The sequence below is a fragment of the Puma concolor genome, chromosome F2 (genome assembly GCF_028749965.1).
Source record: "Puma concolor isolate L17-30 chromosome F2, mPumCon1.1.hap2, whole genome shotgun sequence".
Taxonomy (NCBI): domain Eukaryota; kingdom Metazoa; phylum Chordata; class Mammalia; order Carnivora; family Felidae; genus Puma; species Puma concolor.
The window spans coordinates 1,353,863-1,421,118 of record NC_141684.1 but is presented as its reverse complement, the minus strand read 5'-3'; the positions used below and the strand labels follow the sequence as shown (position 1 = coordinate 1,421,118).

At 59.5% G+C, this 67,256-nt stretch overlaps 4 protein-coding genes and 3 long non-coding RNA genes across 19 annotated transcripts in view; 5 read left to right on the top strand and 2 right to left on the bottom strand.

Annotated features, from left to right (window-relative positions):
• The first annotated feature begins 12,628 nt into the window (after positions 1–12,628).
• On the top strand, positions 12,629–14,016 carry LOC147571770 (uncharacterized). The gene is made up of 3 exons (XR_015246678.1): positions 12,629–12,724; positions 13,117–13,292; positions 13,772–14,016. It is a non-coding gene; the product is annotated as an uncharacterized LOC147571770 (long non-coding RNA).
• Positions 14,017–16,034: 2,018 nt separating this feature from the next.
• GPIHBP1 (glycosylphosphatidylinositol anchored high density lipoprotein binding protein 1) lies at positions 16,035–18,816 on the top strand. The gene is made up of 4 exons (XM_086694919.1): positions 16,035–16,285; positions 16,799–16,924; positions 17,354–17,470; positions 17,598–18,816. Exons 1-4 carry the CDS (start codon positions 16,234–16,236, stop codon positions 17,828–17,830), a joined length of 528 nt encoding a protein of 175 aa, XP_086551045.1. The 5' UTR covers positions 16,035–16,233; the 3' UTR covers positions 17,831–18,816.
• LOC147571768 (uncharacterized) lies at positions 18,002–21,698 on the bottom strand. The gene is made up of 2 exons (XR_015246481.1): positions 21,558–21,698; positions 18,002–18,115 (listed from the first exon to the last, which is right to left on the bottom strand). It is a non-coding gene; the product is annotated as an uncharacterized LOC147571768 (long non-coding RNA).
• Positions 21,699–28,593: 6,895 nt separating this feature from the next.
• ZFP41 (ZFP41 zinc finger protein) lies at positions 28,594–31,446 on the top strand. Of its 4 annotated transcripts, none has more exons than XM_086695197.1 (3): positions 28,596–28,710; positions 30,001–30,117; positions 30,670–31,446. In XM_086695197.1, the coding sequence occupies exon 3, from the start codon at positions 30,850–30,852 to the stop codon at positions 31,444–31,446; it is 597 nt and encodes a 198-aa protein (XP_086551323.1). In that variant the 5' UTR covers positions 28,596–28,710; positions 30,001–30,117; positions 30,670–30,849. The 4 variants fall into 4 exon arrangements, with proteins under 4 accessions (XP_086551320.1, XP_086551323.1, XP_086551322.1 ...); XM_086695196.1 differs by having other exon boundaries at positions 30,665–31,446; XM_086695194.1 differs by lacking the exon at positions 30,001–30,117 and having other exon boundaries at positions 28,594–28,710; positions 30,665–31,446.
• Positions 28,596–51,164, top strand: GLI4 (GLI family zinc finger 4). 9 transcript variants are annotated; one of them, XM_086695186.1, is made up of 7 exons: positions 28,596–28,710; positions 38,581–38,722; positions 39,099–39,244; positions 44,642–44,803; positions 47,555–47,644; positions 48,140–48,259; positions 49,002–51,164. In XM_086695186.1, exons 2-7 carry the CDS (start codon positions 38,635–38,637, stop codon positions 49,911–49,913), a joined length of 1,518 nt encoding a protein of 505 aa, XP_086551312.1. In that variant the 5' UTR covers positions 28,596–28,710; positions 38,581–38,634; the 3' UTR covers positions 49,914–51,164. The 9 variants fall into 9 exon arrangements, with proteins under 9 accessions (XP_086551312.1, XP_086551313.1, XP_086551309.1 ...); XM_086695187.1 differs by lacking the exon at positions 28,596–28,710 and adding an exon at positions 32,156–32,289; XM_086695183.1 differs by lacking the exon at positions 28,596–28,710 and adding an exon at positions 33,788–33,927.
• Positions 33,503–35,238, bottom strand: LOC147571767 (uncharacterized). The gene is made up of 2 exons (XR_015246626.1): positions 35,005–35,238; positions 33,503–34,666 (listed from the first exon to the last, which is right to left on the bottom strand). It is a non-coding gene; the product is annotated as an uncharacterized LOC147571767 (long non-coding RNA).
• Positions 51,165–62,958: 11,794 nt separating the features above from the next.
• Positions 62,959–67,256, top strand: part of ZNF696 (zinc finger protein 696) — a 5,892-nt gene continuing 1,594 nt past the window's right edge. The window contains exons 1-2 of one of the 2 annotated variants that reach the window (XM_086695192.1): positions 62,959–63,376; positions 65,073–65,179. In XM_086695192.1, the coding sequence (XP_086551318.1) occupies positions 65,164–65,179 (16 nt within the window). In that variant the 5' untranslated portion in view covers positions 62,959–63,376; positions 65,073–65,163. Of the gene's footprint in view, positions 63,377–63,762; positions 64,139–65,072; positions 65,180–67,256 lie in introns of those variants that run through there. The other variant, XM_086695193.1, reaches the window with a different exon arrangement.

Sequence of the window (67,256 nt, the reverse complement as noted above, 5' to 3'; positions counted from 1 at the left end):
ACAAACACACGCGTGTGCACACACATACACACACAGCAAAGACCAGAAAAAACAGCATCTGTGGGGAAGAGCCCCAGGTGGGGGAAGGCCTAAGGGGCCCCAGCGGAAAGAGAGACACAAGAGGGCAGGGGTCAGGCCCCGGAGAGGACGCCAAGCCAGTCCATCTGCCGGCAGGGCCAGCAATATTCTGGGAGCTCTCTGACCATCCATTGTCCTCCCCAGGCCCCACCTGGCCCCGGCCCAACCGTCTCTCGCCCGGACCCCCGCCAGGGCGTCACCCGGGCTCCTTGCGCCCACTCCCACCCACCCCAACCCACTCTCCAGAGGAGGTCAGAGCGGCTATCACAAACTCAGTGTCCAAATGCTTTAGGGGCTTCTGATCGTTCTCAAGATGAAGTCCAAAGTCCTCCGTGACCCCTGGCCCCTCCCACCTCTTCTGTCACCGCCTCAGCTCCAACCGCTGTCCTTTTTGTCCTTTCAGCTCCCGTACTTGCCAGATTCCTGCCTCAGGACCTTCGCGTACGCCGCTCACCGAGGCTGGAACCATTCAACCCCTTCTCCTGCAACTGGCCAAGTCCTATTCAGCTCTGAGGTCCTGTCTTCAATGTCACCTCCCCAGGGAAGCCCCCCACACCGCTCCTCAAGCCGTGTGCTCTCACGGCATCTCCAGCGACTGTTCTCTGTAGAACCAACCACAAGCCACCATATTCAACAAGTGTCTGGGGCCCTGCTTGCTTGGCAGCAGTCTCCATTGGACCTCCCCGCCCTGAGGGTGTCTCCCTTGTTCACGCTGTTCTCCCCACACCCAGGTGTCCGTGCTCAGACCCGCTCATCGCTGAGTGGAGGCGTGTGTGCTAACGGCAGTGGCCGGGACACGGCAGCCAGTGTACGTGAAGCATGAGTGGGAGGCATCCTGGGGCTCATAACTGTGAGGGGTTGAAACGTGTGGCCGGTAGCCCTTAGTTATTTACACGGACTCCTCTCCAGCCTTGGATGGTTCTGCCACACCCGGCCCAGCCCTCTCCATCTTTCCCGCACTCCACCTGAGGGTCTCTTCTTGACCAAGCTCAAAAGCCACCTCCACCAGGAAGCCCTCCCTGGTGGATCCCCACCAACTACTGCCTCCTCATGAGGGGTCCTTGACGCAGCCTTCCCTCCTTTTCTGTTTCCGCGTGCCTGCCACCTCTCTGTCCCCAGCTCCCAGCTCAAGGTCCCACTCAGCGGGTTCCACCGAACACCTATGTGTGTATCTGCCCCCATGCCCCCAACCACACCCAAGCTCCTGGCAGCAAGGCCCCTGGCTCTTCATCCAGCCCTCTCCCCGGGTAGCCCGTGGTCCAGTGCTCCCTCAGTGCCGTCTTTGCTGGGGCCAGATCTCGGGGTTCAGGGGCATCTATGAGACACCTATGCTTCCTGGACTCGGGTCCCAGCCCCCAGAAAGGGAACGTGCGGGTGGTTGCATTGACTCTCAGATCAGGCTCCAGCACAACAGCCTGGCCTGGACCAGGGCCCAGCCCACCCCCCCCCCCCCGCCGGGGTCCCCACCCCAGCCCCACCCCGGGATCCGGCTGGTGCCAGGGAAGGTGAGCCCCTCAGCCCATCCTGTGGGCGAACACCCCAAGTCACAGGTGTGCACCCCACGCAGACACTCCAGGGAGTCCCGTGTACCCGTCTCGCCGTTAGGTGGTGTCCTCTTACAGGCGCCTTCAGGAGGTACTGTCTACGGCCGCCCCGGGGGGACAGTAGCTAATGTGACCGAGCATCAGACTTCACAGACCACGTGGAATCCTGGGATAAAGCACAAATAAAGAGACAGAGCACCCCAAATAGAGGAAGGAAACCCGGCCCACACCCTAACCACAACTCACGCCCTCACAAAAAAATAAGCAAATGAAAACAACCCAAAGTGCTTTCTTGTGGCTGCTGTGGTCCCGATGTCTTCCGGAAGCGAAGCCCCTTGGCCGTAGGAGGGTCGGCCGAGGAGGCTGTTATTTCCGCACCGGTGACAGAGGCAAGCAGACCACGTGCTGGGAGAGCAGGGTCCTCCGCGCACTGAGTCCTGCGCCCTCTGCGCCCAGGGTTCCGGCGGCCTCCCTCGCAAACAACCGCACGTAAGAATAGAGGCGCCTACGGCACTCGGGCTGGGCTCCAGACCACACGGCGAAGCAAACGTCGCCGCGAAGCGAATCAAGTGAAATGTTGGCTTCCCCGTGGCTATAAAAGTCATGTTCACGCTACACTGTCGTCTATTAAGCGTGCAACAGCTTTGTGTCTAGAAAACAATGCACGTACCTTCATTAAAAATACTCCCTTGCGGGGCGCCTGGGTGGCGCAGTCGGTTAAGCGTCCGACTTCAGCCAGGTCACGATCTCGCGGTCTGGGAGTTCGAGCCCCGCGTCAGGCTCTGGGCTGATGGCTCAGAGCCTGGAGCCTGCTTCCGATTCTGTGTCTCCCTCTCTCTCTGCCCCTCGCCCGTTCATGCTCTGTCTCTCTCTGTCCCAAAAAAAATAAATAAAAACGTTGAAAAAAAATTTTTTTTTTTTTAATAAAAAAAAATACTCCCTTGCTACACTTCAGCTCAGGTCATGATCTCGCGGTTCATGGGATCCAGCCCCGCGTCCGGCTCTGTGCTGACAGCTCGGAGCCTGGAGCCTGCTCCGGATTCTGTGTCTCCCTCTCTCTCTGCCCCTCCCCTGCTTGTGCTCTCTCTCTCTCTCTCTCTCTCTCTCTCTCTCAAAAATAAGTAAACATTAAAAAAATTTTTTTAAACACCCTCTTGCTAGGGGCGCCTGGGTGGCTCAGCCAGTTAAGGGTCCAACTCTGGATTTCGGCTCAGACCATGACCTCATGGTTCGTGACATCCAGCCCTGCATCGGATCCAAGAGCCTGCTTGGGTTTCTCTCTCTCTCCCTCTCTCTCTCTCTCTGTCTCTCTCCCCCTCTCCCTTTCCCTCTCTCTGCCCCCCCACTCAAGCTCCCCCCCCACCACACAGATAAATAAACATTAAAAAAAATACTCTCTTGCTAAAAATCGCTAGCCCTCATCTGAGCTTTCAGCCAGTGCTTCTCTCTGCTGGCCGAGGGTCTGCCCCGAGGCCGACGGCTGCTGGCTGGTCCGCGTGGCGGCCACTGAAGCCAGGGCGGCGGTGGCCAGTTTCAAAACAAGACGACAGCGTGAAGTTTGCAACGACAGCGGGCGCTTCCTTTCACGAACGATTTCTCTGGAGCAGGTGACGCTGTCTGACAGCATTTTACCCACAGAACTTCCTTCCCAAGTGGGGACCGTCCTCCAAGCCCTGCCGCCACCTTACCAACTAGGGTTCCAGAATATTCTAAATCCTCTGTTGTCCTTCCAACAATCTCCACGGCATCCTCGCCAGGAGGAGCTTCCATCCCCAGAAAGCACGTTCTCTGCTCCTCCCCCAGCAGCACCTCCTCGCCCGTCAGCTTTATCCTGAGATGACAGCAGTTCGGTCCCGTCATCAGGCTCTGCTTCTGATCTCGGCCCTCTGGTCCCCACCGCCTCCGTGGGGCCGTCCTCTGCGGCCGTCCTGAGCCCCTCAAAGTCCTCCACGAGGGTCGGATCCACTTCTTCCAAACTGTTGTCGGTGTTAACGTTTCAACCTCTTCCCACGAAATCACAGGGGTCCTTCGTGGCATCTAGAACAGTGACTGCTTTCCAGAAGGTTTTCAACTTTGCGCGGATCCGTCCGAGGACTTCCTGTCTATGGAAGCTATATCCTTTTTTTTTTTAATTAAAACCTTTTTTAAAAAACATACGTATTTATTTTTTGGGAGAGTGCAAGCGGGGGAGGGTCAGAGCGAGGGGGACGGAGGATCTGCGGCAGGCTCTGTGCTGACGGATGTGGGGAGCCGACGTGGGGCTTGAAATCACCAACCGCGAGGTCGCGACCCGAGCCAAAGTCGGACACGCGACTGACTGAGCCCCCCAGGTGCCCCGAAGCTGTATCCTTACAAAATGTATTTCCTAAGTAAGAAGACTTGCGAGTCAAAAGTTAACTCCTGATTTGTGGGCCGCAGAACGGATGCTGTGCTAGCGGCACGGACACAACACAAATCTCCGCGTCCATCCCTAGCAGGGCTCTGGGGTGACCAGGCGCCTTGTCAGGAGCAGCAGGACTTTGAAAGGAATCTTTATTTTCTGAGCAGAAGGCCTGGAGGGTGGGCTTCAAATACCCAGTCAAGCGTGTCGCGGACAGATGCCCGCCAGCCGGGCTCTGTGGTCCCACCGCTGGGGCACAGACGGAGGACACCTAGCACCACTCCTCGGGCCCTCATTCCAGCATGGTCACTGGGCACCGGCTCCCTCTTGAAGTCACCAGCCGCGTCGGCCCCTCCCAAGAGAGCCAGCCCGTGCTCCGGGGCTGTCAAGGCAGGCGCCGACTTCTCTTGGCTGCGGAGGTCCGGCACGGCGTCTCCCTCCAGGACCGGGCCGTCTCATCCACACCGAAAACCTGCTGCTTAGTGCGGCCGCCTTCGCTGACTATCTGAGCTCGATCTTCTGGAAAACTGGCTGCTTCGTCCCGCACTTGTAGGTTGTGGCGACGGCTTCTTTCCTGAACCCTCCGGAACCAGCCTCTGCTGGCTTACAGCTCTCCTCCCGCGGCTCCCTCGCCTCCCCCAGCCGTCGTGGAACGGACGAGAGGGAGGGCCCTGCTCCGGGCCAGGCCTTGGCTTAAGACAACGTCGTGTCTGATCTGATCTCCCATCCGACCACCCGACTTTCTCCGCATCGGCAACGAGGCTGTTTTCCTTCCTTATCATCCGCGCGTTCACGGGAGAAGCACCTGTACTTTCCTTCAAGAGTCACTCCTTTGCGCTCACAACTGGGCGGACCCTTTGGTGCAAGAGGCCTCGCCTTCAGCCTGTCTTGGGCTTTGACGCCTTCTCACTGAGCTGAATCACTTCCAGCTTTTGATTTGAAAGTGAGAGAGATGTTGATGAGGTCCCCAATAGCTCATTTCTGCTTTTAATTCCCTTGCCTTTGGAGACGTGTCAAGCAAGCAACTATTGCCGCCAAGGTCAAAGAGGTTGTCGCCTATTTTCTCCTCTAGGGTGTTGACGGCTTCCTGTCTCACATTTAGGTGTTTCATCCACGGTGAGTTTATTTTTGTGTCTGGTGTAAGGAAGTGGTCCAGGTTCTTTCTTCTGCGTGTCGCTGTCCAGTTTTCAAGCACCACTTGCTGAAGAGACTGTCTTTATTCCACTGGATATTCTCTCCTGCTTTGTCGAAGATTAGTTGGCCATGCATTTGTGGGTCCATTTCTTGGTTCTCCATCTATTCCATTGGTCTATGTGTCTCTTTTTGTGCCAGTACCATACTGTCTTGATGCTTACAGCTTTGCAGTAGAGGCTAAAGTCTGGGATTGTGATGCCTCCCACCTTGGTTTTCTTTTTCAACATTACTCTAGCTATTCAGGGACTTTTGTGGTCCCATACAAACTTTAGGATTGTTTGTTCTAGCTTTGAGAAGAATGCCGGTGCATTTTTTATTGGGATTGCATTGAATGTGTAGATTGCTTTGGATAGTATTGACATTCTAACAATATTCATTCTTCCAAAACATGAGCATGGAATGTTTTTTTCCATTTCTTTGTGTCTTCTTCAGTTTCCTTCAGAAACAATCAACAAAACTAAAAAGCAACCGATGGAATAGGAAAAGATATTTGCAAGTGACATATCAGATAAGGAGTTAGTATCCAAAATCTATAAAGAACTTACCAAACTCATCGCCTGAAAAACAAATAATCCAGTGAAGAAATGGGCAGAAGACATGAATAGACACTTCTCCAAAGAAGACATCCAGATGGCAAACAGACACATGAAAAGATCCTCAACATCACTCATCATCAGGGAAATACAAATCAAAACCACATTGAGATACCACCCCACACCTGTCAGAATGGCTAAAATTAACAACTCAGGAAACAACAAATGTTGGTGAGGATGTGGAGAAACAGGAACCCTCTTGCACTGTTGGTGGGACTGCAAACTGGTGCAGCCACTCTGGAAAACAGTGTGGAGGGTCCTCAAAAAATTAAAACTAGATCTATCCTATGACCCAGCAATAGCACCACTAGGAATTTACTCAAGGGATACAGGAGTGCTGATGCATAGGGGCACTGGGACCCCAATGTTTATAGCAGTACTCTCAACAATAGCCAAATTCTGGAAAGAGCCTAAATGTCCATCAGCTGACGAACGGATAAAGAAGATGTGGTTTATATATACAATGGAATACTAGTTGGCAATGAGAAAGAATGAAATCTGGCCATTTGCAGCAACGTGGATGGAATTGGAGGGTATTATGCTGAGTGAAATAAGTCAAGCAGAGAAAGACAGATACCATAGGTTTTCACTCATAAGTGGATCTTGAAAAACTTAACAGAAGACCATGGGGGAAGGTAAGGGGAAAAATAGTCACAGAGAGGGAAGGAGGCAAACCATAAGAGACTCTTAAATACTGAGAACAAACTGAAGGTGGATGGAGGGGGGAGAGAGAAAATGGGTGATGGACATTGAGGCACCTGTTGGGATCAGCACTGGGTGTTACGTGTAAGCGGTGAATCACGGGAATCCACCCCCAAAACCAAGAGCACACTGTATACACTATGTTAGCCAACTTGACCATAAATTATATTTTAAAAATAAATAAATTAGGGGCGCCTGGGTGGCTCAGTCGGTTAAGCGTCCGTCAGGTCATGATCTTGCGGTTTGTGGGTTCGAGCCCCACGTTGGGCTCTGTGCGGACAGCTCGGAGCCCGGAACCTGCTTCGGATTCTGTGTCTCCCTCTCTCTGCCCCTCCCCCACTCACACTCTGTCTCTCTCTCCTTCAAAAATGCATAAACATTTAAAAATTAAAAAAAATAAATAAAAATAAATTAATTAATTTAATTAAATAGAGACAGGCGACTCCCCCCCCCCCCATGGGGACACCTAGTGGCCACCGCAAAGATATTAACTGGACTGATGCCAGTGTCGTTGTGTCTCAGAGAACAGAGCTGACCAGGGACAGGGTGGTCCGTGGCGCCCCAAAACAATTACCCCCGTCACCTCAAAGATCACTGGTCGCAGGTCACCGCCACAGAAGTCCGAGGTGCTGTGAGAATTAACAGAATGTGACCCAGGCACGAAGTGAGCAAACGCTGTTGGAGAACTGGTGCCGACAGACCTGCCTGTGGGGTTTGCCACAGACCTTCCGTTGCAGGAAACGCAGTATCGATAAAGCACAATGAGACAAGACGCGCCCAGAGCTGCCTGGGGGGCTCCGTCAGCTAAGCCTTGGACTTCGGCTCAGGTCACGATCTCACAGTTTGTGGGTTTGAGCCCCGCATCGGGCTCTGTGCTGACAGCTTAGAGCCTGGAGCCTGCTCCAGAGTCTGGGTCTCCCTCTCTGTCTGCTCTTCCCCCGCTCATGCGCTGTCTCTCTCTCTCCTTCAAAAATAAATAAAAACAGTAAAAAAAAAATTTTAATAAAAAAATAGATTGAAAAGACCCCGAGGTGTTCCCATAGGGATTTCCCTTTTTTATTTCTGAGAAGGGAGAGTGCGTGCACACGTGAGTGAGCAGGGGGGGTGGACACGGAAGAGGGCTTCATGCTCAGAGGCGGGGGGGGGGGGGGGACTCAATCTCAAGACCAGGAGATCATGACCTGAGCCGAAATCAAGAATCAAGAGTTGGACGCCTAACCGCCCAACTGACTGAGCCACCCAGGCGCCCCGCTAGGTACATCTTATTGCAGGTCACAGAATCACAAGGCTCCACTACTGTGACCATTTGGAAATTCTCCTAATGAAACGTTCACATGTGCAGAGGGCTGGATCCTGTCCCCATGCGTCTCCTTGACTGCATGAGGACGATAAAAAATAGTTACCCAAACTTCTGTGACCAATTGGATCTGTCTCCTTTTAAGTTAGTGCAGAGTCTCAGAGTCCCTGACACCGGTAAGCGGATGCTGAGACCAGCTACTGGGAAGCAGGAATTTGGGGCACAGAGGCCTTGAGCCCAGATCCCAGCTCTGCTATTTATTTTATTTTGTTGTGCAGTCTTGACCCAGTGCTGAGTTCCGGCTGAAGAGCACAGTCTCTTTCTTGGGCAGCCACTGATGCACACGCCCCAACCACACCTCTTATCCGGACCCTTGAACTCCCTCCCTCCCCGCCCCAGGGCTGGGTGCCAGACAACTAGGGATAGCTCCTCTGCCTAGAGGTGCCAAAGTTGTTCAAATGAGCCGATCTGCAGGGAGCCTGTGGGACCCAGCTCCCTGGCCCTGCTGGCTGTCCACGAGCTGCTCCTACAGGCACTACACACACGCACACACACACACACACACACACACACACCGGCCGGCACAGCCCCCAGATGAGGCCAGCGCTCTGCCCTCCAGCTGCCCCAGTGTCATCCTGCTGTGTCCCACTCTCAGAAGAACCTTCACATTTTATAAAATTGATATAGAAGGACCGGTGCTTGGGTCCCATCTGTGTGACTTTGGACAGCTCCCAGGCCCCCTTTGCTTTTCACACAAAAAGATGGGGGTCCCTGGTACACAGGGTCAGCCCATACGCTAAGTGAGCGGTTGCGAAGAGAAGTCTGGTGAAATGCCTGGCTTCATAAATGCCCTGCATGTAACTGTACCCCCAGCCTAGCCCTGGAGGTCGTGCCTGGCTGGCGCCACTCTGACTGGAGAGTCTCAATGAACACCACTCGCCCCCTCGCTTCCCTAATGGCTGACTTCCATTGCAGGAGAAAGTCGTCTGCTGTGGCCTAAGGCTCCCACTGACGATAAGAAAAGCCAGGTAAATCACAGAAACCATCTTTTTAAAACTCAAGAGAGCTGGAGGAGCACCAAAGGCAGGAGGAACTGAAATCCAGAGGCGGGAGACCTGCAGACCTGCCCTGGAAACCCCCAGCCGTCCCCCAAACACTGGGGCCCTTGTGATCGTGGGAGCCTGAGAATTTGCCTTTGGCCGAGGCAGAGGCCACCCCTGGGGGACAGAGAAACAAGCAAGCAGTAGAGAGTGGAAGGGACTCCAGGGTGTGGCTGGTTTCATATGCATTTTGGAATCCACTGACCAGTTTCCACACACGAAAGGCTGACAGCACAATGAGGCACTACTACAGGTCCCAGAACGGCTACAGTTTAAAAGACTGACAACACCAAGTGTCGGTGAGGTCGTGGAGCAACTGGAACTCTCTCACAATACGGGTGGAGACGTGTTGGAAGGTGTTTGGTGGCACCTCCCAAAGCGGGTCACACGTGAGTCTCACCCCCGGTGTCTACCAGACGGGAAGGCTTGTTTATACCAAAACATGTGCAAGAATGTGCAGAGCAGCATTCGTCATCAAAGCCAAAACTGGAAACAAGCCCAAGGCTGCCCACAGTAGATTAGGTACCAGCTCCACAATTCCCACACCATCAACACTACCAGGTAACAAAAATGCATACGGACAGACTGCGGACACACACAGCCCCAGAGTGGTCCTCACAAGCACTACAGCCAGATGCAAATAGCCAAACAGAAAGCAGCTGACACTGTATGATGCCATTTACACAGAATTTTTAAACAGACAAAAGCAACGTATAGTATTAGAGTCAGAATAGTGGTTATCTTCAGGGGATGGATACTGACTGAGAGGAGCCCAAGGCAGCCTTCTGGGTTTCTGGAATGCTCTGTATCTTGATATGAGTGGTTGTTATTATGTATAGTAAAACCATGGTTTGTGAGCATAATTCGTTCTGGAAACATGCTTGTAATCCGATGCACTTGTATATCAAAGCAAATTTCCCCAAAAGAAATAAAGGAAACTCAGGTGATTCATTCCACAACCCAAAAATAATCATATAAAAATGATTACGATACTGTAATGTAATACAAAATAGTAAAGAAAATACAATACGTTTTTAATCTTTATTTAGTTTTGAGAGGGAGACACAGAATCCAAAGCAAGCTCCAGGCTCTGAACTGTCAGCCTAAGAGCCTGACGTGGGACTCAAACTCATGAGCCATGAGATGATGACCCGAGCCAAAGTCACAGTTTCATTGACAGCTGACGGCTGCTGTTCATGAGCAAGCCCCTCTAAGTCACGTCCAAGAACGCAACCGGACCACAGTGTTCTCCAAGCAGAATTGAAGGTTCTCTTGGTGGCCCCATCCCAGGCTTTATCGATGATCTTGGGGCAGTTCATGGTGTGGAAACGATTTTTCCAAAACTTGGAGGGTGAGGTTTATCCTTCGGTCACCTCGAAGCATCGCTGAAATCGTGCTTTGATGTAAAGCCTTTTAAAGTTCTAAATGACCTGCTGCTCCATGGGCTGGAGGACTGGAGTGGTGTTGGGAGGAAGGAACCTGCCCTTAATGAACTCGAATTCCTCCAGGAAGTCGTCCTCAAAGCCTGGAGGCTCAGCAGGGGCATTACCCATAACCAGCAAGGATTTGAGCGGCAAATTCTCTAAAAGGTATTTCTTCACTGCAGGACCGGAGGCCTCGTTGAGCCACTCAACGAACAAGATACGAGTGACCCAAGCCTTGCTGATGGACCTCCACGTAACGTTTAACTGGCTCCTCTACATCGTGCATTTCCTGAAGGCTCGTGGGTTCTCAGAATGACAAACGAGCAGGGGCTTGACTTTGAAACCCCTGCTCGCGTTAGCGCAAAACGAGAGGGTGGACGGTCTTTCACCGGCCTGTGACGGGCACTGCGTTCTCTTCTTCTGTAACGTACGTTCTCTTTGGTATCTCTTTCCAAAAAAGCCCCGTCTCATCACAGTTAAAAACTTGCTCTGGCAGGTAACCCTTGGAAGCCATGAGCTTCTGGAACTCGGTAGCAAATGCCTCCGCTGCGTTAGCGTCCAAACTCGCAGCCTCTCCGAGCCTCACAACACTACGGATGCCACGTCTCTTAAAGTTATCAAACCATCCCCTGCTTGCCTCGAAGCTTTCTTTGTTTTCTGTTGACCTACGAGCCGGTTTACTTACGAGGTCGGTGTACGAGGCCTTTGCCTTCTCACAGATAAAGTTCTCGGTCACAGTATCACCTGCCAGTCACTTCTCGTTTATCCAAGCCAGAAGCAACTTTCCTACATCTTCCAGAACACATGGCCATTGTTTTGATATTCTCATGACTCCTTTAGCTGCATCTAGCTAGCCCCCTTATTTCTTCTTTAGTATTGTGCAAATGGCCGACATAGACTTCTTATAAAAATCTTACGATTTCGGCTACTCACATACCTCGCTCATACTTCTCGATGATTTCCTTCTTAACTTTCACTGTAATCACCTCCTTCTTTTTACCGCCTTTCTTTTCAACCTTTTTCTACATGGGGGCTATTGTATACACTCGCACAGATGTTGACCACAGCACAGTGTTAATAATGTTTTGTCATATACTGTATTTCATGCAACTGGCAACAAGGCAGCAGAGGAAAGGGTCTATTTCTGCAGGCGACCTGACCTAGAATGAGGCAAAGCATTCCTAAGCTGACTCTTGTCTGGAAAAGCAAAGGACTGTCCACAGGTGCTTTGCAGTGACAAAAAAAAATGCACTAGCTCCCGTTGTGGGCACCTTCCAGCATTCTGACAAATCACTGGCAAACACCATGGCCTGAGACCGAGCATCCAAGCATGGGCGACAATCACCCACAATCCCAGAGAGAGAGAGAGAGAGAGAGAGAGAGAGAAAAGAACCATTGGCTCAGTTGTGATCATGAGACCTTTGGGATCACATACTACTCGTATTGCAAGACATCGCTCGTTTATCAAGTTAAAGTTTATTAGAAATGTTTGCTCGTCCTGCCCAACACTCGCAGAACAAGTTCCCCATAACCCAGGGTTTTACTGTATATATGTATAACATCATTAATCTATACACTTCAGTTTGCACACTTAGCTGTATGTAAATTCTATCACAATCCTTTTCATGAAACAAGAATGTTCTTAGCAGCGCTATTTGAAACAGCTCAAAACTGAAAACTGTCCAAAGCTCATCAGCTGTACGGTGGATTTTTTAAAAATTATGGCGTATTCCCATGACACGATACTGTGTAGCGCTTAAAAGAAACAGATGCTATGGGACTTCCACGATACAGATGGATCTCGCAGGCCCACCAGGAGTGAAAGAATCCAGACAGGAGAGAGTAAGCACCGCCTGACTCGAATTATATGAACAGGTTTTAGATGAAGGCTAACACTTATGACCTCCGTGCGCTCCCCCTACCAAATCTTTCCATCTTATACAACTTCTCCTAGCTGTCCTCTACTTGCTAGAAGGATCGGTGCCTGATTCGTGACTGCCAGGTAGGTCTTCAACTTTACTCCATTGGATTTTGTTTTCTAACACTTAAAAATAAAACAGCCCCTTACCCTACCAGCAAAAAAATAGATTTATTAAGGAAGAGCAGAGAACAGCAAGCCAGGACAAGCAAGCAATAAGCAAGAGCGCGGAACAAAGCTGAGAAAGCTCTTTTATGGTGGGGGGGCGGGGCTGTTGTAAACTGAAAGTCCATAGGGCTAAACTGGAAGTGTAGTGGCTCCTCATTGGCTGAGCTGTGACTGTCTCTCATTGGCTGGACTGTTGCTGGGGGAGGAGGAAACTTTCCTTCCTCCGGCCTGGTAGCCGGCAAGGCGTCAGTCTCCTGTCTGGACTTGATTTTGAGGAGTGGTCGGGGATGAGAGCTGCCGGTGCTGGCCTCCCAGCTCCGTTCCAAGTGAGGTTTGCTTTTATTAATCTTCACACCCTGTATCTGAAATTCTGCCATCATACCTGCCAGGAATCCAAGTAGGACCTCCCCAGGACACAGGTCCTCTGCTGTCCATGGATGTGCAGACATACTGCTCCCAGACGGGCGTCAGCAACCAGCCAAGCCTGGGGGCCGGACCCAGCCCAGCACCCATGTGGGGCTCCCGCGCAACCTGGGACCCCGCGCAACCTGGGACCCCGCGCAACCTGGGACCCCTGGGATCCTGGAGCTTCCCTGCCTTCACGTTCAACTTAAGTGATCCCCACCCCCTCGCAGACTCCTATCTCCATCTCCGTCATCAAGGTCTTTCTTTCCAGGCCCCCAGGCCTTTTCCCCTGCCCCCACTGTTTCCTCTGCAGGGTCATGGACAGGCCCAGGGGGCGCGTATTTGAATGGAAGACGGTACTCTGGAGACTGGAGATCATGCAGCGCAGCGTGCCAAGTCGTATCTTTCTGACTCAGGACACAGCTTCTTCATTCCTTTATACGGCTGCAGAGAAACCCTGCAAAATAATTTTCAGAGTCTAAGATGTGAGTGTGAGGGAGATCGATTTCTAATGAGATAAGTGACACGCATGATGTCCCCCCCATGGATGTTCCCAAGGGGAGCCCCAGTATAAAGCACTGGTGCCCCAGACATCTGGGGGGCCAAGCAAGGAACCCCTCAGCAGGGGCACGGAGTGAGGAGCGTGTCTCTGGGGATGGCAGTGCCTAGTGTCCCTCCAGTGCCCCAGGCCAAGGGAGGGGCGGCCTGGTGGGCAGGCGGCGTGGCGGGGGCGGGTGCCACGCGCCGGGAGCCACCACTTCCGGGTTGTTCTGACCCCCTTCCATGTTTCTGCGTGGAAGCCTGTGCTTAGTGACCAATGGGTGAGAGCTCAGCTCCTGGCTGGTGAATGTCACCACTCGCCCGGAGAGCCGCACAAAGAAGGAGGTGGTAAGGAAAGAGGGAGATTTTCAAGGCTTTTTATTATCTTTTTTTTTTTTAATGAGACACACATGTGTGTTTACATGCAGAAGGACAGACACCAATACCAATTAAACAGAGACTCACATATGCTCCAGCAACCCCAGCCCTGAGCACACACCCGGAGTGAAGGCAGGGACCTGAAGACACTCGCCCATGATGTGCACACAGCGAGTCACGGCAGCCAGAACTCGCTCGCCATCCCAGCGTCCGTCTGGGGCCGAAGGAATGGGTAAAGAAAATGCAGTGGGGCCACACAACGGAAGACTGTTCGGCCTTAAAAAGGAGGGGAAATCTGTCACACGCGACAACATGGGTGCGCCTGAAGGATTCTGCTCAGTGCAATCAGCCAGTCACAAAGGACGAACACCGTATGTTTCACCTCTGTGAGGTCCCTGGAGTCGTCAGGGCCAGAGGAGGACGGTGGGGACCCCCAGAGGTCCCCAGAGAAGTGGGGCCAGGTAATCTGCCGAGGGTGCGGGAGCGGGGGGCGCTGATAGGCTGTGGGCAGCTCCACTGTGGTGCCAGATGCCGGGGACGCTCGGTCACCCTCCGCCACAGTGCTTGCGGGGAGAGAGGAGGTGAGACTCTGCAAGGTTGAGGGGGATGGGGTCGGGGTGTCCAAGGACTAGAGAAAATGAGCACTGAGGGTTCCGGGGTGTGGATGTGCGCAGGGGGAGGTGGAGGCCAGGCTGAACCAACGAACGATGGGTGCCTGCACGCCTGGAGGAACGAACGGATGAGCTTCTGAGACGCTGACAGTCACGTCACAGGCTCCTGGGAGTGAGTGGGGGTGCAGGGCGGTGGAGACCCCATCTGTCCCCACAGCCCACATCTGCCCCCCAAAGCTCCATTCCCCCGTTCCTGTGTCCTGCAGGTGGGACAGATGCCCTTCCTGTCCCCACAGATGTCAGACCTTTGCCCCTCAGCCAGAAACACTTCCCCGTTTCCCAGGTCTGGATCAGATTAACAGAGGCCAACACAGGGAGCGTGAGGGTAGGGATAGAATAGGGGCTCCGAGCGCAGGACAGCACAGTTCCCCAAGGAAAGCAGGGCCTGTGGCCCCGCCCCCACCGTCTCCTCCTCTGCCAGGGCAAGAGGAAGTGTGCCCAGGGCCACAACTGGCAGGAAGAGCAGAATGACCTGCTAAATCCACTTGGCCTGAGGGAAGCCAGGTCTGGGGGTGGGGGAGCCACCCACTGGAGCCAGCCTGGCCAAACTGGAGAGAGCAGGCAGGACCAGGTCCGTGCTGTGCAGGGGTCTTCGGGCAGGGAGCTGGGGCCCCGGGGCTGCCCCTGGACATGGGCATGGCCGAGGGAGGAAGCCCTGACCTAGAAGGGCTCTGAGCCCAGGGCACAGGCCGTTTACCATGCAGGCTCTAAACATGGGCCCCAGCCACCAGCCCTGAGCCCTGTGGGTAGGGGGTGGCTTCCTCTAAGGGAGCCAAGTCCCCGCGCTGGGGTCTGCAGGAGGCGCCGTGTCCTGGAACCCCGGGCTCAGACATTTGCCGCCTGTGGACAGTCAGGGACACCGACCCAGAGAGGCCAAGGGAGGGGCCTGGGCACTGAGGCAGGCAGCCCCGGCTCCAGGTCCAAGCCAGCCCCCTGCCCCACCTGACTCCTCGGTCCCACCAGGAAGGGGGGAGGGGCTCTCGACACCCCTTCAGGTCTGTGGCCGGTAAAGGAGTGGGGGTGCCCCCGGGGAGACAGGTGGGGGGCCTGCCAGGCTGGCTTTCACGCGACACACCACCAGCTGGAGGGCAGGAGAAGGGAAGGCGGGTCCCTGAGGCTCCCAGGAAGCTTCCCCCCACCCTGCCCGGCCAGCTCCCACTCAGCAAGCAGCATGGGGAGGGGCCGGGGTACCTCCAAGGTCAGGGAGGGATGGGGTGTGCGGTGGGTGGGGGCTGGAAGGCCTCTCCGAGGAGATGCCGTCTCAGCAGGTGAGGGATGAGCCCCTCGGGTACAGGCAGAGCTAGCTGCACCCACCAAAGCCTTGGGGGGGGGGGCGCATAGCGGGCACAGCCATGGTGTTTGTATTAAAATACTCTCCGAGCAGCTGTGCAACGTTGGCGAGGCTGACTCAGGGTTGAAGGTCAGTGATATGCAGCTTGAGGGTCCGGGACGCCAAGCTCCGGTGTCTGCACAGCCGGGGCTGGCTCCCAGGGGGCGCAGGTGCAGGGCGGGTGGGCAGGACGGCTTCCGGGGCCAGGTTTGCGGGCCAACGAGCGAGCCGGGCTGGGAAGTAGCGGCACAGGTGGACAGGACGCCCCCAAGGCCGACCACAGTGACTTCCCGTTCCCCCCCGGCCCCCGAAGTCAGGGAGGGAAATGGCCGTCCCTGGCCTGACGCCTGGCTCTGGGGCCAGAGTGAGGCCCATTGTTTGAGGCTGGAGCTGGGGGGGGCTGGGGCCCAGGGGCCTCCAGGAAGCCCCCAGAAGTGCCCTCTGTCCCACTTCCCACAGATCCAGCGCCTGAGCAAGGAGACAAGCACACAGCCCCGTCAACCCCGGCAGGATGAAGGTGCCCACGGCCGTCCTCCTGGCCCTGCTGCTGTGCCAGCAGCCAGGTACTGGGGCAAGGGGACACCCCTGCAGCAAGGCGGGGGGGGGCCGGCATCGTCCGGGCCCACAGGGCCCCTCGGAGCACCCAGCCTGGGGCGGGACTGGGGAGAAAGGGATTGGGCTGGAATCTGAGGCCAGAGGGAGGTGGACGTCAGCTGTCCTGGGCTCCCACAGATCCCCAAACCTGCCCCTCCCTAGCCCCAGATTTCACTTCTTCAAAATGCAGGTCCTGGTCTCGGTTTCCTCTTCTGTAAATTAGCCCACCCTGAGGGGTTCCGGGTGGGGGGCAGCTGCTGCAAAGGGCTGGCCCACGGCCGCGAATGCTGTCGGTAGAGACAACGCCAGGCCACACGCCAGCAGGGCCGCCAGCTTGGGGGCCAGCAGGGGGGACACGGTGGGGAGGGAGAGAGCACAGAAGTGGTGAAGCACAGGCGGGGGGGCGGGGAGGGGACACAGCCTCGAGCGTGTGTCCCCTGTGCGCGGGTAGCAGGGGTTCACAGACGTGCCTGTGTGGCCAGGCAGAGGGCAGGTGCAGGGCGAGGAGGAGGAGGACGACGACGCGGACTTTGGGCTGGATGGCTATGACGATGACGATGAGGAAGAGGAGGAGGAGGCCAGTGTGACTGCAGGCGGCAGGGGCAGAGGTGCCCGTCTCCCCCGACCCGAGGGCTCAGGCACTGTGTGCGCCCCGCTGAGTGCCGGGCTCGCTGGCGGCTGGCATAGGGGGGCCGTGTGTCACCTTGCCTGCCGGGGGAGGGGGAGGAAGAGCCCTGGCCCTCGGCACACCCGTCACCTCTCCCCTGGCTGGGACCCTCCACCACCGTCCAGAGTAGGGAGCCTAGAGTCGGAGCCGCTGCGGGGCGGGGAGGCCGTAGGGGCTGGCGGAGCAGAGAGGGCCCGGTGGAGGCCCAGCACGGGGAGACTAGCGCAGAGGCCCCGGGCGCAGAGAAGGGGGGCGGAAGGGGTGCGGGGAGGCTCCTGCAGGGCAGGCTCTCAGAGGAGTGAGAGCCGGCAGCAGCACGGGCCACAGGGGGAGGCGCCGCGGCCCCGCCTGAGCCCTCCTCGCCTCTCAGCCGTGCTGCAGTGTTACTCCTGCCAGGCCCTGCACAGGGGGGAGAGTTGTGACCAGATTCAGAACTGCGTCCACAGCCACAGCTTCTGCAAAGCCGTCGTCTCCCACGGGAACACCGGTGAGCGGGCCACTGGGGTGGCCGCAGCAGGAGGAGCCCCGTCTCCCCCTGCCGAAAGCGCACAGCCCGGAGCGGGGCCTCCCCTCTGCCCCGGCCCGTCCCGGGTGACCAAGCCGTTCCCTCCCAGGGTCGGGCCCTCTGACCACCTACTCGGCGTGGTGCGCAGACGCGTGTCAGCCCTTCGCCAAGACAGTGGAGGGGACCCGGATGACCGTGACCTGCTGCCAGTCCACACTCTGCAACCTCCCACCCTGGCAGGACCCACTGGGCAGGGGGGCAGGGAGCCCCCAGGGCAGCCCCACTCTGGTGGCCACTGTCCTCCTCAGCCTCCTCCCGGGCCTTCAGGCTGTGGGGTCCTGAGTGGGTGGTCCCACCCCGACCCCAGCCGGGCTCACACCCTGGATGGCCAGCACTCACTCCAGTGCCTTACCCACCTGCCCGTCCCCCACCCCCCCGGCTTTGGAGAATAAACGTGGAGCGACTTCAGGGGTATGGCCAGCACTGGCTCCTCCCTCCCCCGCGTGTCCCCGTGTGTCCCCGCGTGTCCGATCTGTCTGGCATCGGCGGCCTCTCTCCCCACTGCCTGTGCCAGGACATGGGCCTCAGGTCCAGGCCTCAGCTGCTCAGAGGGTGGGTCCACACAGCCTGGGGAGAGAAAACACGTGTCATATGCCGGAGTGGGGGGCGGGGGGGGGCGGCCCCATTCTCTCCTCACCCTCCCGCCACTGAAACGCCTCCATGCACGTGACTGTTGCCTGGGTTCCTGAGAAGTGGGCGGTGGGAGGGGCTGGGAAGAGAACCCAAGTGTGCCCCAGTGTCCACTGTGGCCAGGCTGGCACCGTTGGCTGCTGGGCTCTTGGCCTTCCTGACTGGTGCCAAGACAGAGCCCTGGGACGGGAGGGAGGAAGCCTGGGTCTGGGCCTCAGTTTCCCCGTGGATAAGTGTGGAACAAGGCCCTTGATCTCCGCCAGCTCAACATCCCCAGGGTAGGGAAGCCCAGAGTCCTCCGCTGCCTGTCAAGGATCTCCAGCAGGTAGACAGCCTCCCACTCTCTGTTTCTTTCTTTCCTTATTAATGAAAACCTCCAGGCCTAGTAGGGGGGACAGATCCCTGAGGTGGAGGTGACATGTCTTTCTTCTTCTCCTTCCTCCTTCCTGTTCCCTGAAATGATGGCTGGAGCTCAGCAGCCACTTTGCACCATGAGGCAGCACACTGAGGCTAGTAGGGCAGCATGGAGGAAGGGGCCTGGATCGCTGGTGACCAGGAACCACTGTACTAGTCCCACACTGCCTACCTTAGGACCCCTTTCCTTGGGAGAGAAATAAATTGCTGTGGGGTTGAAGCCAGTTGTCTGGGTTTCTCTGTCATTGCCTTTTCACATTCTATCATACCTGTTCACTCCCGCACGTGCGTCCCTTCTCACATTACTCCCGCTAGTGCACACACTCATGGGCACACACCCACCCACACGGCCCCCTACTAAAGCACATCAGAGAACAGCAGAGCTCGGGGGCCACACTGAGTTAAAATGTTAGGTAAGCCCAGGTCCCCGGTTCCACGACCCTGGGTGAACGCCACGCCCCACCGGCTCCATGACCGAGATGAACGCCTTCACCCCCCAGCTGGGTTTCCCTGTCTACTAGGTGGGAGGGGAGAAGGGCCCTCCTGGCCGGGCCAGCCTCAGTGAGGCCCCGGGGAACGCAACACGCCCGGCAGGCAGTGCACACTCAGCAAAAGTGGTTGTCGGTGCAACCCCACGGGCCCCAGCTCCTGTGCGTGCTGATGGGAGTCCCTCGCGACCAAAAGAGACCTGATTAGCCTTGCTCCTCCCCCCTTAGAAGCACTGGGTGCTTCTGCGTCACAGAATTCTCCCTCCAGCTTCTGCCTTAGAGCCCTGCTCTAAGTGCTCTAAGTCTGAGTGCACAGGACCCCCCAACATCTCTGGAGCTGACCCTCTTTCACGGTCCTCGGCGCCAGGTGCAGGCTACAGAGCCCGCCCTGGCCTGGGGCTCCTGATTCCGTGACAGCCTCTTCTCTGGGGTCCTGGGGCCCTGCCAGGACCTGCCCCCTCCCCATTCCCGCCCCTAGGGAAGCAGAAGGGGCAGCTTGACCCCTCCCGGGGCCCTAACCTGCTCCTGAGGGCACAGGAGGAGGCAGGCTCAGATGTGGTGAGGACTTGACGCGGCGCAGAGAAGCCTGCCTGCCGGGCACCCTGTCCCGAAACACTGCCCCTCCCAGCCACCCCAACAAGCCCAGTGTCCCCGCCACCCCAACAAGTCCGCCTGAACAAGGAGACACTGAAATGAAGGCGTCGGCAGGCTGTGCTTTTGGGAGATGCGACGGCCCGTTTTACGTGTCCGCCTGACCGGATGGAGGGTCCCCAGGATGTCTGGGTGTGTCTGTGAGTTTCCAGAAGAGATTAGCATTTGAGTAAAAAGATCAACCCTGCCCGCGTGGGTGGGCCTCACCCTATCCGCCGAGGGGAGGGCCCGAAAGGACGAAAAGGCGGGAAGGGCAAGTTCACCCTTCTGGAGCTCGATGTCCGTCCTCCCCTGTCCTCAGGCACCGGGGCCCCCACTCCTCAGGCTTCTGGGTCTCCAGCTCGCAGAGGCAGGGGGGAACACCTCTCGGCCCCCACAGGCACGTGAACCACCTCCTGTACTCAGTCTCTGGCCAGTGCCGCAGGACACCCTATTATTTCTAGCAAGGAGCCCCTGCTCCCCCGCCTCCTCATGGCCTCCTGCGCTCCGGCTCACAGCCCCCCTCCAACCTCTGTCTCTGCACCGTCTTCTGCCTCAAATCTCCCTCCACCAACCCCTTTCGAGGTTCTTTGTGGTGACCTGGGACCACCAGATAATCGAGAACAATCTCTCATCCCCAGACCCTCAAGCCCATCACATCTGCAAAGGCCCTGTGCCTATGAGGCCACACATCCAAGGCTCCAGGGATTGGGACCTGGATGTCAGCCAGTGAGTTTAGTACCGCCCAACACAGACCCCCTGGACGCCTGCCTGGCTGCGCGCTGGGCCTCGGACCCAAGGAGGATAAAGCCCAGTCCCAGGGCCCAGCGGAAGGGCTCACCTGGTCACAGGGGCCACAGCCCAGAAGTCAGGGGTGGCTGTCAGCCCCTGCGTGGCCCCTAAGTATACACCTGCCATCCAGACAGGATTCAGACGACCCCGCCTTTGCTCATGACCGGATTCAGGCTCCTAGAGGGTCAGGAGTTTTTTTTTTTTAATTTAATGTTTTATTTATTCTTGAGAGAGAGAGAAAGACACAGAGCATGAGCGAGGGAGGGGCAGAGAGAGAGAGGGACAAAGAATCCAAAGCAGACTCCAGGCTCTGAGCTGTCAACACAGAGCCCGACACGGGGCTCGAACTCACGAGCCATGAGACCATGACCTGAACCGAAGTCAGACACTCAACCGACTGAGCCACCCAGGCGCCCCAGGGTCAGGATTTTTAAGGTTGACTATATGATGGGCCGGTGGGGGAGGGCGAGCCCCCACGCTGCCCCTGTGGGCACGGCTGCCTGTGCCTAGAGGCTGCAGTCACGCCCAGCCTGAGGTGACAGAACGCCCTTCCCTCCAACGGATGCGCCACTGCCCACACGCAGCTGTGCCTGGAGCCACGCGCCACCGCTGGCTGTCACAGAGATGCCGATAATTCATGGGACAGATTCTAACCACACCTCCCTCCCGCGAACTCTAACCATCTGAGGACACAGGCACAGAGACGTGGGGATCTAATGCCCCCCAAGGAAGCGGGCGGCCCCAGGGTAGGGGGTAGGGGTGGGGAGGATGCAGGCAGACCCCAGAGGGTGTGAGAGAGACAGTGACAGAGCCCGAGGGTGACAGGCCTCCCCAGAACCCACCCCCCTTGGGCACTGGGGCAGCAAAGGTTACCCCAACGCTCACCCTCCCTTGGAAACAGGTGTCTGGGGAATGGGACTCCTCCCTGGTCCACACAGGCTGGTTGTCCCCGTGTCCTCACATGCTCGTCCCCCCCCCCCCCCCCAGCATGTCTGCTTCTCTTCTTGTAAGGACACCAGTCGGCCTGGATCAGGGCTCCCAGTGACCTCCTTTACCTTAATCACCTCCATAAAGACCCATCTCCCAGCACAGTCACCCTCTGCGGCCCTGAGAGCAGGACTCAGCGTATGGATCTTGGGGACGTAATCCGGCCACTAACAAGGGGCTGAGAACAGAGCTCCGTGAGGGCAGCGAGAGTGGCGTCAGCCCTGGGCTGAGTTTAGGGAGGTGTTTGCCAAGGATGGGGGAGATGGGGCCTGATGGTGACAGCCTGGCGCAGGTGGGGGGGCCTGCAGACAGATGGGGGTGCCGTAGCACATGCTCAAAAAGCCAAGAATTCAGCTCACAGGCACCAGGCTCCCGCCCGTGGCCTTTATGACCACATTTGGCCACCAGGCAGGATTACATGCTCCTGCTGGCTTCCCCAGTACTCCCTCCATCTGTCCATCAGGGTGCTCAGTGACCTGTCATGGCCCTTGTCATGCCCGTGTCCCCCATAAGTTCTGCAGTAGCAACATCCACCCGGCCCGAGAGCACTGGGTTCTGCACGCAGACCTTCTCTGTAAATGGAGACACGCCCCTCTCTGCAAACCCCACCCCCACCACCCGATTCCCCAGGGTGTCCCTGTCCTGCAGAGCTGGTGGTCTCGATGGTGATTCGGCCTGGGCCGGCCTCAGGAGGCTGTGCGGTCGCTCGCCTGCAGACCCCATGCGCATGCCCCATAGAGAGCCCCTCCCGACCGGAAGGCGTCCTCCCCGCCTCAGCCTGCTGGCAGGTACCCCACCTGAGAAAAGTCAGGAAAGGAAACCTCACTAACATGGGAGCGGGGAGTTTCGGCAGGGGGAGCTCTCACACCCGCTACTCTCCCGCAAATGCAACAGGAAGAGAGCGGTCCTGGCGGTCCTACCACTTTCCCTACTCCTTTACCGCTGGGCAGGTGGAAGGAAGATTTCCTCCTGCCCCGGCAACAGCCCAGCCAATGAGAGGCTGATTCAGCCCAGCCAATGAGAGACTGTCACAGCCCAGCCAATGAGCAGCCACTACACTTCCAGCTCCCAGTTTAGTCCAATGGACTTTGAGTTTACAACAGCCCCTCCCAGCCCCGCCTCTTCTCTGTAAAAGAGCCTTCTCCTTCCTGGCTCTGCGGACTTACTTGCCTGCGGTCTTGCTTTGCCGGGGCTGCGGCTCTCTGCCATTCCCGAACAAACCCATTATTGCTGGTAAGACGACTGGAAGTTTTATTTTGAAGGTTAACAACTCCCAGGCCCCGCTTCCGCACTGGAACCGGGATCGTGGACCCGCACCACCGCCCTCGGGAGCTTGTGGCACGTGTGGGTGGTGGAGCCCCGCGCTACTTCCGTCATCAGAGCGGCGAGGATGCCGCGCTCCGGAGGAATCTGGAAGCTGGCGTGCAGACTGGCACGATGTCTGCGGTGGGGGGGGGGGGGGGGGGGGGGGGGCGGGGGCTGGGCCAGCGCGCCCTGTGACCCGGCGGTTCCACCGGAAGAGGTCGGCCCTGCAGCCACCAGGCCCTCGTCTGGACCGGCCTCCTGGGCAAAGTGCGTCAGCTCTGCTGGCGCCGCCGGTGGGTGACGGTGCGCACTCGTGTTAGGTCCCCGCTTCTACACTGAGCAGGGGGCCTGAGGCACCCCTCCAAAAGCCCGGCTCACCCATCGACAAGGAAGGACACGAGTCCCAGAGGCCAGCGGCACAGGACAGCGAGAGGCTGCAGGCGGTGGGCCAGCCTCTGGGCCTTGGTCAGGCTTGAGTGACCTTCAGAGCCTGCCCCTCACCCCAGGGCACGTGCGGGTACTGGGACCCTCAGAGGGTGTTCCTCAAGAGTCTGATGCTGGAAACTTCTGGAGCCTGATGGTCCTGGGTAAAGGCTCTGCCCTGCAGCGTGGATGCTGTCGAGGCTTCCTGACCTTTGTCAGTGTGACGGGGGAGCTGCTAAGACAACAGAGGAGCCCATGCAGCTCCGGGGCTGACCTCTGACCGCTGCGGGCTGTGTGACCTTGGCCACCCATGTAGCCTGTCTGTGCTCAGTCCTCTTGTCCACAAAACTGGAGAAAAGCAGAACCCATCTCCGAAGGTCCGTGCGGAGGCTGCCAGGCCCCGGTGCTCCAATGCCAGGGCTGAATGTGATGGCCCCTGCTCTCACCCCTGGAGCTGTTCCTGGGGGTGAGGGCTCCAGGCCCCCTCACGCTGGCCTGTGGAGGCATCGCTTCTCTCCCCTCCCACCACTGAGTCCGCCCACTCAACCTGCTCCCTTCTGTTGCCCGACAAGTGACCCCTAACATGGAGTTGACAAACAAGGCCGAGGGACCCCTACCCAAGGTGCCTTGCCACCCCCGCCTTGAAACCAGCCTGGGGCTGCCTCAGGGCGCTGGGTGCCCCATCCAGTCCTGACACTGGGAGCAAGCTGAGGAAGAATGCTGTGCCCCCTTCCTTTCTGGGCCCACAGGACCTGCCAGCTGGGGGAGGGCACGTGCAGATCCTCCCTGGGCACCCTTCCCCTGCAGCCTCCGTCCTCCCCACGACCCTGAGCTCCTCCCCTCTCCTGCCCCCCGCCATTGTCCCCTTGGTGGCCTGCCATTGTCCACTGACCCAACCCCACCCCAGGATTGAGTCCTAAGGTGGTCTCAGGACTTCCTTTCTCCCAACACAGGAAGCAGGTGGCCACAGTGCACTTCCTGCCCTTGTTCTCCCTGTGAGGATGAGGCATTGACCCCAAAGCAGGACGTTCCTGAGGATGGAGATTGCTGAATCCCGGCCCTCTGGTGACCGCCAGGTTTGCAGAAGCCGATGGACCCAAGGCTCATCTGGAACCTCCCAGAAAGAGGGGGATCACGGGCCCCCACCTGAGAGCTGCGGAGGGGTCTCATTGTGGTCAGTGTCCCCTGACACTCAGGCCTCCCAGCCTCAGAGGAGGATCCCTGCACAGAGGTGCATCCCGCCTGAGGGAGCGGCAGGGGGGCCGCCTGGGCTCTGTGATGGGCCTGCTGGCAGGGGTGGGGGGGCCACCTGGCCACAGGCTCTTAGAGAATGGGGGGAGGGGGGAGGAATGGAGACACGGGAAAGCCTCACTCATGCCTTCCCCTTCCGTGTCCTCGGTCCTCCCAAAAGGAGCCTGAGATGAGCAGTGAATGTGGCAGTGTCGGGGCCACGACCCGGCTCATCCCACCGCAGAAGACGCACCTGGAGAGACCTGATCCCAGAAATCCTGACTTCGGAATGTTTGCAGAGGAGGAAGCGTCGAATGTGCCAGCCACAGGCGGGGGGGCCTTTCCTTCCAGACGGCACGCCGTCACAGAGTCACGGGCTCAAGTGAAGGAAACAGAGTCACAAGAGTGATGCCACAGGCTTGAGGGAAGGAAGCTTACCTCTTGGAAGAAGCCGTGCGAGCAGACCACAGCCTCCCGGCCCAGGGTGGGCCTGACAGTGAAGTTACGCTGCGGGGGACGCGGCGGATGTCACCTGGGGGTCGGGCTGCCCTGGCCTGTTGCCACCCACGCGACACCCTAGTAATTTGCCTCCGGGGGAACCTGTCCGCAGATGAACATGGGGAAGATCACATAATTGGAGAATGAGTGTACTTACTGCCCACCTTGTCATAAACTAGGCTCCAGGAGTCAGATGTGAGTTTTTCTAGGTGTGTGACCCATAACTGAGGAACAAGCCTACAGGTAAGGAATCAGCGTTTCTTGGAAGCATACTAAACCTGATGGCCTCTTATGTCTCCACCTTGCTCCGCATCCAAGGCTTCACTGAGCCCCTTGTGCATCACCACACCTGTGCTCCCAAACAGTGTGGCTCTGGACCTGGCTGCCCAGTAGAATCGTCCAGGGGCACTTTTAAAATACCAGCGTTGGGAGCGCCTGGGTGGCTCAGTCAGTTACGCGTCCGACTTTAGCTCAGGTCATGATCTCAAGGTTCCTGAGTTCCAGCCCCACGTCAGGCTCTGTGTGGACAGCTCAGAGCCTGGAGCCTGCTTCAGATTCTGTGTCTGCCTCTCCCCTGCTCACACTCTTTCTCTCTCTCTCAAAAAATAAATAAGCATTAAAAAAAATTTTTTTTAATGCCAGTGTTGTGTGTCCACTTCCCTGCCCCTGCCCATCAGTTAGAACCCCTGGGAGGGGGGTCCAGGCAATGGTTCCCTAAGCTGTGCAGGTGTTTGAGATGCACGGCTTTGGCTGAGCGGCACTGCACCGAGGGGCCTGCCTTCTGATGCCCCCTAAGCTGACCGACCACGAGGGTCACCGGGGGGCCTCTACGGTCGTGCGTCACGGGGTTCAGCCCCTATGGCATTGCTTCACCAGCTCTTGTGTGACACCTGAAAAAAAACTTTTTCAAGGATGCTAGGGTGATTCTATTGGACAGTTTTACCGTGGCCCAGAGTGAAATACTATCAAACAGCATCACCTGCTCCAGAGAAATCGTTCGTGAAAGGAAGCATTCGCGGCCGTAGCAAACTTCACGCTGCCGTCTTATTTTGAAACTGGCCGCCGCCCCGGCTTCACAGCTGCCACGCGGACCACCCAGCAGCCGTCGTCCTCGGGGCAGACCCTCGGCTAGCAGAGACGCACTGGCTGAAAGCTCAGCTGGCGGTTTTAGCAAGAGAGTATTTTTGTAATGAAGGTACATACATTGTTTTTTCAAAGACACAATGCTGTTGCACACTTAATAACTCACAGTATTGTGTAAACATAATTTTTATAGCCACTGGGAAACCAAAAAAAGTCATTTGACTCACTTCATTGCAATATTTGCTTTTACTACTATGGTCTGGAACCCAACCCACCCTCCTAGGTGCGCCTGTACGTGATAAACACACTGATAAGGAGATTACATAGTGTGTTAGTGGAACGTGTTATGAGAAAATGCAGGACGGGTGGGGGAGTCGGGTGGGAGAAGAGACCAACTATGGTGTTATGGACTCTGCTCCCCTCTCCAAGTGCAGGGGGCACCTGGGACTTGCTTCTAAGGTGACACAGGTCGTCACTCCTGCAGTTCAGTCACATTGTATGATGGTGACAGGAGGTAATGCCTATGGTTCTGTTGTTATATGAGGAAGGTCCCAAGAGGTGACTCCCGCGGTTAGACTATGTTCTGTGACAGTCCATCTGAGCAACTTGGGAAGAGAGGCTCTCCCACTGGCCCTGAAGGAGCAAACAGCCATGCTGGGAACTGGCCTTGGAAGGGGCCACATGGCAGGGAATGGTGGGTGGCCACCGGGACCTAAGGTCAGCCTCTAGCCAAAAGCCAAAGGAAGCAGGCCCTCAGTGGCACAGCCACCGGGAAATGAATCCTGCCAACAACCACGGGAGTGTGGAAGTGGATCCTTCCACGGATGAGCCTCCAGCTGAGAATGCAGCCACTGACACCACGACTGCAGCCTGGCAAGAGCAAGCAGGGAACCAACTAAGCCACGCCAGGACATCTGGACACCTATTCCAAGGAAGTGAGGGAACAAACAAGTGTTTTAAGCAGCTAAATTTGTGGGAACCGGGAAACTAATACAGAGAGCAGTCGGGGCTCCCTGGAGACGCGGAGCAGGAGGTGGGAGTGCGCCAAGGAGATAGCTGGGGATGAGCATCCGGGCAGAGGGAACGCTGCCAGTGCAACTGAACAGGCCAAGTGCACCTGCTGTGTGTGAGTAGCACAGTCAGGTGGCTGGAGAGGGGTGAGTGAGGGGGCAGGGGTGACGGAGGAGTCTCAGGGGTGAGCATAGGGATGAGGGACAGGGTGGAGGAAGGGAGGATGGAGTGAGGGAGGGGCAGGCGCGAGGGAGGGGGCGCAGAGGTGAGAGCACGGACGGGCGCGGAGGGTGGACGAGCAGGCCCTCCCAGGAAAGGGCCCCAGGAGCTGGGGGCGGGGCCGTCCACGGAGTACCACTGAGAGGCCTGGGGGCGGGGCCTCCTCCTAGAGCGGCGCCGGAAGGGGCGGGCTCTTCCGGTCGGCGCCGAGGCCGGCTGCTGGGCCGGGCGGGTCCCGGTCGCCCGGCGCGGGAAGGCTGGCGCGCGGCGGGGCCCGGCGCGGGGGACGTCGTTCCCGGGCGCCTTGTGGCGGGCGCGCTCGCCCCGTCCTCCAGCCGGGGATTCCGGGTTCTCTGGGCTCCCAGGCGCCGCAGGGAGGAGGGCGAGGACCAGCTCCGTGCGGATCGAGGTGAAGGCGGCGTCCCAGGGCCCTGCACACTTGGCTGACGAGGCCCTGTCGTTGGCGGGGGTGCGTCGTGCTGCCCCCTCGGGGTCCCTTTCCCCCTCCTCGGCACGGCTCGTGGCTGCTGGCCCGCGGGGGGCCCAGCAGACTGTTGGGGTGCACGTTTGCCCGTGGATCCCAGACCCGCTAGTGATGCAGACCCCCCCGCCCCCCGAGACCCCGGCTTCTGAAGGCAGGGGGACGGGGCCAGGGTGAGCGGGGCTTCCGGGGGCCCCGGCCGCGGTGGCTCCCCAACGCTTGTGGCACAAGGGGCCTGGCCCAGAGAGTAAAAGAGCTGCCCCGACGTTGCGCGGCGGGCACCGGCCCTTGGGCCCGACGCCCCTGCTCCGGCCAGGTGGGTTGAGTGGTCTGTGCGGCTGCAGCGGGCACTCGTGTCCACAGGCCTGTGAAGTGAGGGTCCAGAACGTCTGGTCTACCGCGTTTTTAACTATTTAATAACTTGGCGTCCTGTGCACTTAGAGAAGTGGGTAAATACCGTTGCTGCCTTCAAGCACCTGCCAGCTCGACTGAGGCAGACAAGTCGATTATCTAGAATGTTTCCTGGTCACCGGCATGTGCTGGCTCCTGCCCAGTAACCAGGGATTCGGGGGTGAAAGAGCCATGACCCTTGCCCGCAAGTAGCCACATCTCAGGGCAGCTGCTGCCCCGGTGGCAGTCCTGATAGGAGACCGGAGCACAGAGAAACCCCACGCAGGCCCTCCGCTGGGTGGGTCTTCATTTCATGTTGGTTCTTGGTTTCCTTCAGGTTCCCACTGAAGCCAGACTCCAGCCTCCTTGCCTGGTGCGGCGATCCTCTGCCCTTGGTCCTCTGCCCTCCGTCCACCTGCCCTCTCCAGCAGGGGTCCCCTCTTACTTCTACATGCTCCCCTCAGCCCAGATGAGCTGCCTTTACCTGCGATTCAGGCTCCCACCTGATGCTCAGAACAGCCTCCCAGAAGCTGCCTCCAGTAGAGCCTTTGGGGCCACATAGGCCTGAATCCCAATCAAGTGTAAGTAAACATTGTTTTTTAATGTTAATTCTCAGGGTATGTCTTTTTGTTGTTGTTTTTTAAGTTTATCTTTGAGAGAGCATGAGCGGGGGAGGGGCAGAGAGAGAGGGAGACAGATTCTGAAGCGGCTTCTGCGCTGACAGCAGCCAGCCGGTCTCAGGGCTCGAACTCATGAACCGCGAGATCGTGACCTGAACCAAAGTCGGACGCTCAACCTACTGAGCCACCCAGGCGCCCCTAAACATTTTTATTTAGAAGAAACTAGATTCTCAAACTCCTTATCAGGATGGGAAGTTTCTACAGGAGTCTTATGTATTGCCTCTGCATGGGGGAGAAGAGGAAAGGCTTAAAGAGAATTCAGAGTATTTATACCTTAAAACATACATCACTTGGGGGTGCCTGGCTGGCTTAGTCAGTAGAGCATCTTGGGGTGTTGAGTTCAAGCCCCACGTTGGGCATGGAGCTTACTTTAAAAACCTGTGTTTTCACGCACAGAGTTGGATAGACACACAGATTAAAGGATGGTAAGTAAGTAGATGATGGAAAGGAAGTTTCAAAGAAAAATACAGCACCTAGAGTGTTATCATGTAGGGCATCCCATTTGGGGGTAGGACAGCTTGTCAGGATTATGGGCCTCCTAGTAGGTACGGGTAGTCGTCACAGGTCATGAGATACCTTTGTTAAGAAGGTCTTAACAAGGAAGGTCTGCAAGGAATATTGGAAAATTAAAACAGGACCTGCCTTTGGAGCTTTTTCTTTAAAAAAAAAAGAAAAGGCCTTGATCTCATGGAGTATCTTCCACCAACAGTTAAAGAGCCTGCAGTCTGTCAAGGCTTTTTGCTAGAATTCCATCAGTTAGCGCTGAGAGAAGAGGCAGGTCCAGGAAGCTGACGGATGAGACAGAAAAGAGACAGGAGAGGGATGGCGGCAAACAAGATGAGACGTGCAGGTGCTGCTTCTGCGAACACCTGGGCTGTGTGAACCCTGTTTGAATTCGTGGCGAAATTGGGATGCTGTTAGAGGGAGTTAGGGACAGGGTCCGTCAGGTGTTTCAGACAGTGACAGTGTGAGCAAGGTCTAGGTGATAGTTGCCTGGGCTTTGGCTCTGGGAGGAGTTCGCTCTGGTGACGTGCTACAAGGAAGTCTGGGGCCGGGTTAGGGAAGAGGGAGTTGGGGGGGCACTGGTTGAGTCCGGGAGGCCTCTCTGGGCAGGGCCCTTGGAGCAGAGCTCCTAATGAAGTGAGGGGCCGGCCCCGCAAAAACCTGCGCTTGGCCTGTTTCTGGAATCAGCCCGACACTGAGGCAGGAAGCGCTGGGTATGGTTGAGGAGTCTGAAGAAAGCTGGACATGAGGACAGGAGTGAGGAGAGGGCCGAGGGATGGGCCTGGTCAGGCGCGTGTAGGGCTTGTAAGTATGAGGGACACCAGGGCAGGTACGGGGTAGGGGGTTCACTGGCTGCTCTGTGGAGACAGACCATGGGGGGAGGGCAGGGCGCCCACTAGGGAGCCAGCCCCAGGTCTGATCCATCTCAGACTCCAGGCTCTAAGTGACAGGCACATGCCACCTCTCAGCCTAGAGCCCCCAAAGCACATCGTCCGGTCCCAAATACAGGAAGTGGAGATGGGAGGGAGAAAATGGTGGGGGAAACTCCCGACTTGGGGACCACATGGGATTGCCGGTCGTGGTACGCGTCAGATCCTACCAGACACAGGCCCGGAGGCACCGCCCCAGGGAGAGGGTTAGAGCGAGCGTCCCGTTTGGTCACGTCCAGTTTGAGAGGCTCAGGAGACGTCCAAGGGGAACGAGCACACAAGCGGGGAACGGAAGGGGCCAAATTCCCCAGCGCGCCCCGCCCCCATCCGTCCCTTAGTGATTCTGTGCCACGAGAGTCCCCAGCTGTGCTCTTCCCGGACGCTGGTGCGATCTAACAGTCCTCCTGTGGCTTCTCCACCAGCACAGGGGTTGGTGGAGTCTCTCTCTGGTGCAGACATTCCGTTCCAGAGCCTTCGGTACAAGCTCGGACAGATGAGAAGCTGTGTGTAAAGAACGAGCTTTCTGCAGAAGTGGAGAATCCGGCCCGGCCTTCCCCAGTAGCCCTTCCCGGCTTCCAGTGGCCCCTCCTCCTGGGAACAAAGGACGATGGAAAAGCCCGTGGGTGGAAGGAAGGCCCAGACCCCAGAGGAGGAAGTGCATTCACTGAAGGACACACCCAAAGGAGAGAAAGCGTCGTCTGGGGAGGAAAGGCCAAGCAAGAGGTCCACGTTGGCCAAAAAGCACGGCAAGGAACCCAGCCCGAGTCCTGAGGATGAGGAACATTTGTTTGATGCCTTCGATGCTTCGTTTAAAGATGACTTCGAGGGGGTTCCCGTGTTCATTCCTTTTCAGAGAAAGAAGCCCTATGGGTGCAGCGAGTGTGGACGCATCTTTAAGCATAAGACAGACCACCTCCGCCACCAGCGGGTTCACACTGGAGAGAAGCCCTTCAAATGTGATCGGTGTGGGAAGCTGTTCAGGCACAGCTCTGACGTCACCAAGCACCAGAGAATCCACACCGGAGAGAAGCCCTTTAAATGCAGTGAATGTGGGAAGGCCTTTAACTGCAGTTCGAATCTCCTAAAACATCAGAAAACGCACACTGGGGAGAAGCCGTACGAATGCAAGGAATGTGGGAAAGCCTTCGCCTACAGCTCATGTCTCATTCGCCATCGGAAACGCCACCCGCGGAAGAAGCACTGAGCGTGGGGAAGCCGTCTGCCGAGAGTCGGCGTTCGCGCCCGTGAGAACCATCCAGGGCAGGCCTGTCCCGCCGTCCCCCATCCGACGTCTGATGGAGGCCGGGGGCCCACGGGCCGTGCGCTCAGTGCACCTGTGCTTGTGGGTCTCCACCACCATCGGGACGGTCAGCCCAGCCCGGTACACACATGCTGGAGTGGGGTACAGGCCATCTCCAGGTCGAGACACCGTGATAACATGGGAGACGCGTGCAGCTGCGTCACCAGAGACGGTGAGTGTGATTGTGTCACGGCCGTCTGGGCGGGAGGGACAGCTGGAGCTTGCGAGCGGCCCAGCACCTCCCCCTGCGGCCTCCCTGTGGCACCCGCTCTGGTCTCTGCCTTTTCACCTGCTCCTTCGAAGACTTCAGGCTGCAGACTGCTGACCTGCTGGGTCCCGAGCCCATCCCCGCACAGCCTGGCAGGAGGCCTGCGGTCAGGTCCCCACGGCACTGCACCAGACACCTGCTGTCCCCACTCGGCTGGCCGTGGTGACAGTCCTGTGGTTTGTGTCTGGCTTCCCTCCTTGGGCTGGAGCACCAGTCCTGGGACTCAGCTTCCCCTTCCCCCACTGCATCCCGAGGAACTGGACCCCCTGGCCCAGCCCCCAACCCCGGGTGAGCAGCCCGACTCACCCAGATGGACCACTCAGGACCTAGATGCTGCCACCGTGGGAGATTCCTGCTCTGGACGCGTGGTGGGGGCCCCAAGGATGTGAGGGCAGCTTCGAGCCAGCCTGCATCTGCCGTGGGGGTCTTCAGACATGAAGCAGTGTGTGTGCCCTGCCCTCCGGGGATCAGCTCTCCAGGTTAGTTTCACTTCTTAATGCCTGCCCTCCAAGTTCCATCTTATCCCCCGGCCAAGTCCACATGCTGTGCCCACCCTCCGTTTTCCTCCAGGAGTGGTCTGGATGGGGTTCCATGCTCTGCAGAGCGGGGTGCGGTTTGTCCCAGAATTTCTTGACAACACGGGGAGTGAGGTGACTGTCATCCAGGCGGTAATACAGCTTTTTACTAGGAAAATGTTGATACCTACACTTGCAGCTATTTGGACCCCCAAAATGGGGATTCTGTCCTGGAAGAAGGTCCTGAATTCGGATGCAGACGCGTTTCTCAAACAGGTGGTCCCAGACGCCAGAGCGCAGGTGCTCGCGGAGGGAAGGTTCCTCCAGGTTAGGTGTTTGCTCCTGTTCTCTGTAAAAGCTATGATGTTGTACACGCCTCTGCCTGAGCCGAGCCCCCCAGGCAGCAGGCCCTCCCACACCTGACCCAGCTCGCCCCTGGTGGGACAGGATGTAGAGGGGAGACACGGCGTATGAGCCTGGGCTGGAAGGGCAGCTGTAAGGACACGCGTGGGACGCCTGTGAGACCTGTGTCCACACTGTCCACTGGGCAGCAGTGCCCTCGGTTTCGAGGCTGCCCGTGTTGGTGTGGCTTGTGGCCCATCTCAGACGTTGTCCTTGTAAAAGGTGCGCCCTAAGGTTTCAGGGGCACGGGGTCATGATGCCTTGAGTACACTTTCAAGTTCAAAGAAACAGACAGACAAGTAAGACACGTATGTGTGCTGAGAGCAAGGAAGCAAATCTCTTGAGTGTCGGTCTGTCCTGAAGCCAGAGCAAGGCCGGCGGGTGTTTTCTGTTGAGGGCCGGATAGTAACTGTGCTTGGCTGTGGGGCCCCACGGGCTCTGTGTGCACTCAGCTCAGCTGTGACATGCGGCAGCGCTCACAGACAACACAGGCGTGAACGTGTGCCAGCGAAGCTTTATTTACAGAGACCGGCGGCAGCCAGTTTGAGCCTGTTCTGGATGGAAAGTGTGTGAGGGCCACCCGTGAGGGCCACCCGTCGGTGCATGTCGCCGCCCTTCAGAACTGGGTGCTGGCAGGGGAAGCTGGGCGCAGAAGGTGGAAAGAAACCCTGTGGGGGGAGCCCATCTTGATGTACTGGAAGGCAGGGTGTGGACACACGGACGTCAGCCATGGCCATGGCAGCGCCCACGCACGTCCAAGGGTGTCTGAGGCCACTTCAGTTTAGTTTGGTTTTTATTTACTACAGTATTATAACACCCTGGGATGTGTATGTTGATACGTAACGTATCGTTACATAACGTGTATGTTACAACACGTGACGTACGAGGGAGCGAAACCGCCGCTTTCTCTGTTATCCTGAAGGCTGCACACCTGACTTGTACCGCTGCCTAATGGTGCGTTGGCGAGAAGGGTTAACGGTTTCCTAAGAAGGGCACGTAGGCTGTTCCTGGTTTAGGGCATTAGAAATCACGCTGACATAAATAGCTCGTCTGCATTTAGGGCCAGCAGGGCAGATCCGCAGAAAGGGAATCGACAGGTGGAGACCGTTCTGGCAAATCCCCTCCTCCTGGCCGTGCCAGGTGGGCGCCCCCACAGCCCAAGGGTGGCAGGCTTGCCCCGGCCTCTCCAGCAGCAGGCAGGTGGGTGTCCACAAAGAAACATACTCTGATTCTCTGGCTCTGATTTCTTTTTTTTTTTTTTTTTTTAATGTTTTTATTTATTTTGAAGGAGAGAGACAGAGCATGAGCAGGGGAGGAACAGAGAGAGAGGGAGACACAGAATCCGAAGCAGGTTCCAGGCTCTGAGCCGTCAGCACAGAGCCCGATGCAAGGCTCGAACCCACGAACTGTGAGATCATGACCTGAGCCGAAGTCGGACACTTAACCGACTGAGCCACCCGGGCGCCCCTCTCTGGCTTTGATTTCTGGAAAGGAAGCGAGTGGTGAAGGGCTCGGGCTCTCGGGCCAGGGGCTGCCGTCCTGAGCCGGCACTGGCACCGTGGAGATAGGAGGCCTTGGGCACATCACTTAACCTCCTTGTGCTGCCTCGGTTTCCTCAGGGACGACACAGGGATGCTGATGGTGCTTCACCTGATCCAGTGAGTTAGGACGGGACGTCCCGAGCGCAGGGCCGGCGCCCCCTAACTGTTGTAAGAACGTCAGCCCTTAGCGCGCCTGGCTGGCTCAGGCGGTAGATGGTACATTGTGCAACTCTCCATCTCGGGGTCCTGAGTTCAGCCCCACGTTGGGCGTAGAGCTTCCCATCACGTGTTGTGTTCTTAGCGAGGTGGATGTTAGCTCCCGTGCGTGAGCGGTGCCCGTGCCGCTGGCCCTTGGGGCCCCTCCCGGTAGGACCGCGGCTGATCTCAACAGCATCAGCCTGGAGAACAACAGAAAAACACTTAAAAAAAATAGACTTGGGGGGCGCCTGTGTGGTGCAGTCGGTTAAGCGTCCGACTTCAGCCAGGTCACGATCTCGCGGTCCGGGAGTTCGAGCCCCGCGTCGGGCTCTGGGCTGATGGCTCGGAGCCTGGAGCCTGTTTCCGATTCTGTGTCTCCCTCTCTCTCTGCCCCTCCCCCGTTCATGCTCTGTCTCTCTCTCTCCCAAAAATAAAAATTAAAAAAAAAAAAAAAAAAAGTTGAAAAAAAAAATAGACTTGGAAATGTTTTTTAAATACGGCTTACAATCACGAGAAAAATCACGAAGTCAAACTCAACTTGGTTAGTGGCCACTTTTGCCTCCTGGCGCTCTGGCAAGGCAGATGGGCCGTTTCTTCTGCGTTCGCCGCCGTGGTAGCACGCCGCCGCCAGGCCCCAGAGCCAGATCTCCCAGATTAATCTCTGCCTTGATGGTTTTTCTGTTGTTGTTCAAACGAAACTCATATCCTAGGGAAAAAACCCTCTCAATAACCTGACTCAAAAGAAAAAAAATACATAATGAAAGTTATAAAGTCCTCCAGCCTCCAGGACGCCGGAACGGGACCTGCCAGAACCTCTGGGAGCCACTGCAGCCAGCAGTGGGGACGCCAGCGGGCGAGCTAGGAGTCGGCGAGCTGGGCCTCCGGCTTCATAAGAACAGCAGCAGAAGGGGGCAAGTCACACGCCCGAAAGCATCAAAACCAGTGGGGGTGGAGGCTGTCGAGAGAATTACACAGGCAGAAGTTGGTTGTTTGAAAGGACTGTTGTGGCTTCTGGGCACAGCTTGGTCAGCTGAGTGTCCGACTCTTGATTTCAGCTCGGGTCCTGGTCCGAGGGGCGTGGGATCGAGCCCCGCATCGGACTCCGTGCTGAGCGTGGAACCTGCTTGAAATTCCCCCCCATCTCTCTCTCTTGCTCTCTCTCTCTCGCTCTCTTCCCCTCTCTCAGCTCCTCCATCCCGCTTGCGCTCTCTCTATAATAAAATTTTAAAAAGGAAAAACGGATTGTTAAAGCTGGCATCGTGTGACAGTGGAGTCCAGGAAAAGGGAAGGAGCCGTAAACTGTTATGGATGCAGAGGGAAGGTGACAGCTGGTCGGAGGAGGAAAAGACAGCGCACCGAGCCAGTGGATGTGAGCGCGTACGAGGCGGGTTTTAGGAGAAAGGGCAGGTGGTGAAGCCAGCACGAGAGGGCGCCGCCCAAAGACCCTGTCACTGCTGCACAGAGTGTGTCCCCAAAGAATTCAAGTCAGGTAGTGTGAGTTCAAGAAACAGAAAATTCTAGTCCTGTGTGGACTCAGACACTGGAAAGAAGAACCGGCTCACCTTTTATGAGCTAGTAGAGCCGTGACGTCAGCGCCACAGCCAGCGCCGCCTGCTCCCGGACGGAATAGCGACAGGCCGCGTCCAGCGCGGCGGGGAAACGTCGTGGAGCATGACCAGACTGGGTTGTTTCAGGAAGGCCAGTGTGGCTTAAAACGGCTATCATTTCTCACACGAACAGATATTATTATCCTAACAGCTGCAGAAATATTTGCTTAAATCCAACATCCGCAAATAAGGAATACAATAGAATTTTCTAAAGCCGATGCAGAATATCTCCCCAAACCGTAGCAGCGCTGTGCCCTAGGGCTCCATGTGGCCAGTGCCCCCCCCCCCCCCCCCCGCCCTCTGGGTTTCCCCTTGGCGCCACCTGGAGCCAGGCCAGGAGTAACGTGTGCGCACGGCCTGGAATGGGAAACCCCTCCTGGGCGTGTAGCAGGCGATGCTGCTGTCTCCGTGGCATCTGACAACAGTCCCAAGTAAGGCGTCAGCGAGGGTGTAGCCCGTTGTCACGTTGAAGGTCGGCGGAGTTCACTGCGCTGTGTATGCGGAATCAAGCAGGTGCGTGGAGGCGCGGGGCAGCGTCGTTCGCGGTGGCCGTCAGCGGACATGCCCCGGGAGTCTCACCAGATGAAACAGCTGCACGAGACGTGGTGTAGCCACATGACGAAATGCTACTCGGCCGAAAGAGGAACGAGCCCCCGCGCCCGCCGCCACACTGCGGAAACGGTGCCGAGTGAGAGAAGCTGGACGTGGCCCTGCCGGCTGCTGTGCGGCGCGCAGACAGAACAGCAGAGTGGAGGTTACCAGGGGCGGGGACGGGAGACCTTCACGGGTGCAGCGTTTCTGACGGGCACGGTAACCAGGTTAGGGGTGTAGATCGCGGTGGTGGGTACACAGCGTCGTGGGTACTTAATGCCGCTGAATCGTGCGCTTCCGATGGCTGAAGTAATCAACACCATGTCGACTTTACCACAGGGACAGAAGCCCATTGGGTTTGATGTGCTGGTAACAATATGCGATTTTAAAAAGGTATCTATCTGTTCAGCAACAGAAAGAGCACATCCTAGCAAGTTAAAGATGTGCCCTGTCGTGCTCATGTAGAAATTTCACTTCTTAAAATATCTTACAGAACTTTTGTGTGGGTGCCCAGAAAGCCACGTGCAGCGACGTTTAGCACGCGGACTGTCAGAAAAGTTGGAAATAACTCAAATGTGCATCAACACTGGACAGACCCTCACCACCACCTGTGCATCTCAGAACGCTGAGCGAAGTCAGTTGGTCACAGGAGGTCATTATTATAAAGCCAGAACTGAACAGCATGTTGTTTGGAAATATCAGTGCAGTAAAACAAGACAGAGACAAAAGAACGGCCCACACCAAACTCAAGACAACGGCTCCTCGGGCAGGCGAGGCCACGTGGGCTCGGGTTTTTGGGTGGCAGCTAGTTCCTGAGCCGTGTGGATGGTAAGCGGGTGTCTGAGCTCTGTCCCGCGCCACATCACATACGCTGCAAGTTTACGTGTGTTTGACACAGTTAAACCTTGGTTTGCAAGCATAACTTGTTCCAAAAACATGCATGTAATCCAAAGCGAGTGTCCCCATAAGCAATGATGGAAACTCAGATGATTGATTCCACAACCCAAAAACATTGGTATAAAAATGATTACAACATTGTAACATAATACAAAATAGAAAAATAACCTGCACTTGCCTTTGAAAACCTTTGTGCCTGGTATGAGGGAGACAAGACAGAGGAGGGTTACTGTGTAGGACCCCTTTCACCATCACTAACGGAATCACTGCCACCTATTGGCTCAATGGGATCTTTCTTTTTGTGCCACTTTATTTTTTTTAATTTTTATTTTTTAATGTTTGTTTATTTTTGAGAGAGACAGAGTATGAGTGCGGGAGGGGCACAGAGAGTGGGAGACACAGAATCCGAAGCAGGCTCCAGGCTCCAAGCTGTCAGCACAGAGCCCGAAGCGGGGCTTGAACCCCCAAACCATGAGATTGTGACCTGAGCCGAAGGTGGATGCTTAACCGACTGAGCCACCCAGGCGCCCCTTTTGGTGCAACTTTAACAAGGAACCTATCCAATGACACTCGCTTTTGCCTCCTTTTGAGGATTTCGCGGAAATGTGACACTGCATTCGTAACAGTCCCTCAGAGAGAGAGAGAGGGAAGAACCATTAGCTCCGTTGTGATCATGTGATGTTCGGTGCCACTTGTGACCCTATTGCGAGACATCGCTCATTTATCAAGTTAAAATTTATTGGAAATGTTGGCTCATCTTGCAGAACAAGTTCCTCACAACCCAAGGTTTTACTGTATTTTATCTTCTAACTTTCTTAGCTTTTTGAGAAACAGGGAGCACTTTTCCCCCGGTTCTGTCGCCTTCCAGGTCTGGGGCCCATCCCCCTGACGGCGTTGGCGAACACCAGCTTCCACGTGACGGAAGCCAGCTCCTTACTTGGGTAGTTGTGGCTTCCCGACAACGAACCAGGTAATAATTGCATTTCTTTGTTCAGAAGGTTTTCCTTGTCCGTTTCCAGTTGTGAGAGCAGATCGCCCCCAGTCAAGAAGGTCCTGATGCAATACGCCTAAACATGAACCTCAGGCCTGACAGAATTCCGGTCATTCCCGAGCTCCGAGGACAGACGGAGAGCTGTACGGAAGAGGAGAGGAAACCCCCGGGTGAGCAGAAAGAAAACGTCTAAGGGACAGGTGGGGACACGGGGCACAGACAGGACGGGCAGCTTGGCGGCAGAAAACCCACACCGGGAGATGCCTGCCAATGAGTGGAGAGAAGGGGTTCACGGGCGAACTCCCTGAGGCGGGGGGCGCCTTCACCTGGTTCCGAACCTGGACCCGGAAGGCCACAAAGTTCACCCCTCCGGCCCCGCCCCCCCAGGAGGCCAGTGCTGACACCACTGGCCTTCTAGGATTGCGCTGCAGGCAAAGTCCAGGACTCCCCAGCTCTCTGCTCCTGGAAAGTCCCAGAGAAAGGCCTTTTCCAAGTGTGAAAGCGCTGGGGTGGGGGGAGGGGCGCTGAGCATGGTTCCCGTTGCAGGAGGAGCAGTTAGAGGGCCCTGCCCTGAACAGAGGAGGGCTCTGCGACAGCAGGGGCGCCACGGAGGCCTTCAAATGGAACAGACACGGGGATGGCTGCGGATGTCCCAGGGACGCAACACCGATCGTGCTTACCACTGGCATCCCGTGAGTTGGGCCAGCATCTGTCCCTCCCAGCCTCGTGTGGCCTCAATCTGAGGGAAGGTGGGAGCCAGCACCGTGGGAGAGTGAGCAGTGAGGGCCGTGGTGGGGGGGGGGTGGTTCTGCTCCCTCTCCCCACAGATCGGGGGGCTGACCCGTGGCTCCAGACTCTGGTCTCTGCCAGGTCCCCTGCCTTCCTGGGGAGCCTGTAGGCACCGGGATGTCACCTGGGCTTGATTTCTAGTGACCTCTCGTGTCCATGCCTAGTCTGGACACCACAGTGTCATTCCTTCCCCTGCAAGTGAGCTAGGCCCCCAGACATGCCACGGAGCGAGGCAGGACTGGAGGTGGTCCTGTGCTCGTGGCAGAAGCCTGTGGCACAGGGACACTTGGGACATGTGCTCTGGACCGGGGCAGGCGAGGGTAGGGTTCTCAGCAGGGTGGAGGGGTCGTCCAGGGAAGGGAAGGGAAACAGTATTGGGACCAGAAAGGGCCAGTTCAGGGCGGGAGTGGCCAGGACAGTGGTGGCCAGGCTCCGGGTCTGTGGCCTGAGGACATGGCTTTGCTCTGGGGCGGCCCAGGCCTTCGGGGACCTCTGTGCAGGGAGGTTAGAGTTCGTGGTCTCCTGGTGTTGTCCTTACAGACTCCAGCCGCCTGTTCCACAGACCACGAGCTGGTGGTCCCCCCCACCCCCACCCCCGGGCCCCGGGACCAGAGTCCTGCCAGGGTGCAGAGCTCGGGGGCAGCCTGGCGCTGCTGCCCGGGGACTCTGCGGGTGTCCGAGGCCTGCAGGGGGAGTACCTGGGGGGCTTCAGCCCCAGTGCACACGTGATCCGGCGCTGGGGGCCCCACACGCCCCCTGTCCCAGCCCGTGTGCCCCAGGTCACTGCAGCCTTCCCCGCGTGGCATTCCGGTGTGAACACATGTTTGTTTCCTGGTGAGCTTGAGCGCTGGGTGTACCGGGGTTCTCCTTACACCGCTGCTGAGGTGCGTGGCCCTGTCCACACGTGGCCAGGCGAGGTGGCCGCTGGACTGTTCGCACACAGGCTCGCACAGCTGGTGCCGGTGGGCCCGTGAAATGTAAATTTCCAACTAGTCACGTCTGTTGAACTTTCCTTCAGTCCTCGGTGAGTGTGTTCGACGTCTGGAGACCTGTTCTGTCTTGTTTTTACCCTGCTTCCTATGGTCTACACTTCACGCGCTTTCTTAATCCAGAAGGGTGTTGCCTGGGTTCTGCACTCCTTGCCGGCTGCTTCCCATTCATCCCAGAACGCTTCTGTGTCCTATTTCCTGTGGATACTCTGTTTCCCTGTAATAAACCTCAGTTCTGACCCATTCACTGGGTCCCGTTCGTCTCCCTGCAGTTTAGGGGTGTAGTCGAGACTCCCCAGGGAGGCGCTGCCTCACATTCACCAGACTTGTAAGAGACTGACGCGTCAATCAGAGGAGGATTTGCGGACTTAGCAGGAGAGTGGCCCCTCGTGTGACAACGTACTGTGTCCCTCAATAGACACGGTCTTCTCGGCCCCCGATTCTGGGAAACTACCCGTTCCTTGGTGGCCTGATGCCTGCAGTTATAGCCCTGGAGGGGGTCTGGGAGGTGCCCCGCCTGGGATCACCCCCTTCAGGCCCTAAGTCCTGAAGAGCTCAGGCTGGCCCACCCCCCACGCCCTCATTCACGTTGCCTTGCGTGGAACAGCCATCCTCCCAAGGGCAGTCCTGCCCCCAGAAGTGGATATGGTAGTATCTGGAGACATCTTTGGTTGTCCAGCTGAGGGGAGGTGCTATACATGTGGGTGGGGGCAGGGAAGCTGCGCAGAGCACAGGATGCCAGGTGGCAAAGGACCCAGCCAAGGACAAGACTCGAGTTAGACCCGAAGTCAGGCGATGGGCCGGGGTACAGACAGGGCTGTGGACGAGGCTTATGGGCTGGAAAGCAAGGTGAGGCAGCTTTGAGCAGAAACCCGAACACCGACAGGATGCTGTTCGGGCTGAGGAGGCTGGTGGGACCGCAGGACCGGGGCCGAGTCCCCGGAAAGTGGGGCAGGGGCAGGTGGGAAGCGTGATTGGCCAAAAGGCTCAGTAGCAGTACCCCCCCCCCCCCCCCCCCGCAGCTCCCCATCCTCCTAGGGAACAGGAGTGTGCCCTGCCCCACTTTGAAGCTAAACCGGCAGGGCCACACACGGCTGGCCAGGAGAGGAGGAGGGACACACTGAGAGGGGAGCAGGGAGAGGTGAGCCCCCAGCCACCACTGTGTCGTGGGCCACACGTCCAAAACAGAACTTGGCTTGTGGCCAGCGACCCATCTCAGCAGACCTGTGGCCATACTCTGGAATGAACCCCGAGTCGCCATGCCCCACACCCCACCTAACTGCAGGTGCTGTCAGAATTCGATCCCCAACACGGGCCCTGCCCAGCCTGGTCTCCTCCCACCTCCCTGCTGCCCCAAACCAATCTTAAAATGCACCTAAGATCTCACTCCCCTGCCCAGGACCTTCGGTACCTCCTGGTTCCTAATCGTGGCTTCCAGACTATTCATCCACCTTGATCCAGCTCCCAGCCTGCCTGGGCTCTTCCAAACCTTTGGCGACACTCGTGTCTCAGGACCTTTCACGTGCCCTTCTGCTTTGAATACTCTTCCCTCCAGCCTTTGTGTGACCAGCTTGCCCTACTCTCTCCCTCCCTCCCTCCGTCCCCCCCACCGTGATGTCACTTCCTTGGTGAGCTCTCCTTGGACCACAGAGCCCTCGTGTGCTTCCATAAAGCTTTACACCTGTGGTGTGGGTGTGTTTGCCAATTTGTTGTTTCTCTCCCACACGCACTAGAATGTGAGCTCCACTGAGCCCAGGAGCTGGCCTATCCCAGGTATACCCCAGGGCCTAGCATTAGATCAGGCGGAGGGGAGCCGCAGGGGATTTTTACAGGGCCTAGCGGCTGGAACCCTGCGTGTGCGGGGAGTGAGGCTGGCGGAGCTGGGAGCAGGCAGCAGCTGTCCGCACCTTCTACGTTTTGGCAGGAGTCAGCTGCTGCGGGCTGGTACGCGCCTGTCTCCCCCGCCCCCGCCCTCCCTCCCCCTTCCCCCCCCCCCCCCCCCCCCCCCCACACACACACAGCGAGTCCTTCACAAGCCCTGGTCTTCCAGCTTCTCTTCTGCCTGGGGCCAGTGTCCAGATGCTTGGGCTTGGTCTCCCTTCCCTCCTCCCCGAGCATCCCTGCAGCTGGGGGCTCCCTGGCTGTGGGTCTTCCCTTCCTGTCTTCATGCTGTCCACCCGCCGGGACTCGGGGCCAGCGCGGCAAGCAAATGCCTGGACGTCCATCCCTGCTGGGTTGGTTCACAGAAGCTGTTTCCAGCTATTTGCTTTTCCTAACAAGGAGACTGACGCCTAAATTTCTTTGGGGGGATGTAAGAACGGGGCTTAAAAAGACTTCGGAGGAACAGCAGGAAGAATTCCATGTTAAGTTTGGGGAAATTTTGTAACAGCCGCTCCTCAGGCCCTAGGGTTTGGGAACATTTTGGTGGTAGGCAGTTTAGAGGGGCCCTTGAGACAGTCCAAAAAAGAGTCTGTTTTCAGCCCGCTCCCCTGCAACCGGTGGCCGTCCAGAAGGAACAGCGCGAGGGAAGAGGTGCCACTGAGGATGCTTTGGGTGCAGCTCTTCGGTGGACTAGGGGCTGTTGCCGCCGGGAGGGCTCGGGGACGGCGAGATCGCTGCGGAGCTGGGGGCGCCCGTCCCGCCCGGGTCAGCCGGGCCCTCCCCGCGCCACGGAGGCGCCGGTCCTCCGGAGCCCAGAGCGTCGCGGAAGTGCACGCGCGAGGCTGGGGCGGGGCGAGGGCGCACTTCCGGCCGGCGCGTGAGCGGCCGCCTCCCGCTCGGAAGGTGAGTGGGCGCCGGGTGGCGGCGGCGGCGGGGATGCTCGGCCCGGCTGCCCGCTCGCGCTCGCGTGTCGTCCCCGCGGGCCCCGCCCGGGGCGTCCCCGCGCCGCCGTGACCGTGGCCCGGGCTCGGCCGGTGGGACGCGGGTGACCGCCCAGCCGGAGCGGAGGCCTCCGCGGGGTAGCGGGCCGCAGCGGGCTCACTGGCCCCTGGCGATCGCGAGGGTCCGCTTGCTGGGCGCCTCCCCACGCCCCCCGAACCCCGGCGACGGGGTCGTCGCGGTGCCCACTTTGCAGGTGGGGAACGGAGGCTCCGAGAAGTCCGCAGTCGCGAGTGTGAGCGCCGGACCTCAGCTGGGGCGGGCAGCGCTCCGCCGCCTAGCGCCCCGAGAGCGGGCCCTTCCCCGCGGGGCGCGGGCTCCAGGCCGGGAGGAGAGCGGGGGCGGGGGGTGGCGGGGAAGGTCAGCCGCTGGCCGGGGCATCTCTGTCCCCTCCGCCTCCAGTCGGTTGCAGCAGTGTGGCCCCAGAGTTTGTGCTCGCGTCCCGGTGGGCGTCCCTGTGTGAGCGCCACCTCCGAGCAGACGGCCTGGAGCGGAGGGGGGTGGGGGGTGCGTGCCCTGTCCCAGACGAGCCCCAGCAGGTTAGCCGAGTAACAAGATGAGAGTTAGGAGCGTGGGGACCTGCACCCAGATGTCATGCCTGCAGCCCCACCCTGTGTCCGCTTATGTCCACTTCCCTGAGTGTCTGTGACCCTTCCCATCGCCAGGGACCGAGGGCTGCCCAGGAGGTGGGGGCTGGCCGGGATGGCCCAGGCGCCACTGAGGAGCCCTGTTGGGGCTGCCTCCCCACTTCCTCGAAGCCGATACTGTTGGCAACCATTGCTTAATGTACTTTAACTTTTGTTATTCCCATGCCCTCTTCACACCCCAGTAAGCAGTCCTGCTCCACCACAGTGTGAAAGAAAAGTTCTTCTCACGTGGGACCGAACCACTCTTGCAAACCACATCAGAGCAGAGTACCTTCCCCCGCAAAGGAGGCTCGGGCAGTCAGATGTGGTTGGCAGCCTGCAGCCTCTGAGGGCTCTTCAGGGTCTGAGGAGGACGGTTTTCCTCCCAGGAATTGTGTTAAGATTTAATCTAGAATGTTTGTGCTCCAGCAGGCAGAGTTCAGTTTCCCACCCTCCTCCTCCTCCTGCGGTTCAGTACACCCGCAGCCCGCTGCTGTAGTGTGGGAGGTTTTCAGGGAGGTGCAGCGTGCCTTAGGGTGTGGGCTGGGAGGACACTGAGGCCATTGCTGGGATGAGGGCTCAGGTCCCCACACGTGTGCTGGTGCCGCCCCGCGGTGGGATAGACGAACCGGGGGCCCAGCTGCCTCTCACCCCAGGTCCCACATGGCACCTCTTGACATCCTTGCCCCTCTCCGCCAGCGAAGGAGCCCCCCACTCCCCATGGCTGATCGGCAGCTGGCATCGCCCCCGCCCTGCACACACTCCTCCGACCCCCGTCATCCTGCCATGGTTTTCATTTCCCCAGGTCCCAGGTGTGCATACCTTCAGCAGGCCTTGGGGAAGATGGCGACCCTGGGGGACGGTCAGGAGCCCCCTCGTGTCCCGTCCCCTGTCAATCTTGCGTCACCAGGGACACCTGGAACCCACCGCCTCGAGGCCCGGCTTCACCTCCACGGTCATCAACACGGTACTCACCCTGCGCTGCGCTCCCTCCACCTCCCTGCACCACCCGCCCACCCTGCACCACTGACAGCGCGGCCAGAAACAAGGCAGCTCACGGCTGCTGGGGCTCCTGCAACCTTGCACTTGGGTCGGGACATGGGCAGCCGAGGTCGAGGCCGGAGGCTGAGCCTTGTGAGCAACGGCTCCCTAGGGGACAGTCCCCCAGGGCCATGTTGGGCAGGCAGGGCCCTGTGTCCTCTCGTCTCCCTTTATGAGCCTTTGCTCCCACACCAAGAAAATAGAGCACCCTGAGTTCCGGGCCGGCTGGTCTGGGTGGGGGCCCCCAGGGACCTGCAGGGATGCAGCTGCCAGCCTTGTGCCACCCTCCTGGCGGAGTCTCGGGATATCAAGGTCACGGAAGTAGCCAATGACCAGTCAGGCGGCCGGTGCTGAGGGGGTGTCCACGCCCCGTGGCATGCGGTGCCCCCTGGGTCTTGCTCCCGCTCAGCCGTCAGAAGTCCCGGGGTTCTGTCCACGCCCATGTTCCACAGGAGGCCCGGCCTTACAGCTCAGGACACACATGAGCTGATGACAGCCAGGTCAGGGGTCAGCATGCGTTTCATCCCACCTCTGTCCTAGAGTGCGGGCACTGAGCCCAGGGGCATGGCTTGGGGCATGGCTTGCCGCGTGCCTGGAGCCCTCCTTGTCGGGTCTCAGCGTCACAGTGAGCAATGGGATGACGGTTGAGACATGCCAGGCTCTGTGCCAAGGGCTGTGGGTCATCTCGAGGTCCAGTGACCACACTCTCTGGTGGCCATTAACAGATAAGGACAGTGAGGTCCACAGAGGTCACGGGGTGGCATGAGGTCACACACAGCTAGGGAACGTGTCATTCACCCCCCAGGTCGGTCCAAGGCCGGAAGGGCAGCAGCGCCTAGCTGGCCCCACGCTGTTCCCGGCTCCGGGAGCCCTCCTGGCACCTGCGCATCCCTGGGGTGGGCCGGACTGGGGGCGTGGGGTGGGTACGGAGCTAGGTGCTGCGCAGAAGGAGCCGGGATGGCAGCCAGCACATGCGCCGCAGGCCTTCGCCGGGGCGGCCGCCTCACCCCGCACGATGGTTCAGGGCCTTGGCCAGGGCTCCCCCGTGGCTGTGCTCCTGCCCCGTGCGGTCGGGACTCTGAGCCCACCCTTAACCTCCACATTTTCCGCCACCCTCACCACCGCCTGCGAGGCAGGACCTATCCCCGTGTTCCGGACAGGGACACGGGGGCCCAGACGGGAGCCAGTGGAGGCCAGTGGGACTGAGAACACATCAGGCTGACTCAAGCCCATGCCCTCACCTCCCTCCCCTGACCGGGCCCAGCAAGCCACGGCTCACGGCTCACGGCTCACAACTCCTAAGTGGCATGGACGCGGGACCGGGGCGGGGCTGTCCTGGAAGCCATGCTGACCACATTGGCTCTGCGGGATGAGAAGGCTGGTGCCCAGGATGCAGGCCCTCGAGCCCACGCGGCTTGGGGCTGCCCCTGGTCCAGTCTCCAGATAGCAAGAGCCCGGAGGGGCCCGGCTTGGCCCCCTGAATCACATCCAAGTGCCTTGTGTGCCTGGGACTTTGCCCAGTGAGAGGCAGTGTTGGCCGCAAACAGCAGCCTCAGCGCTCCCTGGACTGTCCAGGGGCAAGTGGGCAGGGCCTGCCGGCCAGGGAACGAACCGGGGTTGACCCTAAAGAAGAGAGAGGCGGGGCCTCCAGCAGGCCCTCCTTGCAGGCTCTGAGGGGTGTGGTCACTGAAGGAGGGGGCGTGGCTGGAGGGCTCGGAGGGAGGAGAGGCGATGCTTTCGTCCCTCCTGGAAACTGACCCAGCGTCGTCGAGAACTGGGCCCCGCCACCAGTCGGTTACCCGGGGCAGGATCTACCCCTCGCGGTCTCAAGCTCATTTCCTCTGTTGGGGCGGTTCCTCGGTGCTCCAGTGTCTTCCCTGGAGAGACCCCAGCATTTCAGGAACCTGCCCAGGGCCCTCCAGCCAGGGGGGCTGGGACTTCTGGAGCCCCAGCTTCCCAACTCCCAGGCCAGAGTTGGTGAGGTGGGCCAGAAAGCACATTGGGGGTGGGGTCCACCCTGTGAAGCCTGGGGCCCCTCACACTCCCCCTCCCCCCCCCCCCCCCCCCCCCGGGACTGGATCCCATTAGTCTCCCACGTCCTCCTTACACAAGAGCCAGTTTCTAACTCTGGCTGAGCACAGTGCTGGTGGGTTGTGAGGGTGTCGGGCAAGCCGTTGGTCCGCCAGAGCAGGTGAAGGCAGCCACATGCGCACAGGGCACTTGGCTGGGCCCTGGGGGTGGTGTGGGCATAAAGTCGCCGAGGCTGCCCCTCCCTGTGCCTCCAGAGCAGGGAGCTGGGCAGGAGGGGTGCAGACACATTAGGAGCCAGATCTGTGCTGAACCAGCCAAAGGGCCTGCCACAACAAGGCTGTGCTTCCAGAATGCGTTCTGGAAGGTATGGTCTGGAGCCCTGCAGCTGGAGGGACAGTCCGTGGGCAGGAGCAAGTGACAGAGAAAGACACGTGGCCCCAGGGTGGGCGGGACGAGCTGTGTAGCGGGGGGCAGCGCCACCCCCCCACCCCCAGCCAGGGGCTGGCCTTCCAGACCAGGCCCCTGGCTTTGGCACCTGAGACCTGAACTCTGGCTACCCCCCACCCCACTCACTCCTCCCCTCGTCCACACCCGAGCATGGACTTCCTGTACCACTTTATGAACAAGGAGCACCCCTTCCTTCTAGAAAAGTTCCTGTTGCTCCGTGGCCCCAGAACCCCACCCACAGCCTCCCGCCCCCGGAAGGCCGGCCCCAGGCCTGGGCGCCTCCGCTGAGGTAGAGCAAGCCTCTCCCTGGTGCAGGTGCCGTGTCACAGCCTCCCCAGAGGCGGCCGGTGTCGGGGGACACGGCACTGAGCAGCGTGGGAGGGTGCTTCAGGATGGGACCCCATGAGCAGGAACCAGCATGTCCACCTGGTGGTACGCAGCCCGGCCAGGGCCCGGGCCCTTCACGGGGGGGGGGGGGGGGGGGGGGGGCAGTTGGGGGCCCAGGGAGGGGACCGTGTGCCGGTTGCACCCCAGGAAGGCCCAGGCGGCTTTGGTCAGGGCACACACCCTTGCCCCTACTCCAGAGCAACCAAGCAGTGCCTCGGGACCCTCACGCTCGGGAGAGGGGTGTCACGTGGCTGCAGCATCTACCCAAATGGCTCTTGGAGAGCACCAGCTCCACGGGGGCACCACCCAGGAGCAGGTGGCACCTGCAGGCAGCTGATCGAGGCCTGGGCTAGATTGGAGAGGAGGGGGAGATGAGCCCCGTCCCCTGTGCCCCCAGACTCCCCTGGCTGCAGCCCTGAGGTGCTCTCCCAGCCACCGCAGGAGGAGGAGGAGCGGTCCCACCTGGATCTCCGAGATGTGGAGGAGGTCCGGAATGGCCGAGGTACCTGCTGGCCGGGTGGGTGAGCAGAACCCCGATCCGGGCCCTGCCCACGGGTGCGTCTCCCCACGGCTGCCCCGTGCCAGGCTCTGTGCCGCACCCGTCGCCGCCAGGACACTGGGTCCCACCTGTCCCTGGCTCGGCGTTCACTTCTGTCCCCAGTGGCCCCTACCCCGTTCCGTCCCGGCGTGTCGCTGACATTTCCCCAGGTTGTGAGTGCGGTCCAGAGCCGGTAGTCAGTCGGCGTCTTCCGCTCAGCTGCGCTCCCATCCCCCTGCCAGCAGCCGGGGTGTCGCCCTGGGCCCCCTCTTTCCCCTGTGTAGTGCCCTCAGCCTCCACTTGTCCGCTGCTCTGGTCCCTCAGCCCTTTGCCACCCCTCACCCCGTGTGAAGCCGGCAAAATGCCTCTTCGGGGACTGTGTCCCGTACACTGAGCTCCCCGGAGACGCCCGCCGGAGGCTTCAGAGCTTGGATCCCTGGGAAGCCGACCCTCCCTGCCTCAGTGTCAGGAGGGGCGTGGAGGAGCCAGGCCAGGAGACAGCTGCCCCCGGAAGTGCTCCGGAGGGGCACGGGCCTGCGGAGCCTCGGGAGGGGGCGAACCCCGCATTTCTGCTAGGAGCCTGGGCACCACTTTTGGGAGCGGGGGAGGGGGGGTGGGGCTTGGCTGCCTCACTCCGGGTCTGCCCTCGCCCTGGTCCCCAGCACTGTGGCGCCCCCTGCTGGTGCCATCCCGCTCTCCGTTTCTGATTCCAGATTCCGAGGCGGAGTCGGAGCCGGCTCCCTCCTCTCCCCACCCCCGCGACCCTGAAGAGGAGGTGCACCAGGACAGGGGGCCCCTGAGGAGCCTTCCCCGTAGACCCAAGTGTGGGGACAGCTTTGGGCAGGAGTCCAGCTCGGAGCGGCCCACGGGCCAGCCGCCGGGGACCGCGCCCTGCCCCCAGAAGAGGGGCACCTGGCGCGTGACGCCGCCGCCGCAGGGAGCCTCCGGGACCGAGGGGGACCCCGAGCGGGCCGCCGAGCCGGAGGGCGGCTTCGGCAGGGGCCCGGGCCCCGGGGTCCGGCAGGGCGGCCCGCGGGCCGGGAAGCCGCACAGGTGCGAGGCCTGCGGCAAGAGCTTCAAGTACAAGTCGCTGCTGCTCAAGCACCAGCGCATCCACACGGGCGAGAAGCCGTACGCCTGCCACGAGTGCGGCAAGCGCTTCCGCGGCTGGTCGGGCTTCATCCAGCACCACCGCATCCACACGGGCGAGAAGCCGTACGAGTGCGGCCAGTGCGGCCGCGCCTTCAGCCACAGCTCGCACTTCACGCAGCACCTGCGCGTCCACAACGGCGAGAAGCCCTACGAGTGCGGCGAGTGCGGCCAGGCCTTCAGCCAGAGCTCCAACCTGGTGCGGCACCAGCGGCTGCACACGGGCGAGAAGCCGTACGCCTGCAGCCAGTGCGGCAAGGCCTTCATCTGGAGCTCCGTGCTCATCGAGCACCAGCGCATCCACACGGGCGAGAAGCCGTACGAGTGCCCCGACTGCGGCAAGGCCTTCCGCGGCCGCTCGCACTTCTTTCGGCACCTGCGGACCCACACGGGCGAGAAGCCCTTTGCCTGCGGCGCCTGCGGCAAGGCCTTCGGCCAGAGCTCGCAGCTCATCCAGCACCAGCGGGTGCACTACCGGGAGTAGCGCGCGGCAGGCGGCCTGCGGCCCCGGGTGGGGGTGGGGGGCGGCGGGGCGGCCCCCGATGGAGGGGGAGGCTCCGGAGAGAGGGCCCCCGCCTCCTGCCCCCGTCCTGCTCGGCACCGGCAGCCCCGCGGGCCGAGTGGCCCGAATAAATTCTTTTTGATTGACGGAAGTAGGAGTCGCCCCTGCCTGTCCCTGGAGAGGAGTGTCCCGCGTCCGGTCTCCTGGGACCTCCTGGCGGTCCTAACTGACCCGGGCCTGGAGGCCTCATGACTGACCTGGAGCCACAGCCGGGTGTTTCCAGACGCAGAGAGCCAAGGCGGGGCGGGCGAGGTCGGGGCTCACCCTGCCTCTGCCCCAGGCGGGGTGCCTCCTGTCGGTTCCCCGCAGCCGCAGCCACCCGCCAAGTGCCCCAGACACCAGAAGGTGGGGCCCGGACCGTGCGCCTCCAGACAGGCCTAGGCCTCTGCAGCGGCAGCCGGGCCTTGCCTTCGGACTTCCAGTAGGGACAGAGCTCAGCCGGGTGGGGAAGCAGGCACCTGCCCCCTCCTGACCACTTGCGACCCCGCTCCACCCCCACACTGAGGGGCTGCCTGGCCCTTCCCCCAGCTCAACTCCGAGCCTCACCTCCCCAGCTCCAAGCCTTTCTGCCGGGACCCTGTCCTGAGGGCCCTGCGGTTGGGCTGCCTCACCTCTCTGGGCCCCGCTCCCAGGGCCCCGTGGCCACCAAGCACTTTGGACTCTCGCCATGAGCCCCCGCTCCAGGTGAGAGCAGCTCTAGGGGAGAGGAGTAGACGTCAGTCTCAGGACATCAGCTGAGGCGCCTCTGCTGGTGGCGCTGTGGCCTGAGAGCGGAGGGACGGCGACCTTCTTCGCACTCTTTGCCCTCCCTAATACCGCAAGCGTTTGCGGGGCCTCTGCCCTCCAGCAACCAGGCCGCAGAGCCTGCACGCATAGACCCCAGGGTGTCCCGGGAGCAGTGGCATCAGGCATCAGGCCCAGCGCTGGAAGGGTCACCCTGCAGCCTCTACGTGGAGAGTGCACTTGGACACCAGCACCAGGACCGGACCCGGCAGACAGCCCCCAAGAGCAGAGCCTGGCGGTCCTCCACACCACCCTAGACTATCCCACAGACGCCTGTGCCCTGCACACCTGTCTAGAAGGACTGGATGGGGCAGCGCCTGCATGAGTCAAACCGGACCTTTTTGTTCTAGTCAGTCTCTCAACTGATTAAATGAGGCCCACCCACACTGAGAGGCAGCCTGTTTTACTCAGTCTAGTAAATGAAATGTTAATCTCATCCAGAAACAGCTTCACAGACATACCCAGAATAACGTTTGACCAAATTTCCAAGCACCCCGTGGCTTAGTCAAGTTGACACACAGAATTCACCGCCACAAGCAAGGATTAGAATTGCACCTGATGCCATAGCGTTGGCCCAATGCCTCCTGCTACAGGTGTGCTCTCTCACCAGGACACAGAGCAGAGCTTAAAGCAGGCCCAGATCCAACTCCTTCCCAGAGGGGCAAGGGCTATTCCCAGCCCCAGGCACCTTGGAACCATCCTGAGGAGGGGGCTCTGCTGGGGGCCCTGCCATTCACCATCCATCCCCGGGCCAGTGGCTGTGACCAGGGAGATGGGCCTTAGACACTGCCTTCAGCCTGACTCCTCAGTCACGCCACCTGCCTGGGCAGAGCTGCCGGGGTGGGCAGAGGGAACCAGAAGCGTCCCCTGCACGTTTCCAATGCCAGTGTCATCCAGACACTTGTCTTTTTCGGTTGATCTGCAACATCCCGTATTGGGCTACCTCAGATCCCCTGGGGTTTCAGTCTGAGAGACCCTGGTTCATGGTGGAGAGCCCAGAGGCAAAACCAACGCGTGGTCTGTGGAGCCATCTGCTGTGTGCCACGTGCCCCTCAGCAGGCGGGGAGGGATCTCCCAGCATCCAGCTTCTAAGAACATTCGATCTACTTTGTAGCCCAGTTCTGCCACTCGCCCTGGGCCATCTTGGGCAAGGTACATATGGGTTGCACAGGTCTATTGGGGGTGACTCCACATCACAAGGTTTCTGTGAGCACTAAATGAGATTGTGTGAAGAACCGGCAGACACAGGCCAGAGTCAGAGGTTAACAAGTATGGCTTCCTAACCCTCATGGCCTACCATCTGCAAAATAATTATCTTCCCTCCCATGATGGTTTGTTGCATTGCGTTCCTGATTCATTCATTCAGGAAACCTTTCTTGGGCCCCTGCACTGTGCTGGGTGTGTCCCCACCTAGGAGACTGAGTACGACACGGCAAGTTTCATCCAACTCGGTCCTCAGGGTGCAGCAGCACAGTGGTGGCTGTGTGCCTCTGCTGCACGACTGAACAGTCACTAGGAGTCACCCAAGTGTGTCAGCGGTCGGATCCCCCGGCTCTATCTCCTAAACCCAAGGCTCTCCACTAAAGCACATCTGGCAGGATCCCGACGTTAGTGAAAACCAGGCAAACTGTTCTTCCGGAGACCCCTGTAGAGGAGTACTTCTGGCCGGGATCTGGGGGCTGGAGGAGGGCCGAGCTGGGTACAGACCCCGCCGAGAGGGTTTCTCCGGCCGGGGTCTCGGGAGCTGGGGAAGGGCCGGGCTGGGCCCAGACCCCCTCGCGGGGTCTCCATTATACTAGTTGCGACGCTGGAAAAACTGCAAGCCAGACAGGCAGTTGCGGAGAGGAGCGCCTCCGCCAAGCCAAAAAGCGGCGCCCGGACGCCACCGAACCGGAAGTCGCGAAGAGCAAGCCGGAAGTGCACCGGAAGGAGCGCGTCCCTACCTCCTCCCCGCGCCGCCCGCCGCGTCCGGCGCCCCTAGCGGCGGAGCCTCGCAGGGCGGCACCGGCGAGAGGAACCGGGGCGTGCGGGACCGAGGCGGGTGGAGGGGGCTCGTTTGGGAGCTCGGGTGGAGCTGAGGGACCAACTCTAACGTCTGGTGCCACAGGGCATAGAGGCCTCCTGCATTTGAGTGTTATTCACAAGATAGATTCTAAAGGCCACAATCCACTCAGGCAAGATTTTGCGGGAAATCCTCACCCACGCGCAGCCAGCGTTTCACAAGTCCCGCCGGTGTTCATAAGACCCGGGGCCGTGGATGCAGACAGCCCGTCGCTCAGAGCTGGAAACCGTGGGGCGCTCGACAAGGGGATGTGGTGACCGTGGAGGGCACGGGCAGAGCTCTGGTGTCATGAAGCACTATGTAAGCACGTGTAACCAAGGTGGATGGTACCTTCGATGTAACGAAACGTTAGAGCTGGGGGGCGAAGACCTCTGGAACGTCGTGACTGTGGGAGGGGTTCGGGCACAGTCAGGCCAGGTTCAGCATCGGAGAATCTACACTGCAGAGAAGCCAATGAGTGGACTAGACCTGGCGCAGCCTTGGGTAGAGGGTCAAGTTGTCGGGGTCAGAGTTCACATGGAGAGAGACCCTGTGAATGTAGTGAGTGTGGAAAAGCCCGCTGGGCGCGCACCGGAGTCAGGAGGGGATTATGGAGGCAGGCCAGGTGGACACATCATATAATCCGGGCTGGAGAGGTACCTTGTCACGGTCACCATGCAGGATACCACTGTCACTGAGCACGTTCAGCATCCGAGAAATACCACCGACAGGACCCCACCCCGCTGCAGTGCAGCGGCACAGCAAAGCCCTGAGGCAGAGAGCTTCCTCGGAAACAGCACCTTCACCAGGCGGGGAGCAGGAGGGGAAACTCTCCTTCTCTCTGTTCACACCAAAGCCACAGCCAGGGCGTTCACTCCACAGTGAGCCGGTGGGAGAGGACTCTGCAGGCCAGAGGGTTTCCTTGGGGTCATGGTCTAGAAAGGGGGCACATTCCTTGGACACTTGGGTCTGTAGGGTGTTTTTGGAGCAGCTTCTGAGACATCGTGTGCACACAGTGCGTTGACAAGGTCACAGAGATCTCCACACGCACGCAGCCTGCAAGTGTGCCCATTGCGGGGAAAACCCATTTCGGGGACTCAAGATCGAGAATGGAGCCCGTTCCATCCTCACACCCTGCAAGTGCCATGTGCCGGACCCATGTGCTGAGTCCAGTAAACCTTGTTTGGAGGGGCTGAGAACTGTCTCCTGTGGCTGCCACACGCCCCGCCAAGAAGTCCAAGAGAAGGAGCCTTCTTTGCAGAGTCTTTTGAGACAATGGATACACTTCCAACCATCTTTCACCGCCTCGCCCTCCTTTTTGCTCAAGCTGCACCTCTTCCTTGGAGCGGCTTCATACACGGCCTGTCTTGGCTTTGGGGCTCTCGTGCTGAGCTGAGCAAATTCTTACGAGGCACTGGCCTCACACGAGACCCCCTGCCTTGCATTTTCATGGGTGTGCGAACCCACTAAGGTACCAGTTACATCACCTGGAGAACCTGCGGAAAAGCACAGGCGCCCAGGCCCCATCCCAGCGGAGAGAGACTAGGGCCTGGGGTAAAGCTGGGAATCCGGGCTCAGTCCCATCACCCTCAGTGCCAGGGACGGCGCCCCAGGGTTGGGAACCTCTGCTCTCATCAGCCCTCAAAGGAGGAGCACCGACACAGGCAGCTGTCCAGGGGAGACCCTGGCGGCCAGGCCCCTGGAGCGGAGCCTGCCCTCACGCCCGCGGCGGCTCCGGCCCCGCCCTCTGCCCAGCCTCGCCGCGCCCCTCTTCTGCTCCTGCGGTAAGACCTCGTGGTCACCCGGGTGTCAGTCCGGGCTGCAGCGCGGCACCGTCCTCTGCAGGCCCTTCCTGCTGCCCTCGCCACCCCGCCGCAGGCCACTCCCACCACCCAGGACACGCTCCGCGTCCCACCCCCAGCCACCCCCACACCCGAGAGGTCCTCTGAAGTCCCACGCCGGATGGGCTCCCTCACTCGCTTCACAGAGCCCTTCCGACGGCCTTCAGGCCCCTCCACGCCAGGTCCCCTCGCCCATCCCCTTCTGGCGCCGGCCTCCCCGACCACTTCCAGAGGCTCCCTCGCCCCGCGCACCCTGCCCCTCGGACCGCTGCAGGGACGCCAGCCCGCCTCGCGCCGGTCCCCGGGCGAGTCCTCCGAGCTTCCTAGAGCGCCCGGAAGTGCCGGCGGCGTGGGGCGGAGCCTCCGGGGAACGCCGCGCGCGCCCGCGGTTCGGCCGCGTCGGGGTCAGGGGCGCTATGGGGGCGTGGTTCCGAGGCGGCGCGCGCAGCCTCCTCGGACCCGACGCCCCAGCGCCGGTACCGCCCGGTGCAGCCGCTGGGCCGCAGGAGCCCTCCGGGCTGGAGCCGCGGCGGGGCGTCCGCGCAGCCGCAGCCCGGGGCGGGCCGATTCCCAAGGCCCTGTGCTCCGCACCCTGCGCACTTTAAGGCGTTCTTCCGCTGGAGGACTTGACACTCGCGGCCAGGCCGGGTCCCTCCGGGAGCGCGCGCCCGGGAGCGCTGGCACAGAGCTGCCTGAGTCCCGTCCGCGCGCCCCCGGGGGCACCGAGCTGCCTGACCCCCACCCAGGAGCGCTGGCAGCGAGCTGCCAGAGTCCCGGCTGGTGCGACCCAGGGAGAGCCCGAGGGCTCTGGGCGCCGTCCCCGTCCCGCCGGGACCTCGGGACAGGCGGGCCCGCTTCGTCCGCGATGGCTTCTCTGGCGGCCTCCGGGACCTCGGCTCCTGCGTCCCCTGCCCAGGAGACACGGCCAGGCCCTCCTCTCCCAGAACCTGGGATCCGGGGTGGGGTGGGGGGCGATGCTTCCCTCTCAAGTACCAGTCCTTGTCGCTGGGGCCACAGGTGCTCACCGTGAGGCCCCCAGCCACCCTGTCCCCTGGCTGTCCGCCTCACCCCAGAAGTCAGCCAGGCCCCACATCTAAGGGAAATTTAAGTCTAGTCTTCAAGGAGCACAGATTTTAATATTCTTTTTCTTAAATAACCTTTGGGAGTTTGTTTTCATGGTGAGAGTCATTTCTGCTCTTTAAAGACAATTTGGAGTGGTGCCGGTGGGGGGGGGGGGGGGGCACAGTCGTTTAGGCAGCTGACTCTTGTTTTGGGCTCAGGTCATGTTCTCACAGTTCCTGGGTTCGAGCCCTGCCTCAGGCTCTGTGCTGTCAGCGCCCTACTTGTGATTCTCTATCTTTGCTTTTCCCCCCGCTCTCACGTCTCTTTCTCTCTCAAAGTAAACATTTTTTAAATAAATAAAGACAATTTGGAAAGCGTAGGAAGAATAGAACACTCTCTGCCCCCAAAGAAATCAGTCATCAGCAAATCTAGGGAGGGTTTGCATGGATTGTCAGCCGCTCATTTAGGCTGCGGGTGGTGACTTACTGTTACAGCTCTTTAAACAATTGAGCCAAATGCTTAACCTCATCCTAAAGTAACATTCACATCTTGAAGCGCTCTGGTTGGCCGGGAGCGGTGCTAGAAGCCCTATGCACCCTATCACCACCCCCCTCACTTCGTCTCGGGCACCGGCGGCCCTCATTTACAGGCAGGAAGCCAAGGCTCAGAGAAGAGTTACCACAGGCTCAGTTTGAACCCAGATCTGGGACTCTGAGGCCCCTGCTCTCCCACCGTGCTTCCAGCTGCCCGCCCTGCTTCTCCCTCACACAGTTTGCTGTAACAGTAAGCCACCGCCCAGAGCCTAAATGAGCGGCTGACAATCTGGGCAAACGCTCCCTAGAGTTGCTGATGACTGATTTCTTTGGGGGCAGAGAGTGTTCTATTCTTCCTACGCTTTTCAAATTGCCTTTATTTATTTATTTTTTTAATGTCTATTTATTTTGAGAGAGAAGCAGAGAGAGAGAATCACAGGTAGGCTCTCCTCCCAGGCAGAGAGCACAGCTTTCCATCCTGGGGCCTGGCACACAGTGCTGATGGCTCGTCAGCCGCCCACAGCACGGGGCAGTGAGAGAGGACAGGTGTCCGTACGTGCCCGTGGCACAGTAACTGAGGGCTTCAGCCCCGTCTTAGGTCTCGGGCAGGTGAAGTCATTCGCCCAGATTATGCAGCTAGTACCTGCCGGTGCCGGCATCTGACCCAGGTGTTCCTGACCCCGGGTTCGGACCTTCCTACCCTGCCACCCTGCATTCCGTGTGCAGCGCCACTGCACGGCTGTCCCTCTCTGTTACACCTGACCCCAGGGTGCCCCACGGGTTTACAGGGCAGCAACCGGCCAGAGAATGGTGGGTGGTGAACGGCGCCCGAGAACGAGATGGAGCGACATGTTGGCACAAAGGCCAGACTGCTTCCCCGGACTCTGATCCACTTGTATCCCCAGCAGGACCCCTCTGGCAGCTCCTGCCTGCGGCAGAGGGCTTCACGGCTCCCTTTCTGTGTTGGAAGGACTGTCTCACGGTCCCTTTGCTGGTCTTCTTCAGAAAAGCCATCTGGAAGTATGCCGCTTGCCCGTCTCTGCCTCCCTCACCTTCCCGTCTTCTCCAGCTGTCGTCCTGTTCTTTCCCACCTCACTTTGTGAGGCTCCTTAGATCCGTCGTCCACGCCCCTGGCCTGGCCTTCTGTTGTGTTCATTCAGCTTCTCCTTCTTCTCGCGTGGCTTTTACTTCCGATACTGCCTTTTCGTTTCATAGGAATAGACATTAAGTAATCAAATACATCTTCCTTTTCCACAAAGCGGTCTAAAGGAAGAATGGCCAAGAAATTAACAAGGAGCAATGAAAGCCCCGGAAGCTATTCTGGCTCCTGCTTCAAAGAGGACTTTACATCCTAAACAGCTTCTCAACACACACCTGTTTGCTTTGACCCCTTTTTACTTCTCCAGGTGGTTTCTTTGCTGGAACCCGCTGGCCGCCCCTGGGGGATCAGGCCCGGGCCCTTCCCCACGTTCTCTTCTGCAGCGGAGCCCCACCTCCTGCGGGCGCTTCAGGACCCGCTCTGGCGGTGCCCGCAGGCGGCTCTCCCTGCGGAGTCGGTGGCTCCGTTGCCTCCGCGGCTGGGGAAGCGCTCTGCGCACCGCTGCCGGGCACCGGCTCCACGCACCGCTGTGCCTCCGACGGTCTCCCTTCTTCGTGAGCCCCCAGGGGTGGGCGTTGAGCTGCCCCAGCAGTCCTCGGGGCAGGTTCCCCAGGATCCCACAGGCATCAAGCGGGTGGAGATGAGCCTGGGCAGCTGCTGGGTCTCAATGTGCTGCAAATCCTCCCCCTGCTCCCCACCCCCCCGCTGAACTGGAATTTTCTGCTGTAAAGCCTCCAGGGTGTCTCCCCACCCCACGCCCCGCCCCAGCTCTCTCCCAGCCCATTTGTTATCGCTCAGACTCCGGGTGGGAAGTCCGGTGGGGGCTGCCTGGGGCCTCCCGCTGGCCGCACGTCCTCACCTGCAGCCCTGCTCTAACCTCTTCGGGTGCTTGAAGGATTCAGGTCCTTGGGGCTTTGGGGCTGATCCCTCGGCCCCTGGAGGCAGCTCGCCGGGGTTCCCCTCTTCTGCTTCTTCCTCCAGGGCACTGGTGATGCCTCCCCTTCCATTTCTTTCTGCGTTCTGCTGACTCAGCCCCTTCTGTGCCACCAGGTTCCTTTGCGTGGGCTCTTCATTTTTGTTAGTGATGCCACTTGTGATTTCTTCATTCTCGTTTGAGGAGCGATCTCAGGGCATCCCAAGTCCCTTAGGTCTGCCCTGGGGGAAGGCAGGGGTGAGGGGCAGCAGGCAGCTGGGTCAAACCCACCCTGACTTCAGCTCATCGCTCTGTCGCCTGCTCCGCCGTGTCCCTGCTGGAGGCACCTGTCCTCCAAGGGGGAGTGACCTCAGATCTGAAATACTGTGCCCCCCTCACCTGGGGAAGTCCCCCGCAGCCCGCAGGCACATGCTGGCGCACGCACGCGCACTGGGCCCCTCGGGGGGGGGGGGGGCGGCGCTCAGCCAGACCTGCCAGAGGCGGGGCCTCTCGGGCGGTGGTTCTGGGCTTCCTCTCGCTGCTCCCCATTCTTTACTATCCCTTTAGGATTGAGGGGAAAAAGGAAGTAAAAGGTCTCTACACAGTTATCTTTGAACAGAAGTCCTGGTTTATTTTAGGAAAAGTACGCCGATTCTAGATACTCTTAGTGATGTTGCTTTGTCACATCAGCACAGAGAGGGCCAGAGACAGACACCGAAACACCAAGCCGCACGGGCATCTCTTCAGTCTGCACGCGGGACACAGGCCGTTCTGCCCGGCGCCCCGGGCCGGGCCCAGAGCCGGGCTCCACGCGGCGCAGGGAGCGGGCCCTCGTTCCGGCCGCGCAGAGCTGTTTCTGCGGCTTCCTTGTCTTGCCTCCAGGGGGTGCTGCACCTTCTCACTGGCAACCTGACCGCGCCGGTCAGCCCTGGCGGGTCGGCTCTCTGACCACAGCCCTGCAGGAACCCATGCGTCCAGCTCATGGATCTCCCACGGGAGGCGCATCTGGGAGGGAGGCCAAGCTCCGGGATGCTAAAGCTGCACTGACTTCCGTGTGGGAGTCAGGATGTTCAGATGCACACCGCCAGCCCTTTCCCGTGCCCTGCCACCTGGCCCTGTGCCCTTCCCCGCCTGCCTCTGGCCTGGCCTCCCCGCCCTCACCTCAATCCCTGCATCACCCACCACACACCCCTTCCCACCCTGGGAATCTGTCCATGCTTCCTTCCTCCCTCCCCACTGTCTCTAATGAGATGATGGTGCTGTCCCCAAAGTCTCTCTGTGCTGTGGCTTAGAGTCTGGTGACATCTGCCTTCTCCCTTTCTGGTTTCAGACCGTGAGCACAGAACCCAGAATGAGGAGCAGATTCGCCTTCAAGAAACCCTGGAGGGGACTGAGCCACAGGGTGTCTGGGGGCAGAGCTCCCAAGGCCTGGGCCACCGGGTCCAGCAGAGGCCATGGGGGTGCACAGGGGCGGGCAGGGCTGCCACACAAGACCTGCGGGCCTCAGACAACCCCCAGGGAGGAAAGGAACCACCGACAGGAGCCTAGAAGCAAAGCCAGGCTCACCGTGAACCTGGTGACCCACGCAGAAGATTGGACAGGCGCGAGCCCCCGGAGCTGTGACCCCAGCTGGAGGCGCCCCTCGGAACCCGGCAGGTGATCCAGCTGAGCGATCAAGCGATCCGCCAGGCTGAGCGCCCCCCCGGCGCCCCCACCCCCCACCCGGCCCCCAGCACCGGAAGCTTCCCGGCGGGCAGAAGCCTCCCGAGCGCGCTGAGCGCGGGAGGGCTTTGGGCCGAGGCCGGCCGCGGTGGAGCATCCGCACGGGTGCGGGAAAGCCTTCGTGCCGGCTCGCACTTCCCGCCGCCGGCGGCCGGGAGCCCGCTGCCCCGAGTGCGGCCGCGCGGGGCTTGGGGTCCTCCGGACAGGCGCCCCCTCCTCCCCACCCCTGGCCGAACCCTCGACCGAGGCTCAGCCGGCCCGCCCGGCGCCCACGGGCGCTTTTGTACGGCCACCGGGCCACCGATGTCTTTACAGGATTATTACAAGAGGTTTAAAGGATTATTACAAATCGCTGGTACCGTCTGGCCCCTTACGCCAAGTGTGCGGGATTGAGCTCCGGGGCCTGTCCCCCACACAGTCCCGTCCCTCCATCGGCATGGCTGCGGGGACCGCCACTAGGCAGCTCGGTAGCCCTTGGCCGCGGGGAGGGCGGGAGTGAGGGCCGGGCGGCCTGTAGGTCGGGGTGGCTCAGCCCCCTACCGTCCGGTCCCAGTCCCTGCCGGGAGGCGTGATGGAACCCGAAAGGCTGGGGACAGCGAGGGGCGTGTGCGGGGCGGGGCCCGAGCTGGACTGTCCAGCGGGCGGTGGGAACCAAGGCTTGCAGGCAGGAGGCAGGACTTGCCGTTAGCAAAGTCGCCTGTGGGAGGAGCAGCTCTCCAGAACACCCGAGGTATTTCCTTGGAAGGCAGAGGGAAACCTGTTTCTCCATTGAGAGCATCCTTTTAAATGTTTTAATTTTTACATGTTTTTTTAAATAATTATTTACAAATAAATAATACAACATATATACACAACATATAGTGGGTGTTTACCGATGCCACCTGCCCTGAAAAAGCTTCTGCACAGAGGACGTGGGGGGTGGGCTGGCCGGCTGCTGCACTTGGGGCTTGTAGGAGAGGCGCCAGAGGGAGCCGGGGTCTGGGGGAGGCCAGAGGCGGGAAGGTGGGGGGCTGCAGGGTACTGAGGGAGCTTCTGGGTCTCCCCGCCTGGGATCTCCATTCTGCCCTCTTCTCTTGCATTCTGAAGCTCCTCTGGGGCCAAAAGAGGCAAGTGTCCTGGCAGGGAGTGTGGGTTCAGACCACCGGGGCTCATTCCCTCCTGGCACCACTGTTGGCCACCGGCCAGTCCTGTCCTCTGTGGTCTTGACTGTCATTTTTTCTTCAGGCCACGGTAGGATCGCACAGCCCAGTTCACCTGGACCTGGCTGTGCCTAAGGCCTGTACTAAAAGGGAACCACGAAGAGCCCGCAGGCCTCCCCCGAATTCTTTCTGCCCTCCGTCTAGTGACCAGCCGTGTTCCAGCAGCGCCCGTGCTGGGGGCCCAGCCCCGGAATGACAACGACCGACAGAGCAGAGCCCACCTACTAGCAACGCACGTGGGCCGCCATGGTTTCCAGTCACAGAGACTGGGTGCCTGTCTGCTGGTAGAAAGTAGCCGGGATTATCCCGGCCAAGTGAGGCGGGTCACTTCCTTTTTCTGTGTGCCAGCTTGTTCTGGAAATCCAGATTTCCTTGTCTGCAAAGTGGCGTCTCTCTCAGGGTTCTTAATACTCAAAGAGGTGGTTGGCACAGTTGGGGCTACAGACGGGCCGCATCAGTGGAGGGACAGGTCACATGCACTGGCTGGGGCCACAGGCCAGTCAGCGTGAGTTTGGGCCTATTCCCTCAGCACCTGCCCGGCCCTACTGAAGAAGCCCCTTGGCTCCTCAGGGCACTTGCCAGCTCTTGGGGGCCCAGGGCCTGGACCCTTGAAGTCAAGTGGACAACCGCCAAAGCAACAGCGTCGGCAGCAGGAGCTCTTTGGCACCACTGAGGGCACGCACAGGCTTCAAAGGGCCTGGGGCAGCCCACGCGGTCAGGAGCGGCTTCAGCAACCCAGGGAATCCAGGCTTCCTGGCCGGGACCAGACCCTTGATGTGACCAGGTCTGTCACTTTCCTCTTCTTTTTAAGAAATGTTTATTTATTTTTGAGGGGAGGGGGAGGTGGCAGAGAGAAAACGAGAGAGAATCCCAAGCAGGCTCCATGCCTCAGGGTTCCATCCCACGAGCCATGAGATCATGGCCCCAGCAGATCAGGAGCCCGACGCTTAATCGACTGAGCCACGCAGGCGCCCGACCCCCGTCGCCTTTCCACTTCTCATCCTACAGGGCTCGGTGTGGCCTCGGCTCCAGAATGATCTAGGGGGGATCGGAGGGAAGAGGAGCACTCCCCAGAAGGAAAGGTGCGCTCTCATCAGAACGCATGAGGGAAGGGATCCTGAGCCGAAACAAACAACAGCCACCCTCAGATGCACCCCTGAACCTGCTGGAAAAGAAAAATAACCCGCAGCCCAGGATGAAGTCACCGTTCTAGCCGGCAAAGAAAAAGCCCTCTTCTGGCACCTGGTTGTGGGAGCAGCACACGCAGGACAGGAAGCGACCCGGACACGCCTGAAGAAGAAAACCGTTCGCCACCCGTATTGATGATTTATAGAGTAACACCCGTTGTCCACCTGGCCTTTGGTCGGACCCTAGCCTAGATTCCCGAAGCAACAGTGCCCTGGGCCCCTTTCCAGTGTGAGCCCCTCACCCCACGCGACGGGGAGAACCCCTCTCCTTCCCGGGTCCCCCAGGCGCTTCGCGGCTACCGTCTACCTCTGCTCAATGCACCGTTTGCACTTCTCTCCGGCTCGCGTTTGATTTCGGTCCTGCGTGAAGCCTAGAGCCCCCTCGGCCGGTCCTGCGGACCCTCCCGTGGGTCCTCGGGCGGCGCCCGCCGCCGTCAATGTGAAGCCCCCACTGCAAGCCGCTGGCGAGGGAGACCGGGAGCCAGAGGGGGTCTCCGCAGCCGGGAGGAGGGCCGCGATCGCGAAGCCGCCCCGCCGCGGGCGCTCCCGGACCCTCTCCGGGGAGCGGGCACCCCGGGCCTCCCTCGGACGGCCCTCTGCCCCCGCGGCGCCGCCACCGCTCTCCACCCGCACGCGCCTCGTCGGCTCGTTCGTTCGCCCCGCGGCCGCCTCGGCCACCGTCTGGCCTCACCCGGGCCCGGCTGCAGGCGAGGGAGGCAGGGCTCGCAGGGGGTCGCGGCTCCGGGAGGCGGGCGGGGCGGGCGAGGTCCCCCGGACACCGCCGCGAGCGGAGCCAGCGTCCTGCGCGCGCAGCCCACGCGGGGAGCAGCCGGGGCGCGCAGTCCCCCCACCCCCCCGCGGCCTAGAGCGTCACCGAGAGCCGCCCGCGCCGCGGCCTCCCGGGCAGCCGAGCGCACAGTCCTCCCGCGGCCTAGAGCGTCACCGGAAGTGCCCGCGCCGCGGCGCTGGGGACGGAGGCGCTTCCGGCGGACGGCGGGGCTGCAGGTGAGTGGCGGTGGGCGGCTACGGGCTGTGCCGGGGCGGGAACCTGGCGCCCGGGCGGGTACGTGCGTGACTGCCGGGCTCTCGTTTGGAAGGAGCTGCACGTGCGCCGTGGGGAGTGACAGCCTCAGGGGCGTCTCCCCGGACCGGCGTGACGGCCTCGGGAGCCCCCTGACCAGTGAGATGGCCTCAGGGGTCGCTTCGTTACCAGCTGCTCACGCACTTGAACCTTCCCTTGTTTTTAGTCGAAATGGCGTCATGTCCAAGGTTTCTTCCCGAGCAAGTTGGAGACGAAATGTCCGTACAGGCAGGTCTCTGCCAGCACCCGTGATCTCACTGTTGGGGTGACTCCCCAGAAGCGAAGTCACAGTAGGACTGCTTTGTAAGTTGTCCAGCGCCCCCCCCCCCCCCGGGGCACTTACTCTCCAGCGTTGGTGGAGGACCGTGCCTGTCTCCCCCAACCTTCTCCTCGCCCCCAAGGTGCTGCCACATTAGAGTCAAAAGTGATATTTTAAATTCTATTTCTTCAAAAAATTTTTTTAACGTTTATTCATTTTTAAGAGACAGAATTTGAGCAGGGGAGGGGCAGAGAGAGAGGGAGACACAGAATCCGAAGCAGGTTCCAAGCTTTGAGCTGTCAGCACAGAGCCGGACGCAGGGGCTCGAACTCACAAACCGCAGGAACACGACTTGAGCCGAAGTCGGACGCCGAACCGACTGAGCCACCCAGGCGCTCCTAAATTACATTTCTCAATTGCAAATGAGGTGGGACAAATGAGGGACTTATATTAAAAAACATATTGGCCACTTGTCTGCTTTCTTTTTGTGGTTACTTGTTTGTGACTTTTACCAATTTTCACGTTTTCTCATTAATACGTAGTGGTCTTTATACATTAAGGATATGAATCTTTATGTTACAAACATACCCCCACCCAGTTTTTTTTTTTTTTCATTTCTTTGTTTATCCTAAATTGTGTAGTTAAATCTGTCAGACTTTAGTATCAAGCATAGCAGTCACTTCTCAATCCAAAAGTGCACCAGTCAAATAACGTTTGTAAGTTTATTTAGTTGAGCATGTGAGAGTGGGAAGGGCACAGAGGGAGAGAGAGAGAGAGAGAGAGAGAGAGAGAATCCCAAGCAGGCTCTGCGCGGTCAGCACAGAGCCTGATGTGGGGCTCGATTCCACGAACCATGAAATCATGGCCGGAGTTGAACTCCAGAGTCGGATGCCTAACCGCCTGAGTCACCCAGGCGCCCCTCAAATGACTTTTTATTTTTGGGGGGTTCATATTTTTATATTCAAATCTTTACGATTATCAAGAAAAAAGTAATTCCCTAGACACGTCTCCAGACGTTTGAGCGCTGACCGGAGGCCTTGTGGGCTTGTTCCTCATGGAGCGAAGCCACCGCAGGCAGCGAGCGAGCGAGCAGGGGCTGCCACACCCAGCTGCGCTCTCCGTCTGCTGGGGACAGGACGGGGGAGCCAGCGTGGTCCAGACAGCATTCCCAGGGGGTATCCTCCGGGACACTAGTTCCTGGGGTGTCACGACTTTGATTTCTCGTGGCAGAAACAGGCACAGTGCATGAGGTGGCTCCTTCAGGGTCTCCAGGAGCAGCGTTGACCTCTCGGAAGGCATTCTGGGCTCGTCCCCACTTTCCAAACTGGCATTTTCCGCCCCGTGTCTTCTTTCTTACTCAGGCAGGTGTACCCGCTGCTGGCGTTCCCACAAGGCACAGCGAGGCGCGCCCCCAGGTCTGGTCTCCAGCACACCGATGAGACGGCCACCCTGATGGACACACACACAGGTGAGGGGTGGACTGGCAGGTGGGGCTGGGGGGGGGGGGACAGCTTAGGAATCGGGGCCCCCAGAGGCCACCTGCCCAGCGGCTAGGGATGTAGCTGGGATGGGGCAGCACCACCCCATCCCCTCTGCCCGGCCCGGTTCCCACCCCACTGCCTGCTATCCTCGCCACTGCCTGCTGTATCCCTTTGCTCTCCTGGCCCAGCTCTGCACCCCCCTCTCTTTGGCCCCCCCGCCTGGAGACTTCTGAGAATGAGACTCTTAATTCTGGCCCTGTTTCTCAGCACCCCGGCTAGGCTAGCTTGGGCCCAGACCAGGTGGCCGGAAGAGTATGACGAGTGAGAATCTGGCTAGCCTCCCGCCCACTGCCCTCTCGGGCTCCGGGCTCCCTCTGTCCTGAAGACTTAAGGCCATGCTTGAGGGCTGTCGAAGCTGAGGACTCCTATCCAGTTTACTGCTGTTGCTGCGGTGTGGGACAAGTGGCGCTCGGGACAGCACCGTCTCCCCTCCGTGCAGACACATGCGCTGCCTCGGGCTCTGCCACCACATACGCTGTCTGCTGCATCGGGGGCGGGGCCTGGGTGGAGTGTGGCCACGGCTGCCAGAGCATTCTGCAGAACCCCACACACCTGCCTCTATTCTCCCTTGAGATCAAAGAACCCCAGTGTCCACGAACAAACACTCACCCCTTCTTTGGGCCCTGCCTTGAAGCTGCCCTTCAAGTCCCGGACGTCCAGGCTGGGCCTCTCCCTCCCCCACCTGACCTTAACCCTGGCCAGATCCGGTCCACACAGGGCTCTTCACAGTCCCTCGCTTTGGGATGAAATGATTTTAGCAAATGCCAACGCACACAGAGTGGCGGAAGAGAAACGGGTTACAGCAGAACACACATTTTCAGGGAATAAAGAGCACCCTGTGTTGGTTGCCGGCCCTGAGCGCAGGCCGTGAGATCTCTGGCCTGCGAGTGGGATATGGGCGAGCGTGAGGCCAGCGCCGCCCGGATGGGCCTTGTGCATGTCAAGCTGGGGACAGTTCTCCAGTTACAACCATTCGGGAAGACTTCCTTCCGGCAGGGTCTGTCAGCTCTGGCATGTAGACATTCTGGGACAGAAGACGCCTTCTGTAGGGGTGTTCGTGCGTTCTAGGATACGCCCCAGCACCCCTGGCCTCTCCCCACAGGATGCCAGGATGACCCCCTCCCAGTTTTGACAACCAGAGATGTTTTCTGACAAAGCCAGATGTGCCCCGGGGGCAAAGCCGCCCCCGGCGAGAACAAGTGCTCTGTGTTCAGGGGTCCTCGGGGACCCCTGGGAGGTTGTCACTGGGAGGGCCCCCTGCACAGGGCTGCCCCAGGAGGCCAGCAGGTCACAGGACCGGAGGCCTGACCAAGTGGAACCGGAAAGGGTATTCATGCCCCCTCCCTCCAATTCTAATTCTGAATGACCCTTGCCTCATAACCAGTGCCTATGAGACTCTTTCTTGAATTTCTAAGTCTGCCAAACCACAGGTCAGGCGGGGCCTTCCCAGGGGCCTCCTGTTTCTTAGCCGTGTGCTTGGGCCTGGCCCCACTGCCCTTGCTCAGTTGGACAGCTCCCTCGTTAGGGAACCCATGGGGAATGGCTGTGGGTGCCCATGGGCCCTAACCTGCCTTGCCCCCGCCCCAGCTACGCAGGGGGCTTTATCACCTGTGCCCAGCTCTGGGGGCAGAGCGGAGAAGGGAAGTGCCCCAGTCCGGCAATACAGGCACAGCTTTCTTCGGAAAGCTGGTCTGCAGGCTGATGGGCTTGCCCTGGGGACTGCCCTCCACTGGGCCACCTGCAGGGAAGCATCCTTGTCCCCCTTCCCAGGTACCCCCTCCAGGCCCTGCGAAGGTGGCAAGAACCGCCCCGCATTGTGACCTCCCAGTGTTCTGCGACCACGTCCCTAAAGGCATTTGTCTAAGTGGGTGCATGGTCTGTGCCCGGGAGCCAGCAGGGCCTAGAGCTGGCAGCAGCCTCCCGCTGGGCAGCCGGGCCCGAGTGGGAGCGGGAGCGGGTTTCCTCAGCCCAGCGGCTCTGTCCCCCGTCGCTGTTGCTTACTCT

Coding starts and splice junctions, on each gene's coding strand:
- GPIHBP1 (XM_086694919.1), top strand. CDS start 16,234: ATGAAGGTGCCCACGGCCGTCCTCCTGGCCCTGCTGCTGTGCCAGCAG. Junction 16,286..16,798: donor GCTGCTGTGCCAGCAGCCAG/GTACTGGGGCAA, acceptor CTGTGTGGCCAG/GCAGAGGGCAGGTGCAGGGC. Junction 17,471..17,597: donor CGTCTCCCACGGGAACACCG/GTGAGCGGGCCA, acceptor GTTCCCTCCCAG/GGTCGGGCCCTCTGACCACC.
- ZFP41 (XM_086695194.1), top strand. CDS start 30,850: ATGGAAAAGCCCGTGGGTGGAAGGAAGGCCCAGACCCCAGAGGAGGAA.
- GLI4 (XM_086695182.1), top strand. CDS start 42,875: ATGCTTTGGGTGCAGCTCTTCGGTGGACTAGGGGCTGTTGCCGCCGGG. Junction 43,115..44,641: donor GGCCGCCTCCCGCTCGGAAG/GTGAGTGGGCGC, acceptor TCATTTCCCCAG/GTCCCAGGTGTGCATACCTT. Junction 44,804..47,554: donor CCTCCACGGTCATCAACACG/GTACTCACCCTG, acceptor CCTTCCTTCTAG/AAAAGTTCCTGTTGCTCCGT.